Source organism: Coregonus clupeaformis, chromosome 17 (assembly GCF_020615455.1).
Source record: "Coregonus clupeaformis isolate EN_2021a chromosome 17, ASM2061545v1, whole genome shotgun sequence".
NCBI classification, from domain to species: domain Eukaryota; kingdom Metazoa; phylum Chordata; class Actinopteri; order Salmoniformes; family Salmonidae; genus Coregonus; species Coregonus clupeaformis.
Window position 1 is genome coordinate 19,615,710 of NC_059208.1, and position 72,089 is coordinate 19,687,798.

At 46.2% G+C, this 72,089-nt stretch overlaps 2 protein-coding genes across 3 annotated transcripts; both read left to right on the forward strand.

Annotated features, from left to right (window-relative positions):
* The first annotated feature begins 5,054 nt into the window (after positions 1 to 5,054).
* Positions 5,055 to 6,892, forward strand: mc2r (melanocortin 2 receptor). Its single transcript, XM_041901761.1, has one exon. The coding sequence runs from the start codon at positions 5,559 to 5,561 to the stop codon at positions 6,456 to 6,458; it is 900 nt and encodes a 299-aa protein (XP_041757695.1). The 5' UTR covers positions 5,055 to 5,558; the 3' UTR covers positions 6,459 to 6,892.
* A 15,050-nt stretch (positions 6,893 to 21,942) lies between these two features.
* On the forward strand, positions 21,943 to 38,517 carry LOC121585884 (uncharacterized protein C18orf19 homolog B). 2 transcript variants are annotated; one of them, XM_041902188.2, is made up of 5 exons: positions 21,943 to 22,121; positions 22,722 to 22,766; positions 22,930 to 23,402; positions 33,562 to 33,673; positions 37,745 to 38,517. In XM_041902188.2, the coding sequence occupies exons 3-5, from the start codon at positions 22,960 to 22,962 to the stop codon at positions 38,273 to 38,275; spliced, it is 1,086 nt and encodes a 361-aa protein (XP_041758122.1). In that variant the 5' UTR covers positions 21,943 to 22,121; positions 22,722 to 22,766; positions 22,930 to 22,959; the 3' UTR covers positions 38,276 to 38,517. The 2 variants fall into 2 exon arrangements, with proteins under 2 accessions (XP_041758122.1, XP_041758121.1); XM_041902187.2 differs by having other exon boundaries at positions 22,722 to 22,756.
* Positions 38,518 to 72,089: the final 33,572 nt, after the last annotated feature.

Consider the following 72,089-nt stretch of genomic DNA (forward strand, 5'->3'; position numbering starts at 1 on the left):
GGCTCTACAAAGTATTGACTTTGGGGGGGGTGAATAGTTATGCACGCTCAACTTTTCTGTTTTTTTGTCTTATTTCTTTGCATCTTCAAAGTGGTAGGCATGTTGTGTAAATCAAATGATACAAACCCCCAAAAAATCCAGGTTGTAAGGCAACAAAATAGGAAAAATGCCAAGGGGGGTGAATACCTTCGCAAGCCACTGTAAGTGTATATGAACCCTGGATTGTATCTTGCATCACAGTGTATATAAACTCTGGAACTAACTAATATCTGGCCCTGTTGTTGTGGTGGGATCCATCACTATCGTAACTAACTACTATCTGGCCCTGTTGTTGTGGTGTGATCCATCACTATAATAACTAACTACTATCTTGCCCTGTTGTTGTTGTGTGTGATCCATCACTATCATAACTAACTACTATCTGGCCCTGTTGTTGTGGTGCGTGATCATCACTATCATAACTAACTACTATCTGGCCCTGTTGTTGTGGTGCGTGATCATCACTATAATAACTAACTACTATCTGGCCCTGTTGTTGTGGTGTGTGATCATCACTGTCATAACTAACTAATATCTGGCCCTGTTGTTGTGGTGGGATCCATCACTATCGTAACTAACTACTATCTGGCCCTGTTGTTGTGGTGTGATACATCACTATAATAACTAACTACTATCTTGCCCTGTTGTTGTTGTTGTGTGTGATCCATCACTATCATAACTAACTACTATCTGGCCCTGTTGTTGTGGTGCGTGATCATCACTATCATAACTAACTACTATCTGGCCCTGTTGTTGTGGTGCGTGATCATCACTATAATAACTAACTACTATCTGACCCTGTTGTGGTGTTATCCATCACTATAATAACTAACTACTATCTTGCCCTGTTGTTGTTGTGTGTGATCAATCACTATAATAACTAACTACTATCTGGCCCTGTTGTGGTGTGATCCATCACTATAATAACTAACTACTATCTGACCCTGTTGTGGTGTGATCCATCACTATAATAACTAACTACTATCTGGCCCTGTTGTGGTGTGATCCATCACTATAATAACTAACTACTATCTTGCCCTGTTGTTGTTGTGTGTGATCCATCACTATCATAACTAACTACTATCTGGCCCTGTTGTTGTGTGTGATCCATCACTCACTATCATAACTAACTACTATCTGGCCCTGTTGTTGTGTGTTATCCATCACTATAATAACTAACTACTATCTGGCCCTGTTGTTGTGGTGTGTGATCATCACTATAATAACTAACTACTATCTGGCCCTGTTGTTGTGGTGCGTGATCATCACTATCGTAACTAACTACTATCTGGCCCTGTTGTTGTGGTGTGTGATCATCACTGTCATAACTAACTACTATCTGGCCCTGTTGTGGTGTGATCCATCACTATAATAACTAACTACTATCTTGACCTGTTGTTGTTGTGTGTGTGATCCATCACTATCATAACTAACTTCTATCTGGCCCTGTTGTTGTGGTGGGTGATCATCACTATAATAACTAACTACTATCTGGCCCTGTTGTGGTGTGATCCATCACTATAATAACTAACTACTATCTGGCCCTGTTGTGGTGTGATCCATCACTATAATAACTAACTACTATCTGGCCCTGTTGTTGTGGTGTGTGATCATCACTATAATAACTAACTACTATCTTGCCCTGTTGTTGTTTTGTGTGATCCATCACTATCATAACTAACTACTATCTGGCCCTGTTGTTGTGGTGCGTGATCATCACTATCATAACTAACTACTATCTGGCCCTGTTGTTGTGGTGTGTGATCATCACTATAATAACTAACTACTATCTGGCCCTGTTGTGGTGTGATCCATCACTATAATAACTAACTACTATCTTGCCCTGTTGTTGTTGTGTGTGATCCATCACTATCATAACTAACTACTATCTGGCCCTGTTGTTGTGTGTGATCCATCACTATCATAACTAACTACTATCTGGCCCTGTTGTTGTGTGTGATCCATCACTATAATAACTAACTACTATCTGGCCCTGTTGTTGTGGTGTGTGATCATCACTATAATAACTAACTACTATCTGGCCCTGTTGTTGTGTGTGATCCATCACTATCATAACTAACTTCTATCTGGCCCTGTTGTTGTGGTGGGTGATCATCACTATAATAACTAACTACTATCTGGCCCTGTTGTGGTGTGATCCATCACTATAATAACTAACTACTATCTGGCCCTGTTGTTGTGTGTGATCCATCCCTATAATAACTAACTACTATCTGGCCCTGTTGTTGTGGTGTGTGATCATCACTGTCATAACTAACTACTATCTGGCCCTGTTGTGGTGTGATCCATCACTATAATAACTAACTACTATCTTGCCCTGTTGTTGTTGTGTGTGATCCATCACTATAATAACTAACTACTATCTGGCCCTGTTGTGGTGTGATCCATCACTATCATAACTAACTACTCTCTGGCCCTGTTGTGGTGTGATCCATCACTATCATAACTAACTACTATCTGGCCCTGTTGTTGTGTGTGATCCATCACTATAATAACAAACTACTATCTGGCCCTGTTGTTGTGGTGTGTGATCATCACTATCATAACTAACTACTATCTGGCCCTGTTGTTGTGGTGTGTGATCCATCACTATCATAACTAACTACTATCTAACCCTGTTGTTGTGGTGCGTGATCCATCACTATCATAACTAACTACTATCTGGCCCTGTTGTTGTGGTGTGATCCTAATATCATAACTAACTACTATCTGGCCCTGTTGTTGTGGTGTGATCCTAATATCATAACTAACTACTATCTGGCCCTGTTGTTGTGGTGTGATCCTAATATCATAACTAACTACTATCTGGCCCTGTTGTTGTGGTGTGATCCTAATATCATAACTAACTACTATCTGGCCCTGTTGTTGTGTTGTGATCCTAATATCATAACTAACTACTATCTGGCCCTGTTGTTGTGGTGTGATCCTAATATCATAACTAACTACTATCTGGCCCTGTTGTTGTGGTGTGATCCTAATATCATAACTAACTACTATCTGGCCCTGTTGTTGTGGTGTGATCCTAATATCATAACTAACTACTATCTGGCCCTGTTGTTGTGGTGTGATCCTAATATCATAACTAACTACTATCTGGCCCTGTTGTTGTGGTGCGTGCGTGTGTGTTTTCACCCCATGAACCTGTCTCAGAGTTGGACGAAGACAGACGAGAGTTCCAGGGCCGTTCCAATGACACACCCTGTCACACTCTGCAACGTCCTCTGTTTCATTCTAACCATAACCTGCGTCCCAAACGATACCCTATTCCTTATATATTGCACTACTGTTGAGCAGGGCCCAGGTATAGTGAATAGGTTGCCATTTGGGACACAGACAGAGGCTGTCTGGAATGATAATGATGGTATTACTCCTGGTGAGGAAAAGCTCCTCTGGATAGATTGAAGACACTTGGGCAGGTTGTTCCTTGTATGTTATCCTCTGTCTGATCCTACTGTGGTGAAGCTACTGTGGTGCTGCCAGGGGAGAGGACAGGGCTGTCACAACCCTGACAGGTTGGCAGATTAACAGGTCCAAACAGCACTTTAGCTGGTATGTAACTTTTTATAAATTAACTACTCTTGGTGGCTTGTTATACTCTCCTATATTTCTCATTTCAGTTGCAGGTTTTCCTACATTTACCAAGTTAATATAGAGTTATTTCATTATCTGAAGAGGTAGTACAATACTGATCACATCACATGATCTAACAGATTGTGTCTGAAGAGGTAGCGGCATTAGGTCAAGTGATGTGAAGAGAGTTTAGTAAAACAGTCAAAAGCCGTATGGTTTGAAGATCACGTAGCCAATAGGAAGCCTGTCGTCCCCATGCCAGCAACGGTTGAAGAGACATGAAGTCCCCAGGGTCCTTCTGTGTAGATGGAGCTAGATGGATGCCTCTATATATAGCTCTGGATTGACTGTCTTCACTCATAATGTCTCTCTGAAGGACACCCTAGATAGAACCTACTGCTGGGAGAAAGACCAGACCATTACATTCCTGTCTCGCTCATGGGACTAACTACATACACAGATTCACTCAATCAGAACTCCTCTGAAATTGGGATTGCTTTTTACATTGACTTTATATACACACAAAGAGTTCAGGAAATGTTCATGCAATAGGTAATTCACCAATTATTGATCATTTAATACATAACAGAAAGACAGAACTTCATCCTGTTATGACAGAGATCACCTGGCCAGCCAGCATCTGGCCTCCCTTGACAAAAAAGTATAAAAAATGAGCCAATCAGCGTTGAGTTAAACTGAGCGAGCTCAACTGTGAATGGTCCTGGCACACCAAAAGAAAAGTGTCAAGGGAAGCCAGCTTGGATATGCTTCACTCCTATCAAATCCCATTGAGAGCATACGTCATTGACAGAAAAACTTGAATTGTTGCATCTCGTTGTGTTGTTGTCCTCCGGTAACTAGCTAGCCAGCTAGCTAAAATTGCCCTTTCCTAAATTAGGCATGGATGGAGATAGGGATTTGGACTTGTGGTTTTACTTTATTCTCAGTACTGGCCAATGATTATAACGGCGATTCTGATCCAACCATTAATTCATACATTGTTATGCCCCTGGCCTGAGAGGATGGAAGTTCAATATGTAGCTAGATGTAGAAGGCTAATGTTAACTAGCTAACGTTGCCCATGAATGGAAGTTAGGCTAGCTAGCAAGCATTTTAGCCAGGTAGCCTAGGACAACAACAAATAAAAGTGTGTACTGTATGACAGAGTCATAGACCGTTTCCTCAACATGAAAGAGGAGGATGGCATTGGTGTTTCTCTACAAGTAGAGTGAGTCAACATGAAAATGTCTGAAACATTAACTTGCTTGACCATGCGGTAGGTCATGTAACTGTTTTTACATGCAATATGCTTTGTGGACTCCATCGGACAGATGTTGCTCTCCGGTTTTGTGATGAAACAAAGGTGTGGTTGAATTTATTCTGCCACTGTGTCTTCTTATTGTCTCGGCCTTTAGGCCTTTATATATGAATGTGTGTGGCTTGGCTTCCCCACACATTCACATACACTACACACACACACACACACTTTCACACTCATCATGGGTTCAATTAAATCTGATGTCATTTCTTTAATGTTTCTGTTCTCCTTCCACAGGTGGGTGTCATCTCCAGAATCATCTCCTCTCTACAGTACCTGGTCTACCACAACACAACTACCACCCATCTGACCCAGCAGCAGGTCCATGCAGAGTGCCATCACACTGCTGAGTAGACAGTACCGCAAACCGTCTGAACTAAAGATAAAACATTTCCGCCAACCGTCTGAACCAAAGCTCTGACACTCCTTCTGCTCTGCTCCTGTTCTGAAATACCCTGTTCTGATCTGATCCGATCTGATCTGGACGTTAATCAGAAACACCCTGTTCTGTTCTGATCTGATCTATTCTGGACGTTACTCTGAAACACCCTGTTCTGTTCTGATCTGATCTACTGTGGACGTTGCTCTGACACTGTCTGTGGTCTCCACAATGAACGATGCCTCAGCTCTCCCCTCCAACCACACAGACTGTCAGGTGGTGAAGGTTCCCCACCTGGTGTTCTTTGTGGTGGGTGTGGTGTCTCTCAGTGAGAACCTATTGGTGGTGGTGGCGGTGGTGCGCAACAAGAACCTCCACTCCCCCATGTACATGTTTATCTGTAGCCTGGCCACGTTCAACACCATCTCCTCCCTCTCCAAGACCTGGGAGACCCTGATGATGGTGTTTAGTGATGTCGGACAATTGGACTCCCGGGGGGACTCTGTCCGGAGGGTCGACGACGTCATAGACGCACTGCTCTGCATGTCCTTTATCGGTTGTATCTGTAGCTTCCTGGCCATCGCTGTGGACCGCTACGTCACCATCTTCCACGCGCTGCGCTACCACAACATCATGACCATGAGGCGAGCCGCCGCCACTCTGGCGGGGATCTGGGCGCTATGCGGCGGCGCCGGGGTGGTCATGGTGGCGTTCTGTGACGCCGCGGTCATCAAGATCTTCTTCATCGTGCTCTTCCTCATCTCGCTACTCCTCATCCTCTTCCTCTATGTCCACATGTTCCTGCTGGCTCGATCCCACGCCAGGAAGATAGCGGCGCTGCCCGGGAGCGCCATGCCGCGCCACAGCCTCCGGGGGGCGCTCACGCTCACCATCCTGTTCGGAGTGTTTGTGGTGTGCTGGGCACCTTTCTTCCTTCACCTCCTCCTCCTCGTGGTGTGTTTAGAGAACCCCTACTGTGAGTGCTACCGCTCTCTGTTCCAGCTCAACCTGGTTCTGCTAATGAGTCACGCCCTGATAGACCCGGCCATCTACGCCTTCCGCAGCGCAGAGCTACGACACACCTTCAGGAAGATGCTGCTCTGCTACAAGGTCAAGGCTCTGTTCGACTGAAGGGCTTTGGCTGCGCCCTATTCCCTAGATAATGCACAAATTTCGACCAGAGTTTCTGACCCCATGGGCGTTGGTTAAAGGTAGTGAACTATATGGGGAATAGGGTGCCATTTGGGATGCAGCCTTTGTTGGCTTTCAGCCTGTCAATCTGTACAGTATCTATCATCAACAAACCTTCTGGGTTTTGTTGACCTTACACCCTGCCTGCACTGTTTGTCTGTTATGTTGACATCTCAACCATGCTGCTTGACAGCACTCGGTGTGTCACAACAATCAGATCCCAGCTCATCTCAGATATCAGAGTGGTTTCAAACAAGAGACACTTGGGCATTTTCAGATGGATCACAAGTGCTTATAAAAATAAATAATCATGATAATTTACATAAAGTCCACAATCTGTAATTCACACTGTCTGTATGGGAACTGAGGATGTTCTGTCAGCTATACATTTAACTATATACAGAATATATAATTATTGTATATTATACTGTATGTTTAACTATATACAGAATAGATAACTATTGTATATTATACTGTACATTTAACTATATACAGAATAGATAAGTACTGTATATTATACTGTATGTTTAACTATATACAGAATAGATAACTACAGAATGTATGCTATATACAACTCTAATAAAGTAATATGTCAAATGTCAGATTAGCTTGTGTCTTGTGAGGTCATTCTTTGAGTTCTATATTGAATACTTGATGTTTTTCTATGGCACTGACATTTGCATTGGAAAGATCACATCCTGTATGTTATCTATACCTACAGTGGGGAAAAAAAGTATTTAGTCAGCCACCAATTGTGCAAGTTCTCCCACTTAAAAAGATGAGAGGCCTGTAATTTTCATCATAGGTACACGTCAACTATGACAGACAAAATGAGGAAGAAAAATCCAGAAAATCACATTGTAGGATTTTTAATGAATTTATTTGCAAATTATGGTGGAAAATAAGTATTTGGTCAATAACAAAAGTTTCTCAATACTTTGTTATATACCCTTTGTTGGCAATGACACAGGTCAAACGTTTTCTGTAAGTCTTCACAAGGTTTTCACACACTGTTGCTGGTATTTTGGCCCATTCCTCCATGCAGATCTCCTCTAGAGCAGTGATGTTTTCGGGCTGTCGCTGGGCAACACAGACTTTCAACTCCCTCCAAAGATTTTCTATGGGGTTGAGATCTGGAGACTGGCTAGGCCACTCCAGGACCTTGAAATGCTTCTTACGAAGCCACTCCTTCGTTGCCCGGGCGGTGTGTTTGGGATCATTGTCATGCTGAAAGACCCAGCCACGTTTCATCTTCAATGCCCTTGCTGATGGAAGGAGGTTTTCACTCAAAATCTCACGATACATGGTCCCATTCATTCTTTCCTATACACAGATCAGTCGTCCTGGTCCCTTTGCAGAAAAACAGCCCCAAAGCATGATGTTTCCACCCCCATGCTTCACAGTAGGTATGGTGTTCTTTGGATGCAACTCAGCATTCTTTGTCCTCCAAACACGACGAGTTGAGTTTACCAAAAAGTTATATTTTGGTTTCATCTGACCATATGACATTCTCCCAATCCTCTTCTGGATCATCCAAATGCACTCTAGCAAACTTCAGACGGGCCTGGACATGTACTGGCTTAAGCAGGGGGACACGTCTGGCACTGCAGGATTTGAGTCCCTGGCGGCATGTCTGTTACTGATGGTAGGCTTTGTTACTTTGGTCCCAGCTCTCTGCAGGTCATTCACTAGGTCCCCCCGTGTGGTTCTGGGATTTTTGCTCACCGTTCTTGTGATCATTTTGACCCCACGGGGTGAGATCTTGCGTGGAGCCCCAGATCGAGGGAGATTATCAGTGTGTCTTCCATTTCCTAATAATTGCTCCCACAGTTGATTTCTTCAAACCAAGCTGCTTACCTATTGCAGATTCAGTCTTCCCAGCCTGGTGCAGGTCTACAATTTTGTTTCTGGTGTCCTTTGACAGCTCTTTGGTCTTGGCCATAGTGGAGTTTGGAGTGTGACTGTTTGAGGTTGTGGACAGGTGTCTTTTATACTGATAACAAGTTCAAACAGCTGCCATTAATACAGGTAACGAGTGGAAGACAGAGGAGCCTCTTAAAGAAGAAGTTACAGGTCTGTGAGAGCCAGAAATCTTGCTTGTTTGTAGGTGACCAAAAACTTATTTTCCACCATAATTTGCAAATAAATTCATAATAAATCCTACAATGTGATTTTCTGGAAAAAATATTCTCAATTTGTCTGTCATAGTTGACGTGTACCTATGATGAAAATTACAGGCTTCTCTCATCTTTTTAAGTGGGAGAACTTGCACAATTGGTGGCTCACTAAATACTTTTTTTCCCCCACTGTATATGTATGTATATGTGGCGGCATGTAGCTTAGTGGTTAAGAGCGTTGTGCCAGTAACCCGAAAGGTCGCTGGTTCTAATCCCCGAGCCGACTAGGTGAAAAATCTGTCGATGTGCCCTTAAGCAAGGCACTTAACCCTAATTGCTCCTGTAAGTCGCTCTGGATAAGAGCGTCTGCTAAATGACAAAAAAATATATATCAATTATTTTTACTTTTTTTAATTTTTTTATTTAACCTTTATTTAACCAGGTAAGCCAGTTGAGAACAGGTTCTCATTTACAACTGCGACCTGGCCAAGATAAAGCAAAGTAGTGCAATAAAAACAACACAGAGTTACATATGGGGTAAAAAAAACATAAAGTCAGAAATACAACAGAAAATATATATACAGTGTGTGCAAATGTAGCAAGTTATGGAGGTAAGGCAATAAATAGGCTATAGTGCAGAATAATTACAATAGTATTAACACTGGAATGCTAGATGTGCAAGAGATTATGTGCAAATAGAGATACTGGGGTGCAAAAGAGCAAAATAAATAACAATATAGGGATGAGGTAGTTGGGTGGGCTAATTTCAGATGGGCTGTGTACAGGTGCAGTGATCGGTAAGGTGCTCTGACAACTGATGCTTAAAGTTATTGAGGGAGATAAGAGTCTCCAGGTCTACAATTTTGTTTCTGGTGTCCTTTGACAGCTCTTTAGTCTTGGCCATAGTGGAGTTTGGAGTGTGACTGTTTGAGGTTGTGGACTGGTGTCTTTTATACTGATAACAAGTTCAAACAGGTGCCATTAATACAGGTAACGAGTGGAGGACAGAGGAGCCTCTTAAATAAGAAGTTACAGGTCTGTGAGAGCCAGAAATCTTGCTTGTTTGTAGGTGACCAAATACTTATTTTCCACCATAATTTGCAAATAAATTAATTAAAAATCCTACAATGTGATTTTCTGGAGAAAAAATATCTCAATTTGTCTGTCATAGTTGACGTGTACCTATGATGAAAATTACAGGCCTCTCTCATCTTTTTAAGTGGGAGAACTTGCACAATTCGTGGCTGACTAAATACTTTTTTTCCCCACTGTAAATATGGAGATCTTAACTCAGTCATAGTAAGACAACAGCGAGTTGAAACAGAACCCAGGACTCCCTGGAAAACAGTGGTTAAGTATTACTGAGTGAACTATCTTGGCTAACTAAATAACAATGAAATGGAAATGAATCTTTGCTAACATTAAAATAGCAGGAATGAAGTGCAAAAATAAAATATCCCAATCTACAGTGCATTCGGAAAGTATTCAGACTCCTTGACTTTTTCCACATTTTGTTACGTTACAGCCTTATTCTAAAATTGATTAAATCGTTTTTTTTCCCTCATCAATCTACACACAATACCCCATAATGAGAAAGCAAAAACAGGTTTTTATACATTTTAGCAAATGTATAAAAGAAAAACCCAGAAATATCACATTTACATACAGTACCAGTCAAAGGTTTGGACACACCTACTCATTCAACAGTTTATTTATTTTTTTACTATTTTCTACATTGTAGAATAATAGTGAAGACATCAAAACTATGAAATAACACATATGGAATCATGTAGTAACCATAAAAGTGTTAAATAAATCAAACTATATTTTAGATTCTTCAAAGTAGCCACCTTTTACCTTGATGACAGCTTTGCACATTCTTGGCATTCTCTCAACCAGCTTCACCTGGAATTATTTTCCAACAGTCTTGAAGGTGTTCCCACATATGCTGAGCACTTGTTGGCTGCTTTTTCTTCACTCTGCGGTCCAACTCATCCCAAACCATCTCAATTGGGTTGAGGTCGGGGGGATAGTGGAGGCCAGGTCATCTGATGCAGCACTCCATCACTCCCCTTCTTGGCAAAATAGCCCTTACACAGCCTGGAGGTGTGTTGGGTCATTGTCCTGTTGAAAAACAAATGATACTCCCACTAAGCTCCAACCAGATGGGATGGTGTATCGCTGCAGAATGCTGTGGTAGCCATGCTGGTTAAGTGTGCCTTGAATTCTAAATAAATCACTGACAGTGTCACCAGCAAAGCACCCCCACAGACCAAAGGACACATTTCCACCGGTCTAATGTCCATTGCTCGTGTTTCTTGGCTCAAGCAAGTCTCTTCTTCTTAATGGTGTCCTTTAGTAGTGGTTTCTTTGCAGCAATTCGACCATGAAGGCCTCATTCACAGTCTCCTCTGAACAGTTGATGTTGAGATGTGTCTGTTACTTGAACTCTGTGAAGCATTTATTTGGGCTGCAATTTCTGAGGCTGGTAACTCTAATTAACTTATCCTCTGCAGCAGAGGTAACTCTGGGTCTTCCTTTGCTGTGGCAGTCCTCATGAGATCCAGTTTCATCATAGTGCTTGATGGTTTTTGCGACTGCACTTGAAGAAACTTTCAAAGTTCTTGAAACTTTCCGGATTGACTGACCTTCATGTCTTAAAGTAATGATGGTCTGTCGTTTCTCTTTGCTTATTTGAGCTGTTCTTGCCATAATATGGACTTAGCCCTATTTGGTAAAAGACCATCTTCTGTATACCAACGCTACCTTGTCACAACACAACTGATTGGCTCAAACGCATTAAGAAGGAAAGAAATTCCACAAATTAACTTTTAACAAGGCACACCTGTTAATTGAAATGCATTCCAGGTAACTACCTCATGAAGCTGGTTGAGAGAATGCCAAGAGTATGCAAAGCTGTCATCAAGGCAAAGGGTGGCTATTTGAAGAATCTCAAATATAAAATAGATTTTGATTTAAGTATTTTTGGTTACTACATGATTTCATGTGTTATTTCATAGTTTTGATGTCTTCACTATTATTCTACAATGTAGAAAATAGTACAAATAAAGAAAAACTCTTGAATGAGTAGGTGTGTCCAAACTTTTGACTGGTACTGTAAGTATTCAGACCTTTTACTCAGTCCTTTGTTGAAGCATCTTTGGCAGCGATTACAGCCTCGAGTCTTCTTGGGTATGATGCCACAAGCAAGACGACGCCGAGACATCAGAATATAATTTTGATGCCTGGCCGAAGTACAGTGCATTCGTAAAGTATTCACACCCCTTGGCTTTTTCCACATTTTGTTACATTACAGCCTTATTCTAAAATGGATTAAATACGTTTTTTTCATGATCAATCTACACACAATACCCCATAATGACAAAGTGAAAAGAGGTGTTTAGAAATGTTAGCAAATGTATAAAAAATTTAAACAGAAATACCTTATTTACATAAGTATTCAGAGCCTTTGCTATTATACTCAAAATTGAGCTCAGATGCATCCTGTTTCCATTGATCATCCTTAATATGTTTCTACAACTTCATTGGAGTCCACCTGTGGTAAATTCAATTGATTGGACATGATTTGGAAAGGCACACACCTGTCTATATAAGGTCCCACAGTTGACAGTGCATGTCAGAAGAAAAAAACAAGCCATGAGGTCGAAGGAGTTGTCCGTAGAGCTCCGAGACAGGATTGTGTCGAGGCACAGATCTGGGGAAGGGTACCAAAAAATGTCTGCAGCATTGAAGGTCCCCAAGAACACAGTGGCCTCCATCATTCTTAAATGGAAGAAGTTTGGAACCACCAAGACTCTTCCTAGAGCTGGCCGCCCTGCCAAACTGAGCAATCGGGGGAGAAGGGCCTTGGTCAGGGAGGTGACCAAGAACTCGATGGTCACTGTGACAGAGCTCCAGTTCCTCTGTGGAGATGGGAGAACCTTCCAGAAGGACAACCATCAATGCAGCACTCCACCAATTCCTATGATGAAGCATGGTGGTGGCAGTATCATGCTGTGGGGATGTTTTTCAGAGGCAGGGACTGAGAGACTGAGGGAAAGATGAACGGAGCAAAGTACAGAGAGATCCTTGATGAAAACCTGCTCCAGAGCGCTCAGAACCTCAGACTGGGGTGAAGGTTCACCTTCCAACAGGACAATGATCCTAAGCACACAGCCAAGACAACGCAGGAGTGGCTTCGGGACAAGTCTCTGAATGTCCTTGAGTGGCTCAGCCATGCATCAGAGCTCAATTTTGAGTCTAATAGCAAAGGCTCTGAATACTTATTTAAATAAGGTATTTCTGTTTTAATTTTGTATGAATTTTGCTAACATTTCTAAACACCTCTTTTCACTTTGTCATTATGGGATATTGTGTGTAGATTGATGATGAAAAAAACGTATTTAATCAATTTTAGAATAAGGCTGTGATGTAACAAAATGTGGAAAAAGTCAAGGGGTCTGAATACTTCCCGAATGCACTGTATAAACGATGTGGAACTGTAGAATTTAGAATGTAGGCATTCTAAATCTGCAAGACGTTTTGCCAATGTGCTAACGCTCTCCATACTACATCTTCCTGATGTATTATGTGTACATCGTACCTACGTTGGGCAGACGTATGTGTGCTATCTGGGTCCCAATTTCGATGTCTAAATGATCTACGACTGACTCTGTGATGCTGAGCGGCAATGTGACGGTGCAGCCCGCATGCATTTCGACCTCCCACACTCACAGCCGCCCTCCCGCCGACCTTCTAAATGGAACGCGATCTACTAACGATACACCAGTCAGGCCGACGTCGGTGAGATGTATGTGTGCTGTCTGGGTTAAGAGTATTTCATTATCAGAATTATTGTCTATATCATTGGTCACCAAACTTTTCTGAGTCAACATAACTTTCTGAGTGAAAATGCAAGCCAAAATCTACCGCTCATATTTTTATAAACATCACTTAAAAAACGTAAGCCTATTTAACATTAGACAATTAAAACAGTTTTATAACAATGAGGTTTGTGCAGTAGGCTATAGGCCCAATACATTATCACTGCATATTGGCTAAGCTTGACTTGCCCTGCCGATGTTGTTCTTCTCAGACCATTTTTGTAAAAAAAATATTTACAAAATAAAATAAAAAAAAGGTATATGATCACACTGGTAATAGATACTTTTTTGTATTACTTGTGAGGCACAGCTAAGTGAGCATAATAATTAGCTTTTTTTTTTACTGGACTGTTGGCCTGCATCTGGTCAGTCTGAGGGAGGGAGGGAGGGGGGAGCAACGGTGAGGCTGCATCTGGTCAGTCTGAGGGGAGGGAGGGAGCAACGGTGAGGCTGCATCTGGTCAGTCTGAGGGAGGGAGGGAGGGAGGGAGCAGCGGTGAGGCTGCATCTGGTCAGTCTGAGGGAGGGAGGGAGCAGCGGTGAGGCTGCATCTGGTCAGTCTGAGGGGAGGGAGCAGCGGTGAGGCTGCATCTGGTCCGTCTGAGGGAGGGAGGGAGCAGCGGTGAGGCTGCATCTGGTCAGTCTGAGGGGGAGGGAGGGAGGGAGCAGCGGTGAGGCTGCATCTGGTCAGTCTGAGGGAGGGAGGGAGCAGCAGTGAGGTGCACGTCGAGGGAGGGAGCAGCGGTGAGGCTGCATCTGGTCAGTCTGAGGGGAGGGAGGGAGCAGCGGTGAGGCTGCATCTGGTCAGTCTGAGGGGGAGGGAGGGAGCAGCGGTGAGGCTGCATCTGGTCAGTCTGAGGGGGAGGGAGGGAGGGAGCAGCGGTGAGGCTGCATCTGGTCAGTCTGAGGAGAGAAAGGGAGGGATCAGCGGTGAGGCTGCATCTGGTCAGTCTGAGGAGAGGGAGGGAGCAGCGGTGAGGCTGCATCTGGTCAGTCAGGAGAGGGAGGGAGCAGCGGTGTGGCTGCATCTGGTCAGTCTGAGGGAGGGAGGGAGGGATCAGCGGTGAGGCTGCATCTGGTCAGTCTGAGGAGAGGGAGGGAGCAGCGGTGAGGCTGCATCTGGTCAGTCTGAGGGGAGGGAGGGAGCAGCGGTGAGGCTGCATCTGGTCAGTCTGAGGGAGGGAGGGAGCAGCGGTGAGGCTGCATCTCGTCAGTCTGAGGGAGGGAGGGAACAGCGGTGAGGCTGAAACTGGTCAGTCAGGAGAGGGAGGGAGCAGCGGTGAGGCTGCATCTGGTCAGTCAGGAGAGGGAGGGAGCAGCAGTGAGGCTGACTGATGGTTAGCCTGAGGGAGGGAGGGAGCAGCTGAGAGGCTGCATCTGGTCAGTCTGAGGGGAGGGAGGGAGCAGCGGTGAGGCTGCATCTGGTCCATCTGAGGGGAGGGAGGTTGCAGCGGTGAGGCTGCATCTGGTCAGTCTGAGGGGGGAGGGAGGGAGCAGCGGTGAGGCTGAATCTGGTCAGTCTGAGGGGAGGGAGGGAGCAGCGGTGAGGCTGCATCTGGTCAGTCTGAGGGAGGGAGGGAGGGAAGGGCAGCGGTGAGGCTGCATCTGGTCAGTCTGAGGGGAGGGAGGGAGGGAGCAGCGGTGAGAATGCATCTGGTCAGTCTGAGGGGAGGGAAGGGAGGGAGCAGCGGTGAGGCTGCATTTGGTCAGTCTGAGGGGAGGGAGGGAGCAGCGGTGAGGCTGCATCTGGTCATTCTGAGGGAGGGAGGGAGCAGCGGTGAGGCTGCATCTGGTCATTCTGAGGGAGGGAGGGAGGGAGCAGCGGTGAGGCTGCATCTGGTCAGTCTGAGGGGAGGGAGGGAGCAGCGGTGAGGCTGCATCTGGTCAGTCTGAGGGGAGGGAGGGAGCAGCGGTGAGGCTGCATCTGGTCATTCTGAGGGGAGGGAGGGAGGGAGCAGCGGTGAGGCTGCATCTGGTCATTCTGAGGGGAGGGAGGGAGGGAGCAGCGGTGAGGCTGAATCTGGTCAGTCTGAGGGGAGGGAGGGAGGGAGCAGCGGTGAGGCTGCATCTGGTCAGTCTGAGGGGAGGGAGGGAGCAGCGGTGAGGCTGTATCTGGTCAGTCTGAGGGGAGGGAGGGAGCAGCGGTGAGGCTGTATCTGGTCAGTCTGAGGGGAGGGAGGAGAGGGAGCAGCGGTGAGGCTGCATCTGGTCAGTCTGAGGGAGGGAGGGAGCAGCGGTGAGGCTGCATCTGGTCATTCTGAGGGGAGGGAGGGAGCAGCGGTGAGGCTGCATCTGGTCATTCTGAGGGAGGGAGGGAGGGAGCAGCGGTGAGGCTGCATCTGGTCAGTCTGAGGGGAGGGAGGGAGGGAGCAGCGGTGAGGCTGCATCTGGTCAGTCTGAGGGGAGGGAGGGAGCAGCGGTGAGGCTGCATCTGGTCATTCTGAGGGAGGGAGGGAGGGAGCAGCGGTGAGGCTGCATCTGGTCATTCTGAGGGAGGGAGGGAGGGAGCAGCGGTGAGGCTGAATCTGGTCAGTCTGAGGGGAGGGAGGGAGGGAGCAGCGGTGAGGCTGCATCTGGTCAGTCTGAGGGGAGGGAGGGAGCAGCGGTGAGGCTGTATCTGGTCAGTCTGAGGGGAGGGAGGGAGCAGCGGTGAGGCTGTATCTGGTCAGTCTGAGGGGAGGGAGGGAGCAGCGGTGAGGCTGCATCTGGTCAGTCAGGAGAGGGAGGGAGTGAGGTGATGGGGTGAGGGAGGGAGGGAGCAGCGGAGAGGCTGCATCTGGTCAGTCTGAGGGGAGGGAGGGAGCAGCGGTGAGGCTGTATCTGGTCAGTCTGAGGAGAGGGAGGGAGCAGCGGTGAGGCTGCATCTGGTCAGTCAGGAGAGGGAGGGAGCAGCAGTGAGGCTGACTGATGGTTAGCCTGAGGGAGGGAGGGAGCAGCTGAGAGGCTGCATCTGGTCAGTCTGAGGGGAGGGAGGGAGCAGCGGTGAGGCTGCATCTGGTCCGTCTGAGGGGAGGGAGGGTTGCATCGGTGAGGCTGCATCTGGTCAGTCTGAGGGGAGGGAGGGAGCAGCGGTGAGGCTGAATCTGGTCAGTCTGAGGGGAGGGAGGGAGCAGCGGTGAGGCTGCATCTGGTCAGTCTGAGGGGAGGGAGGGAGGGAGCAGCGGTGAGAATGCATCTGGTCAGTCTGAGGGGAGGAAGGGAGGGAGCAGCGGTGAGGCTGCATTTGGTCAGTCTGAGGGGAGGGAGGGAGCAGCGGTGAGGCTGCATCTGGTCATTCTGAGGGAGGGAGGGAGCAGCGGTGAGGCTGCATCTGGTCATTCTGAGGGGAGGGAGGGAGGGAGCAGCGGTGAGGCTGCATCTGGTCAGTCTGAGGGGAGGGAGGGAGCAGCGGTGAGGCTGCATCTGGTCAGTCTGAGGGGAGGGAGGGAGCAGCGGTGAGGCTGCATCTGGTCAGTCTGAGGGAGGGAGGGAGGGAGCAGCGGTGAGGCTGCATCTGGTCATTCTGAGGGAGGGAGGGAGGGAGCAGCGGTGAGGCTGAATCTGGTCAGTCTGAGGGGAGGGAGGGAGGGAGCAGCGGTGAGGCTGCATCTGGTCAGTCTGAGGGGAGGGAGGGAGCAGCGGTGAGGCTGTATCTGGTCAGTCTGAGGGGAGGGAGGGAGCAGCGGTGAGGCTGTATCTGGTCAGTCTGAGGGGAGGGAGGGAGAGGGCAGCGGTGAGGCTGCATCTGGTCAGTCTGAGGGAGGGAGGGAGCAGCGGTGAGGCTGCATCTGGTCATTCTGAGGGAGGGAGGGAGCAGCGGTGAGGCTGCATCTGGTCATTCTGAGGGAGGGAGGGAGGGAGCAGCGGTGAGGCTGCATCTGGTCAGTCTGAGGGAGGGAGGGAGGGAGCAGCGGTGAGGCTGCATCTGGTCATTCTGAGGGGGGGAGGGAGGGAGCAGCGGTGAGGCTGCATCTGGTCAGTCTGAGGGAGGGAGGGAGGGAGCAGCGGTGAGGCTGCATCTGGTCAGTCTGAGGGAGGGAGGGAGGGAGCAGCGGTGAGGCTGCATCTTGTCAGTCTGAGGGGAGGGAGGGAGGGAGCAGCGGTGAGGCTGCATCTGGTCATTCTGAGGGAGGGAGGGAGGGAGCAGCGGTGAGGCTGAATCTGGTCAGTCTGAGGGGAGGGAGGGAGGGAGCAGCGGTGAGGCTGCATCTGGTCAGTCTGAGGGGAGGGAGGGAGCAGCGGTGAGGCTGTATCTGGTCAGTCTGAGGGGAGGGAGGGAGGGAGCAGCGGTGAGGCTGCATCTGGTCATTCTGAGGGAGGGAGGGAGGGAGGGAGCAGCGGTGAGGCTGCATCTGGTCAGTCTGAGGGGAGGGAGGGAGGGAGCAGCGGTGAGGCTGAATCTGGTCAGTCTGAGGGGAGGGAGGGAGGGAGCAGCGGTGAGGCTGAATCTGGTCAGTCTGAGGGGAGGGAGGGAGGGAGCAGCGGTGAGGCTGCCTCTCACTCGACTCACCGTCCCTCCTCTTTCCCTCCCTCCCCTGAGAAAAGGGGACAGTCTTCCATCAGATGGCGAAACTCAAATCACACTGCATTTCTACCTCATGCACCAATTCATGTTACTCCTATGACCAGAGAAAGTTAAATATTACTCTATATTAAAAAAGACACAAGCTACTAATAATAACAACCCAAGCTTATCGGAACACTTTGCTATACTTATTCATTGCAGCTGGTTGTAGCATGTGGAAGTAGGAAGAACGTTTTATGGCTTATAAAGTTGTTGAACAAAGTGTTGACAGTGCTGAATAACAACTTAAACATGAACACATAAAAATAGCAGCTCTATTCATTAAGTCAGTTACACCAGCTCTGTCAGGAGGAATGAGCCAAAATTTACCCAACTTATTGTGGGAAGCTTGTGGAAGGCTACCATAAACGTTTGACCCAAGTTAAACAATTTAAAGGCAATGCTACCAAATACTAATTGAGTGTATGTAAACTTCTGACCCACTGGGAACGTGATGAAAGAAATAAAAGCTTAAATAAATCATACTCTGTACTATTATTCTGACATTTCACATTCTTAAAATAAAGTGGTGATCCTAACTGACCTAAGACAGGGAATTTTTACTAGGATTAAATGTCAGGAATTGTGAAAAACTGAGTTTAAATGTATTTGGCTAAGGTGTATGTAAACTTCTGACTTCAACTGTAAGTTATCCTGACCCATCTGTCTATCTCCTCATTTGAATTCCATGCTGTCACAGTCACTAGCCCATTCAAGCTTAACATCCTTGTCATTTATCGCCCTCCAGGTTCCCTTGGAGAGTTCATCAATGAGCTTGACGCCTTGATAAGTTCATTTCCTGAGGATGGCTCACCCCTCACAGTTCTGGGTGACTTCAACCTCCCTACGTCTACCTTTGACTCATTTCTCTCTGCCTCCTTCTTTCCACTCCTCTCCTCTTTTGACCTCACCCTCCCATCGTCCCCCCCTACTCACAAGGCAGGCAATACGCTTGACCTCATCTTTACTAGATGCTGTTCTTCTACTAATCTCACTGCAACTCCCCTCCATGTCTCCGACCACTACTTTGTATGCTTTTCTCTCTCGCTCTCCTCCAACACTACTCACTCTGCCCCTACTCAGATGGTAATGCGCCGTCGCAACCTTCGCTCTCTCTCTCCCGCTACTCTCTCCTCTTCCATCCTATCATCTCTTCCCTCTGCTCAATCCTTCTCCCACCAATCTCCTGAATCTGCCTCCTCAACCCTCCTCTCCTCCTTTTCTGCATCCTTTGACTCTCTAGGTCCCCTATCCTCCCGGCCGGCTCGGTCCTCCCCTCCTGCTCCGTGGCTTGACGACTCATTGCGAGCTCACAGAACACGGCTCCGGGCAGCCGAGCGGAAATTGAGGAAAACTAGACTCCCTGCGGACCTGGCATCTTTTCACTCCCTCCACTCTACATTTTCTTCATCTGTTTCTGCTGCTAAAGCCACTTTCTACCACTCTAAATTCCAAGCATCTGCCTCTAACCCTAGGAAGCTCTTTGCCACCTTCTCCTCCCTGCTGAATCCTCCTCCCCCTCCTCCCTCTCTGTGGATGACTTCGTCAACCATTTTGAAAAGAAGGTTGACGACATCCGATCCTCGTTTGTTAAGTCAAATGACACTGCTGGTCCTGCTCACACTGCCCTACCCTATGCTTTGACTTCTTTCTCCCCTCTCTCTCCAGATGAAATCTTGCGACTTGTGACGGCCGGCCGCCCAACAACCTGCCCGCTTGACCCTATCCCCTCCTCTCTTCTCCAGACCATCTCCGGTGACCTTCTCCCTTACCTCACCTCGCTCATCAACTCATCCTTGACCGCTGGCTATGTCCCTTCCGTCTTCAAGAGAGCGAGAGTTGCACCCTTCTCAAAAAAACCTACACTCGATCCCTCCGATGTCAACAACTACAGACCAGTATCCATTCTTTCTTTTCTCTCCAAAACTCTTGAGCATGCCGTCTTTAGCCAACTCTCTTGCTATCTCTCTCAGAATGACCTTCTTGATCCAAACCAGTCAGGTTTCAAGACTGGTCATTCAACTGAGACTGCTCTTCTCTGTGTCACGGAGGCTCTCCGCACTGCTAAAGCTAACTCTCTCTCCTCTGCTCTTGTCCTTCTAGACCTGTCTGCTGCCTTTGATACTGTGAACCATCAGATCCTCCTCTCCACCCTCTCCGAGTTGGGCATCTCGGCGCGGCTCACTCTTGGATTGCGTCCTACCTGACCGGTCGCTCCTACCAAGTGGCGTGGCGAGAATCTGTCTCCGCACCACGTGCTCTCACCACTGGTGTCCCCCAGGGCTCAGTTCTAGGCCCTCTCCTATTCTCACTATACACCAAGTCACTTGGCTCTGTCATATCCTCACATGGCCTCTCCTATCATTGCTACGCAGACGACACACAACTAATCTTATCTTTTCCCCCTTCTGATAACCAGGTGGCGAATCGCATCTCTGCATGTCTGGCAGACATATCAGTGTGGATGACAGATTACCACCTCAAGCTGAACCTCAGCAAGACGGAGCTGCTCTTCCTCCCGGGGAAGGACTGCCCGTTCCATGATCTCGCCATCACGGTTGACAACTCTGTTGTGTCCTCCTCCCAGAGTGCGAAGAGCCTTGGCGTGACCCTGGACAACACCCTGTCATTCTCCGCTAACATCAAGGCGGTGACCCGATCCTGTAGGTTCATGCTCTACAACATTCGGAGAGTACGACCCTGCCTTACACAGGAAGCGGCACAGGTCCTAATCCAGGCACTTGTCATCTCCCGTCTGGATTACTGCAACTCGCTGTTGGCTGGGCTCCCTGCCTGTGCCATTAAACCCCTACAACTCATCCAGAATGCCGCAGCCCGTCTGGTGTTCAACCTTCCCAAGTTCTCTCACGTCACCCCGCTCCTCCGCACACTCCACTGGCTTCCAGTTGAAGCTTGCATCTGCTACAAAACCATGGTGCTTGCCTACGGAGCTGTGAGGGGAACGGCACCTCCGTACCTTCAGGCTCTGATCAGTCCCTACACCCAAACGAGGGCATTGCGTTCATCCACCTCTGGCCTGCTGGCCCCCCTACCTCTGCGGAAGCACAGTTCCCGCTCAGCCCAGTCAAAACTGTTTGCTGCTCTGGCACCCCAATGGTGGAACAAGCTCCCTCACGACGCCAGGACAGCGGAGTCATTCACCACCTTTTGGAGACACTTGAAACCCCACCTCTTTAAGGAATACCTGGGATAGGATAAAGTAATCCTTCTACCCCCCCTTACCCCACCCCAAAGAAAGAAAAAAAAAACATATTGTGAAGTGGTTATCCCACTGGCTATAAGGTGAATGCACCAATTTGTAAGTCGCTCTGGATAAGAGCGTCTGCTAAATGACGTAAATGTAAAATGTAAATGTACGAGCTTATGTGCCGAATACATTATGATGTTACAGGTGTCAAACTTATGGGCATGTGGCAGCAGTATGTAGGAAGGAGGGAGGTCCTTTGTCTCATGCAGAATGGCATGAGATAAAGGAATGTGTAGCAGTGAGGAAAGTGGTGGTATGTGTTAATTGTAGGGGTGGCCATGGGGCTGGGGATTAGAAATGTCCCATGCGGGAGAAGCAGGTTGAGGTTTCCAGGGTTAGAGTAGAGCAGAGGGTGTCGTATGCTGAGGCAGTGAAGAAAGTAGAGGAAGATGGGTCAAGGGGGGCGTGGTGAGAGTAGGAGATATGTACCAGTACAGAAGGATAGGCCAGCAAGTTATAAATGTTTCAGTAAGATTGGATTTTTCAAGCAAAATATAAGGGAGTTGTACTCCAGTCTAGTAGGTGGCGGTAATGCAACAAATTGGATGCCAACCGCCGTTAAACCTCATTGAAGAAGCAGAAGGAAGCGCTGTCTTTACTCAGTTTACTGACACAGATCTCGCGACAAACTAACTACGAATCCCGTGGAGCATTGCGCGGTCCCCAGTAACACGCGGATCCCCTCGATCTCTGCTCTAAGGTCTTTGAATGACAGGACGGGCGTTCTATGCACTTATGGCTCATACAACTGCAGAAAACACTTTGGACTGGATCACACATCTTCAATTTGAATGTACGTATTCCGTTACGCAAAAGCTTTGTCAGGTAGTTTTACAACTTCCGGAAAATGTCTACACAACTACTTTCCCAGTGTCCGCTAGCTAGCTAATTTAGCTAGCAAGCCAACGACCTAAATTGGCTTTATTTCAGAATCAGGCCTTAGCCAGACAACTAACGTCAGCTAACCGTATCTAAAACTGGCCTGTGCTGGCCGGTGTTTCCACTGAGTTGTTCTGGAAGCTTTACAAGTGAAGACGTAAACAGTGCGCTGTTTGCCCTCCTCCAGACTCCCCCAATGTCAACCACACAGCCAGCCAGCTAGCTATAGAAGGATAGATGTTTTGCAAGTTCTCTAGCTAACCTTTGCACATAGTAACTTGGCTAGCTAGCTACTTAGCTTTTTATTTGGCTTGTTATCTATATATTCGAATATGGTTGTGTGTAGTTAGCAAACTTAGTTCAACCAGACCTTTGCTTGTTTTTGCTCCCCTATTAATACGTCTTGCTCAGAATCATCCACAGTAGGTTGCTACTGGATTAGTCTGTTGTGGCTAACTTCTGTGCATAGATGAATGTGTTTATCATTTTTTTATTTGGACCGTTTTCATTTCAGGTGCTGGATTAATGTTTGAGCTACTCTAGTTGGAGGTATGTGTTGGTATGATGCAATATCTTATTATTACATCAGATACATTTCTTCACTTTGATCATAGCCTTCCTAACTTAATATATACTTATCAACATAAATGATTATTCCTCTTGTAATTGATAGTCATTAGCAAACCCTGATGATGATGATGAAGAGTGTGTGCTATCTACAGGCTGTGGTCAAACATCTCAGGGAGGAGGAGATGCATCGTGTTCTGTCCCAGGGTGCATTGCGGCAGATGGCCTACGTGCGGTCCATGGTCATGGGCCTGTCAGTGTGTGAGGCTCGCCTGGCCGAGTCGCTGTGTGTTGTAGCCCGCCTGCCCCCCAGGCCAGGCCAGCGCTGGGTCAGTAGCTCAGCCGTTAACAGGGCAGTAGACCGGCCCAAGCTCCAACCAGAGGACCAGGACCCACCCAGCCATCCCCCCAGCCTGGCTGGAACAGAGCCTCTCTATGGAGCAGACTCCTCCAAGCTGCCTGTGGAGGCCCTACCGCAGGCCCCAGAGATAGACCCTCTGCAGGACAAGTCCATTGGTCTGGTCCAGAGGTTCAAGAAGACATTTAAGCAGTATGGGAAGGTGATGATACCTGTCCATCTCCTGACCTCCAGCGTCTGGTTCGGGACCTTCTACTATGCTGCTATGCAGTGAGTCACCTGTCTCTGGTGTTCCTCCCCCTGGGGATTCCTACATCAACCCTAACCCATCTGTCTCTGGTATTCCTCCCCCTGGGGATTTCTACATTAACCCTAACCCACCTGTCTCTGGTATTCCTACATTAACCCTAACCCACCTGTCTCTGGTGTTCCTCCCCCTGGGGATTCCTACATTAACCCTAACCCATCTGTCTTGGTGTTCCTCCCCTGGGGATTCCTACATTAACCCTAACCCACCTGTCTCTGGTGTTCCTGCCCCTGGGGATTCCTACATTAACCCTAACCCACCTGTCTCTGGTATTCCTCCCCTGGGGATTCCTACATTAACCCTAACCCATCTGTCTCTGGTGTTCCTCCCCCTGGGGATTCCTACATTAACCCTAACCCACCTGTCTCTGGTGTTCCTCCCCCTGGGGATTCCTACATTAACCCTAACCCACCTGTCTCTGGTGTTCCTCCCCCTGGGGATTCCTACATTAACCCTAACCCACCTGTCTCTGGGGATTCCTACATCAACCCCTAACCCATCTGTCTCTGGTGTGCCTCCCCTGGGGATTTCTACATTAACCCTAACCCACCTGTCTCTGGTATTCCTACATCAACCCTAACCCACCTGTCTCTGGTGTTCCTCCCCCTGGGGATTTCTACATTAACCCTAACCCACCTGTCTCTGGTATTCCTCCCCCTGGGTATTCCTACATTAACCCTAACCCATCTGTCTCTGGTATTCCTCCCCCTGGGGATTCCTACATTAACCCTAACCCACCTGTCTCTGGTATTCCTCCCCCTGGGGATTCCTACATCAACCCTAACCCATCTGTCTCTGGTGTTCCTCCCCCTGGGGATTCCTACATCAACCCTAACCCATCTGTCTCTGGTATTCCTCCCCCTGGGGATTCCTACATTAACCCTAACCCACCTGTCTCTGGTATTCCTCCCCCTGGGGATTCCTACATTAACCCTAACCCACCTGTCTCTGGTGTTCCTCCCCCTGGGGATTCCTACATCAACCCTAACCCATCTGTCTCTGGTATTCCTCCCCCTGGGGATTCCTACATTAACCCTAACCCATCTGTCTCTGGTATTCCTCCCCCTGGGGATTCCTACATTAACCCTAACCCATCTGTCTCTGGTATTCCTCCCCCTGGGGATTCCTACATTAACCCTAACCCACCTGTCTCTGGTATTCCTACATTAACCCTAACCCACCTGTCTCTGGTGTTCCTCCCCCTGGGGATTCCTACATTAACCCTAACCCATCTGTCTATGGTGTTCCTCCCCCTGGGGATTCCTACATTAACCCTAACCCACCTGTCTCTGGTGTTCCTCCCCCTGGGGATTCCTACATTAACCCTAACCCATCTGTCTCTGGTATTCCTCCCCCTGGGGATTCCTACATTAACCCTAACCCATCTGTCTCTGGTGTTCCTCCCCCTGGGGATTCCTACATTAACCCTAACCCACCTGTCTCTGGTATTCCTCCCCCTGGGGATTCCTACATTAACCCTAACCCATCTGTCTCTGGTATTCCTCCCCCTGGGGATTCCTACATTAACCCTAACCCACCTGTCTCTGGTATTCCTCCCCCTGGGGATTCCTACATCAACCCTAACCCATCTGTCTCTGGTATCCCTCCCCCTGGGGATTCCTACATTAACCCTAACCCACCTGTCTCTGGTATTCCTACATCAACCCTAACCCATCTGTCTCTGGTGTTCCTCCCCCTGGGGATTCCTACATTAACCCTAACCCACCTGTCTCTGGTATTCCTACATCAACCCTAACCCATCTGTCTCTGGTGTGCCTCCCCCTGGGGATTCCTACATTAACCCTAACCCATCTGTCTCTGGTGTTCCTCCCCCTGGGGATTCCTACATTAACCCTAACCCACCTGTCTCTGGTATTCCTACATCAACCCTAACCCACCTGTCTCTGGTATTCCTCCCCCTGGGGATTCCTACATTAACCCTAACCCATCTGTCTCTGGTATTCCTCCCCCTGGGGATTCCTACATTAACCCTAACCCATCTGTCTCTGGTATTCCTCCCCCTGGGGATTTCTACATTAACCCTAACCCATCTGTCTCTGGTATTCCTACATCAACCCTAACCCATCTGTCTCTGGTATTCCTCCCCATGGGGATTCCTACATTAACCCTAACCCACCTGTCTCTGGTATTCCTACATCAACCCTAACCCATCTGTCTCTGGTATTCCTACATCAACCCTAACCCATCTGTCTCTGGTGTTCCTCCCCCTGGGGATTCCTACATCAACCCTAACCCACCTGTCTCTGGTGTTCCTCCCCCTGGGGATTCCTACATTAACCCTAACCCATCTGTCTCTGGTATTCCTCCCCCTGGGGATTCCTACATCAACCCTAACCCATCTGTCTCTGGTATGCCTCCCCCTGGGGATTCCTACATCAACCCTAACCCACCTGTCTCTGGTATTCCTCCCCCTGGGGATTCCTACATTAACCCTAACCCATCTGTCTCTGGTATTCCTCCCCCTGGGGATTCCTACATCAACCCTAACCCATCTGTCTCTGGTATTCCTCCCCCTGGGGATTCCTACATTAACCCTAACCCATCTGTCTCTGGTATTCCTCCCCCTGGGGATTCCTACATCAACCCTAACCCATCTGTCTCTGGTATTCCTCCCCCTGGGGATTTCTACATTAACCCTAACCCACCTGTCTCTGGTATTCCTACATTAACCCTAACCCACCTGTCTCTGGTGTTCCTCCCCCTGGGGATTCCTACATTAACCCTAACCCATCTGTCTATGGTGTTCCTCCCCTGGGGATTCCTACATTAACCCTAACCCATCTGTCTCTGGTGTTCCTCCCCCTGGGGATTCCTACATTAACCCTAACCCACCTGTCTCTGGTGTTCCTCCCCCTGGGGATTCCTACATTAACCCTAACCCACCTGTCTCTGGTATTCCTCCCCCTGGGGATTCCTACATTAACCCTAACCCATCTGTCTCTGGTGTTCCTCCCCTGGGGATTCCTACATTAACCCTAACCCACCTGTCTCTGGTATTCCTCCCCCTGGGGATTCCTACATTAACCCTAACCCATCTGTCTCTGGTGTTCCTCCCCCTGGGGATTCCTACATTAACCCTAACCCATCTGTCTCTGGTATCCCTCCCCCTGGGGATTCCTACATTAACCCTAACCCACCTGTCTCTGGTATTCCTACATCAACCCTAACCCATCTGTCTCTGGTGTGCCTCCCCCTGGGGATTTCTACATTAACCCTAACCCACCTGTCTCTGGTATTCCTACATCAACCCTAACCCACCTGTCTCTGGTGTTCCTCCCCCTGGGGATTCCTACATCAACCCTAACCCATCTGTCTCTGGTATTCCTCCCCCTGGGGATTTCTACATTAACCCTAACCCACCTGTCTCTGGTATTCCTCCCCCTGGGGATTCCTACATCAACCCTAACCCATCTGTCTCTGGTATTCCTCCCCCTGGGGATTCCTACATTAACCCTAACCCATCTGTCTCTGGTATTCCTCCCCCTGGGGATTCCTACATTAACCCTAACCCACCTGTCTCTGGTGTTCCTCCCCCTGGGGATTCCTACATTAACCCTAACCCATCTGTCTCTGGTGTTCCTCCCCCTGGGGATTTCTACATTAACCCTAACCCACCTGTCTCTGGTATTCCTCCCCCTGGTGATTCCTACATCAACCCTAACCCATCTGTCTCTGGTATTCCTCCCCATGGGGATTCCTACATTAACCCTAACCCACCTGTCTCTGGTATTCCTACATCAACCCTAACCCATCTGTCTCTGGTATTCCTACATCAACCCTAACCCATCTGTCTCTGGTGTTCCTCCCCCTGGGGATTCCTACATCAACCCTAACCCATCTGTCTCTGGTGTTCCTCCCCCTGGGGATTCCTACATTAACCCTAACCCATCTGTCTCTGGTATTCCTCCCCCTGGGGATTCCTACATTAACCCTAACCCATCTGTCTCTGGTATTCCTCCCCCTGGGGATTCCTACATCAACCCTAACCCATCTGTCTCTGGTATTCCTCCCCCTGGGGATTCCTACATTAACCCTAACCCACCTGTCTCTGGTGTTCCTCCCCCTGGGGATTCCTACATCAACCCTAACCCACCTGTCTCTGGTATTCCTCCCCTGGGGATTCCTACATTAACCCTAACCCATCTGTCTCTGGTATTCCTCCCCCTGGGGATTCCTACATTAACCCTAACCCATCTGTCTCTGGTATTCCTCCCCTGGGGATTCCTACATTAACCCTAACCCACCTGTCTCTGGTATTCCTCCCCCTGGGGATTCCTACATTAACCCATCTGTCTCTGGTATTCCTCCCCCTGGGGATTCCTACATTAACCCTAACCCACCTGTCTCTGGTATCCCTCCCCTGGGGATTCCTACATCAACCCTAACCCATCTGTCTCTGGTGTTCCTCCCCCTGGGGATTCCTACATTAACCCTAACCCATCTGTCTCTGGTATTCCTCCCCTGGGGATTCCTACATTAACCCTAACCCATCTGTCTCTGGTATTCCTCCCCCTGGGGATTCCTACATTAACCCCTAACCCATCTGTCTCTGGTGTTCCTCCCCCTGGGGGATTCCTACATTAACCCTAACCCACCTGTCTCTGGTATTCCTCCCCTGGGGATTCCTACATTAACCCTAACCCATCTGTCTCTGGTGTTCCTCCCCCTGGGGATTCCTACATTAACCCTAACCCATCTGTCTCTGGTATTCCTCCCCCTGGGGATTCCTACATCAACCCTAACCCATCTGTCTCTGGTATTCCTCCCCCTGGGGATTCCTACATTAACCCTAACCCATCTGTCTCTGGTATTCCTCCCCCTGGGGATTCCTACATTAACCCTAACCCATCTGTCTCTGGTGTTCCTCCCCCTGGGGATTCCTACATTAACCCTAACCCATCTGTCTCTGGTGTTCCTCCCCCTGGGGATTCCTACATTAACCCTAACCCACCTGTCTCTGGTATTCCTCCCCCTGGGGATTCCTACATTAACCCTAACCCATCTGTCTCTGGTGTTCCTCCCCCTGGGGATTCCTACATTAACCCTAACCCATCTGTCTCTGGTGTTCCTTCCCCTGGGGATTCCTACATTAACCCTAACCCACCTGTCTCTGGTATTCCTCCCCCTGGGGATTCCTACATTAACCCTAACCCATCTGTCTCTGGTATTCCTCCCCCTGGGGATTCCTACATCAACCCTAACCCATCTGTCTCTGGTGTTCCTCCCCTGGGGATTCCTACATTAACCCTAACCCATCTGTCTCTGGTATCCCTCCCCCTGGGGATTCCTACATCAACCCTAACCCATCTGTCTCTGGTATTCCTCCCCCTGGGGATTCCTACATCAACCCTAACCCATCTGTCTCTGGTATTCCTCCCCCTGGGGATTTCTACATTACTGTGGTCATTTGTTATAAATCATTTAGCTCTGCATAGATAATGTAGAAAGTGCAGGTACCTAACTGGTCTTTTGGCCTGAGGTTAATGGCATTGCTGTTGTGTTCACTGTAGTAAGTGTGTTAAGATAGGTAGGTTACAGTGTCATACAGACTATTACCGAGATACACATGGCCAGTTTATTAGGTACACCAATCTAGTACCGGGTCAGACCCCGTTTTGCCTGTAGAACAGCCTGAATTCTTCGGGGCATGGACAAGTAAAGGCTTGTCCTGTATTTATTAGGGGGTGCAGTACCTTCAGCACCCCTACTTCCTGCGTTCGGAGATGCCGTTCTGCACACCGCTGTTGTACTGCGCCGTTATTTGCCAGTTTATGGCCAGCATGTTAGCTTGCACCATTCTTGCCATTCTCCTTTGACCTCTCATCAACGAGCTGTTTTTTGCCCACAGGACTGCCGCTGACTGGATGTTTTTTGTTTTTCGCACCATTCTCGGTAAACCCTAGACCAGGGGTTCTCAAACTTTTTTGGCCCACAACCCCATTTTTATATCTGAAAATTCTCACGTCCCCAACCATGTGAAAAAAAATATGTAATTAACAGTCAGTGTTTACTTTTTTATTTGGGGCTATGACAGTCAATTGCAAATTAGTCTGACATAATGTATCATATCTCACCACCACTAATGAGATGGGTGTGCTTGTCAGGGGGCATGGTCAACAGTGCGCACCTCATCTCTGCTGTCGCATCCAACCTGGATCGATATTTGGTTTTAATACAGACGAGAGCACTGAATCCAGCTTCACACAGATATGAGCTGACTAAAGGTACCATGAGTTTTATGGTGCTTTCAAGACAACCGGGAAATACGAGGTCAAATCATGACGTTAGTGATCTTCAGGTCGGAAAGTCGGAGTTCTAGAAAGAGGCCCAAGTTCCCGAGTTGGAATTCCGAGTTGGATGACCGTTCAAAAATATTTTTCCCAGTCGGAGCTAGTTTTTTTCTGAGTTCCCAGTAGTCTTGAACGCACTGAAGTCGGAAGTTGGAGATTTCCGAGTTCCCAGTTGTTTTGAACGCAGCATTAATGCTCAGAGGCAGACGGCAGGGTGTTATGCCCTTTGAGTCAGGAACCAAAACTCCTCTGTAGTGACCCGTGAATGGATTTGGTCACATGACAGCTCGATCAGCTGTTCAATTTCACTTACCAGCATGTCAACTGAGTTAGGATCACAGTCAAACGGATTGGGAAGTAGGTCCCATGTTGCTCTTCCAAGCGTTGGAGGTGAGCAGTCATCCCTCGTGTGGGACACTTACTGATGCTGTTTTCTGTTAGAAGCACAGCCGAGGGAAGGGGGCATGGTTCTCTTTTGAAAGACTCTCTTCAATAAGAATTATTTCCTCTGAATCGACTGATAAGGTCACATCTGTAGAATGTTTTTGTATTTCCCTTGCGTTCAGTTTCCCAAATATGTCTGTTCCATAGGCAAGGAGACGCATGTTCTTTTCATTACACATTCATTTTTTTTTTTTTTTACATTCATTGTGAATGACAACAGTTCCTCTCTCAATGCGAAAAATCTTTCCAACACTCCCCCTCGATAACCACCAAGCCTCGGTGTGAAATAGAACATTGTCATGCTCTGATCCTATATCTCCACATCATTTTGTGAACAGGCGTGGGTGCAGTGGATGTGGTTTGATGTATACTGAACAAAAATATAAACGCAACAATTTCAACGATTTTCCTGAGTTTACACTTCATAGAAGGAAATCAGTCAATTGAAAAAAAAAAATTAGGCCCTAATCTATGGATTTCACATGACTGGGCAGGGGCACAGCCATGGGTGGGCCTGGGAGGGCATAGGCTCACCCCCTTGGGAGCCAGGCCCACCCACTGGGGAGTGAGGTCCAGCCAATTAGAATGAGTTTTTCCCCAGAAAAGGGCTTTATTACAGACAGAAATACTCTTCAGCAGGTCAGGTGGATGGATTATCTTGACAAAGGAGAAATGCTCACTAACAGGGATGTAAACAAATGTGTGCACAACATTTGAGGAAAATCAGCTTTTCCTAAAAAAAAATTGGTGCATATGGAACATTTCTGGGATCTGTCATTTCAGCTCATGAAAAATGGGACCAACACTTTACATGTTGCGTTTATATTTTTGTTCAGTATAGTTTACAATCGAAATTACCTGCTGCAGTATATCTCCGGGTTCTGTGCACAGCTCTTTTGCCGCCAATTGCTCTCGGTGTATCATACAATCTATCCATATGGCAGAGGGAGACACATTCAGAACTAGTGCAGAGGCCGTCCCGCCGTAGATGGAGCCCCGTCTGTGCAAAAGCCCACCATTCCATCCCATGGACTCAGTTTTTCGTCAATATAGCCACGCAGCACACTGAACATCCCCTGTGCCCTTTCATGCTCGGGAATCGTGAGACAGAACAATATGTCCTCGTGAATAGCATCCCCCCGACATGTATAGCGGACAAAAGTCAATACATGGGCATGTCAGCCCTCACAGCTAACGTCCATCTGGAGAGCATAAGCTGGGGAGTTTGAGTCGTTCAGTCAGTTTCCTCTTGATTGCTAGAAATAGCATCAATTCTTTGTTGAACAGTGTTATCTGACAGAGTTATTGATGTGGGTTTCTGTGCCTCTGCCTCCCAACACATTGTTTTCACCATATCAGTTGCGTCCGGTAATATCAAAGTCAATAGTGTGTGGTTTCATAGTGTAGCGGGCCTAGCCATTCACTGTGGGAATGATTCATATATAATTTATATATACATTACCAGTCAACAGTTTGGACACACCTACTCATTCAAGGGTTTTTCTTTGTTTTTACAATATTTTACATTGTAGAATAATAGTGAAGACATCAAAACTACGAAATAACACATATGGAATCATGTAGTAACCAAAAAAGTGTTAAACAAATCAAAATCTATTTTATATTTGAGATTCTTCAAATAGCCACCCTTTGCCTTGATGACAGCTTTGCACACTCTTGGCATTCTCTCAACCAGCTTCATGAGGTAGTCATCTGGAATGCATTTATATTAACAGGTGTGTCTTCTTAAAAGTTAATATGTTTGAGCCAATCAGTTGTGTTGTGACAAGGTAGGGGGGGTATACAGAAGATAGCCCTATTTGGTAAAATACCAAGTCCATATTATGACAAGAACAGCTCAAATATGCAAAGAGAAACGACAGTCCATCATTACTTTAAGACATGAAGGTCAGTCAATACGGAACATTTCAAGAACTTTGAATGTTTCTTCAAGTGCAGACCCAAAAACCATCAAGCGCTATGATGAAACTGGCTCTTGTGAGGACCGCACCAGGAAAGGAAGACCCAGCGTTACCTCTGCTGCAGAGGATAAGTTCATTAGAGTTACCAGCCTCAGAAATTGCAGTTCAAATAAATGCTTCGCAGAGTTCAAGTAACAGACACATCTCAACATCAACTGTTCAGAGGAGACTGCGTGAATCAGGCCTTCATGGTCGAATTGCTGCAAAGAAACCACTACTAAAGGACACCAATAAGAAGAAGAGACTTGCTTGGGCCAAGAAACACAAGCAATGGACATTAGACCGGTGGAAATTTGTCCTTTGGTCTGGAGTCCAAATTTGAGATTTTTGGTTCCAACCGCGGTGTCTTTGTGAGACGCAGTGTGGGTGAACGGATGATCTCTGCATGTGTATTTCCCACCATAAAGCATGGAGGAGGAGGTGTTATGGTGTGGGTGTGCTTTGCTGATGACACTGTCTGTGATTTATTTAGAATTCAAGGCACACTTAACCAGCATGGCTACCACAGCATTCTGCAGTGATACGCAATCCCATCTGGTTTGGGCTTAGTGGGACTATCATTTGTTTTTCAACAGGAGAATGACCCAACACACCTCCAGGCTGTGTAAGGGCTATTTGACCAAGAAGGAGAGTGATGGAGTGCTGCATCAGATGACTTGGCCTCCACAATCACCTGACCTCAACCCGATTGAGATGGTTTGGGAGAGTTGGACCGCAGAGTGAAGGAAAAGCAGCCAATAAGTGCTCAGCATATGTGGGAACTCCTTCAAGACTGTTGGAAAAGCATTCCAGGTGAAGCTGGTTGAGAGAAGCTGTCATCAAGGCAAAGGGTGGCTATTTGAAGAATCTCAAATATAAAATATATTTTGATTTGTTTAACACATTCTTTGCTTACTACATGATTCCATATGTGTTATTTCATAGTTTTGATGTCTTCACTATTCTTCTACAATGTAGAAAATAGTAAAAAATAAAGAAAAACCCTTGAATGAGTAGGTGTGTCCAAACATTTAACTGGTACTGTATATATATTTCTTTTTCTCAGGATTTGGGAAATTCTCCCTGCGACCCCATTTTCATATCGGGAACTGCTTCCCTAGACAGTGTTGTGCGTGAAAAGCCCAGGAGCCGTTTCTGAGATACTGGAACCGGCGCGTCTGGCACCGACGATCATACCACGCTCAGTCACTTAGTGCGCTTGTTTTTTCCCGTTCTAACGTTCAACAGTAACTGGATGCCTGGATGCCTGTCTGCCTGCTGTATAGCCACGGCCACTCACTGTTTGTAGAAGCTAACCATTTTGGTGAACTAGGTGGTGTACCTAATAAACCTTCATGTGAAGGCACAGTATCTGTCCTTAGTTAACCTCACTGTATCTTCCACAGGGGAGTGAATGTGGTGCCTTTTCTGGAGTTCATTGGTTTACCAGAGAAGATTGTTGGTCTGCTGAATCACTCCTCTGGTGGCTATGCCCTCACTGCCTATGCCATGTTCAAAGTAAGAGTACTCAACGCCTTGTGATATGTACAAAGTAAGAATACTCACTGCCTATGATATGTTCAAGGTAAGAATACTCACTGCCGATGATACAGTGCATTCGGAAAGTATTCAGACTCCGTGACTTTTTCCACATTTTGTTACGTTACAGCCTTATTCTAAAATGGATTCTATTGTTTTTTCCCCTCATCAATCTACACAAAACCCCATAATGACAAAGCAAAAAAAATCACATTTACATAAGTATTCAGACCCTTTACTCAGTACTTTGAAGCATCTTTGGCAGCGATTACAGCATCAAGTCTTCTTGGGTATGACGCTACAAGCTTGGCACACCTGTATTTGGGGAGTTTCTCCCATTCTTCTCTGCAGATCCTCTCAAGCTCTGTCAGGTTGGATGGGGAGCGTCACTGCACAGCTATTTTCAGGTCTCTCCAAAGATGGTCGATCGGGTTCAAGTCCATGCTCTGGCTGGGCCACTCAAGGACATTCAGAGACTTGTCCCGAAGCCACTCCTGCATCGTCTTGCCTGTGTGCTTAAGGTCGTTGTCCTGTTGGAAGGTGAACCTTCGCCCCAGTCTGAGGTCCTGAGTGCTCTGGTGCAGGTTTTCATCAAGGATTTCTCTGACTAGTCTCCCAGTCCCTGCTGCTGAAAATCATCCCCACAGCATGATGCTGCCACCACCATGCTTCACCGTAGGGATGGTGCCAGGTTTCCTCCAGACGTGATGCTTGGCATTCAGGTCAAAGAGTTCCATCTTGGTTTCATCAAACCAGAGAATCTTGTTTCTCATGGTCTGAGAGTCCTTTAGGTGCCTTTTGGCAAACTCCAAGCGGGCTGTCATGTGCCTTTTACTGAGGAGTGGCTTCCGTCTGGCCACTCTACCATAAAGGCCTGATTGGTGGAGTGCTGCAGAGATGGTTGTCCTTCTGGAAAGTTCTCCCATCTTCACAGAGGAACTCTGTCAGAGTGACCATCGGGTTCTTGGTCACCTCCCTGACCAAGGCCCTTCTCCCCCGATTGCTCAGTTAGCTGGGCGGCCAGCTCTAGGAAGAGTCTTGGTGGTTCCAAACTTCTTCCATTTAAGAATGATGGAGGCCACTGTGTTCTTGGGGACCTTCAATGCTGCAGACATTTTTTGGTACCCTTCCCCAGATCTGTGCCTCGACACAATGCTGTCTCTGAGCTCTACGGACAATTCCTTCGACCTCATGGCTTGGTTTTTGCTCTGACATGCACTGTCAACTGTGGGACCTTATATAGACAGGAGTGAGGCTTTCCAAATCATGTCCAATCAATTGAATTGACCACAGCTGGACTCCAATCAAGTTGTAGAAACATCTCAAGGATGATCAATGGAAACGGGATGCATCTGAACTCAATTTCGAGTCTCATAGCAAAGGGTCTGAATACTTGTGTAAATAAGGTATATGTTTTTATTTTAAATAAATTTGCAAAAATGTGTGTCATTATTATGATGTTTAACAGTCTGATGGCCTTGAGAGAGAAGCTGTTTTTCAGTCTCTCGGTCCCAGCTTTGATGCACCTGTACTGACCTCGTCTTCTGGATGATAGTGGGGTGAACAGGCAGTGGCTCGGGTGGTTGATGTCCTTGATGATCTTTTTGGCCTTCCTGTGACATCGGGTGTATTGTAATTGTATTGTAAATCATGTTAAACACTATTGCACACAGAGTGGTCCATGCAACTTATTAGATGATTTCTTAAAGGAAAGGTTCACCCATTTTGAATGTTATTGTTTTTGTGCATCTCTGATTCCTTGGGTCATTTCATGTGTATCTGAGTTATTGCCGTTCAAGTAGGCAGAAATCCGGCTGGTATTATGTAGTAGCGTGAAATAGTCGCTCTCACTACGCTGGAAGTTAATATAACTATGACTGCGAAAACGTCTATCATGTCAGATTTCAATACTGGCCGATATTCCTACCACGAGAAATTTGTAATTTAACGGAGGGGCTAGCACATTAATTTTCCTATTTGTCTGCCTCTAGGCCAGGGTGCAGTTGCCAGAGATATTATAGAAAGGAGATGGGAATCCTATGAATGAAGGAACATTTAACGCCCCACCCAGCAGACTGTCCACCAATTGCATTCACGTTGTCATAATGAGTCACGCGGTTGCTAAACTATTCACGCAATCCCTTCTCAAAGTCAGTGTATATGTCGAGAAACGTGCCTATTTTCCTCAAATACGTAATATCACGATTCCAAAGTTATACGATACTACAGATAGCAAGTTCATTATCTTTTTGTTGACGAAATCCGAGCTAATGTTGGGTTTTTGAGCTAGCGCCCATTAGACTCCCATTCACTCCTCGAAGGAGAGCGCTCTTTGTCCCAGAATGCACCGCGCAGCTCATCGACAACGTTTCCCATCTCCTCAAAAGTATATCTGCCGTTGCGAATGTTAGACCACTGTGAGGCACATCGATCTGCATGTTGAATATTTATTTTATTTAAACAGGGAGTCACATTGAGATTGAAAACCTATTTTACAAGAGAGCCCTGTATACATCACAATAAAAACAGAATAATAAAACAATATACGTGTATAAAACAATATAATTCAGCACACAGTAAACCAAAATAAACATATTTAATAAAAGCAAATCACATTCAACTACATAGAGGTCCTCCATCAATCATTTAAACTGCCTGACAGGCACCAGCATATCTAACTGCAGTGAACTCTGCAGATTGTTCCACAAATTAGAATATGATGTGATTGTAGACTCCTAAATTGATAGCTAGCTGTAAAATCGCATAAATAAACTGCACTAAGTTACATGCTGATATTATCTTTGGTATTATTGTGTGTAGCTACGTTAGCCAGCCAGCCCATAGAGAGGGCATTGCATTGTGGATTTTGTAGTCGACTTGAGCTGCAACAGATTTCCACAATGATTTTCCATGTTGCTATCAACCAACCTTATTATAACGCCAAAATGAAACATTTGTTCACCCAAAAAAATCTCACATTACTGTTATTTAACACTGTAAATTTAAAGGAATGAGTGGTGTTGGGTGGATTTTTCCTTTAAAGGTGCAATATGTAACTTTTTGGGAGACCTGACCAAATGCACATAGAAATGTGAGTTACCAATCTGTCATTCTCATTGAAAGCAAGTCTAAGAAGCGGTAGATCTGTTCTATGTGAGCTATTTCTATGCTTCCCGTGCTTAAGTTTAGTTTTTGAGTCTTTTACTTTCGATTTTGTACGCTTCAAACAGCTGAAAATACAATATGGTTATGGAAAATATATTTCACAGCGATTTTAAATGGTACAATGATTCTCTACACTATACCTGCTTGTTTTGTCACAAACTGAAATTAGGCAAACTATTATAATTTTTGCAACCAGGAAATGGCGGAGCGATTTCTGCATAGTACATCTTCAAGCAAATGTTTACTCCTGAACTTATTTATGCTTGCCATAAGAAAGGGGGTGAATACTTATTGACTCAAGACATTTCAGCTTTTCATTTTTAATTCATTTGTAAAAACATAATTCCACTTTGACATTATGGTGTGTTGCGTGTGTAGGCCAGTGACACACAATCTCAATTTAATCAATTTTAAAATCAGGCTGTAATACAATTTTTTTAGGGAAATAGTCAAGGGGTGTGAATACTTTCTGAAGGCACAGTACAAGGTAAGAGTACTCACTGCCTATGCCATGTACAAGGTAAGAGTACTCACTGCCTATGCCATGTACAAGGTAAGAGTACTCACTGCCTATGATATGTTCAATGTAAGAGTACTCACTGCCTATGATATGTTCAAGGTTAGAGTACTCACTGCCTATATGTTCAAGGTAAGAATATACGTACATACGATTACATGTTCAAGGTAAATAAATATGTACATACAATGACATGTTCAAGGTAAAAAGATATGTACATACGATGACATGTTCAAGGTAAGCAGAAATACTCACAGCAGCGTTTTGGTTGAATAGTGGTGGTGTTATTTTCTTATTGCAACAGCAGCTTCAATTCACTTGTTCTACTGAACTTTAACAGTGTCTTACTTGATCCTGATTTCCTTCAGATTGCAACCCCTGCCAGATACACTGTGACTCTGGGTGGGACGTCCTTCTCAGTGCAGTACCTCCGTAAACACGGCTACTTCTCCACCCCTCCGCCCGTCAAAGACTACCTGCAGGACCGGATGGAAGAGACCCGGGAGAAACTCACAGAGAAGATGGAGGAAACTAAGGAACTGTTCTCTGAAAAAATGGAGGAAACCAAAGAACTACTCTCAGGGAAAATGGAAGATACGAAAGAGCGTTTCTCTGGAAAGATGGAAGAGACGAAAGAACGTTTCTCTGGAAAGATGGAAGAGACAAAGGAACGTTTCTCTGGAAAGATGGAAGAGACGAAAGAACGTTTCTCTGGAAAGATGGAAGAGACAAAGGAACGTTTCTCTGGAAAGATGGAAGAGACGAAAGATCGTTTCTCTGGAAAGATGGAAGAGACGAAAGAACGTTTCTCTGGAAAGATGGGGGAAACGAAAGACATGTTCTCTGATAAACAACAGGAAACCAAAGACAAAGTGACTTACCGAAAGAAGATAGATTAGCATTGTTTACAAGTGGTTGTGAATAAACACGTTTGGTGTCTTCAATGTGGTTGGTGTCAAAGACAGAATTAAGGCACTTATTATGAACCTACTGTAGAGAGATGAATGAGTCCAGACATTTCACAGTACTTCTGCCATCCTGACTACACTAGCTAGTACCATTATACCTGCTATAGTGGCTTGCGAAAGTATTCACCCCCCTTGGCATTTTTCCTATTGTGTTGCGTTACAACCTGGAATTAAAATTGATTTTTTGGGGGTTTGTATCATTTGATTTACACAACATGCCTACCACTTTGAAGATGCCAAATAAATAAAAAAATTGTGAAACAAACAAGAAATAAGACAAAAAAACAGAACTTGAGCATGCATAACTATTCCCCCCCCCCCAAGTCAATACTTTGTAGAGCCACCTTTTGCAGCAATTACAGCTGGAAGTCTCTTGGGGTATGTCTCTTTAAGCTTTGCACATCTAGCCACTGGGACTTTTTCTCATTCTTCAAGGCAAAACTGCTCCAGCTCCTTCAAGTTGGATGGGTTCCGCTGATGTACAACAATCTTTAAGTCATACCACAAAATCTCAATTGGATTGAGGTCTGGGCTTTGACTAGGCCATTCCAAGACATTTAAATGTTTCCCCTTAAACCACTCAAGTGTTGCTTTAGCAGTATGCTGGAAGTTGAACCTCCGTCCCAGTCTCAAATCTCTGGAAGACTGAAACAGGTTTCCCTCAAGAATTTCCCTGTATTTAGCGCCATCCATAATTCCTTCAATTCTGACCAGTTTCCCAGTCCCTGCCGATGAAAAACATCCCCCACAGCATGATGCTTCCACCACCATGCTTCACTATGGGGATGGTGTTCTCAGGGTGATGAGAGGTGTTGGGTTTGTGCCAGACATAGCGTTTTCCTTGATGGCCAAAAAGCTAAATTTTAGTCTCATCTGACCAGAGTACCTTCTTCCATATGTTTGGGGAGTCTCCCACATGCCTTTTGGCGAACACCAAACGTGTTTGCTTATTTTTTTTCTTTAAGCAATGGCTTTTTTCCTGGCCACCCTTCCGTAAAGCCCAGCTCTGTGGAGTATACGGCTTAATGTGGTCCTATGGACAGATACTCCAATCTCCGCTGTGGAGCTTTGCAGTTCCTTCAGGGTTATCTTTGGTCTCTTTGTTGCCTCTGATTAATGCCCTCCTTGCCTGGTCTGTGAGTTTTGGCAGGTTTGTTGTGGTGCCATATTCTTTAAAAAAAAATTATAATGGATTTAATGGTGCTCCGTGGGATGTTCAAAGTTTCAGATATTTTTTTATAACCCAACCCTGATCTGTACTTCTCCACAACTTTGTCCCTGACCTGTTTGGAGAGCTCCTTGGTCTTCATGGTGCCCCTTGCTAAGTGGTGTTTCAGACTCTGGGGCCTTTCAGAACAGGTGTAAATATACTGAGATCATGTGACACTTAGATTGCACACAGGTGGACTTTATTTAACTAATTATGTGACTTCTGAAGGTAATTGGTTGCACCAGATCTTATTTAGGGGCTTCATAGCAAAGGGGGTGAATACATATACACTCACCACTTTTCCGTTATTTATTTTTTAGAATTTTTTGAAACAAGTTATTTTTTTCATTTCACTTCACCAATTTGGACTATTTTGAGTATGTCCATTACATGAAATACAAATACATTTAAATTACAGGTTGTAATGCAATAAAATAGGAAAAACGCCAAGGGGGATGAATAATTTTGCAAGGCACTGTATAAGGAGGAGATAGGGTGAATTTCTCAGTTGTATTAGAATACACTGAAAAGGAGCATTATGAATTCTGGGTATGAAAACTAAAATTCCTGTTTAACTCAACATCGTCCATCAAAGCCTTGTTGAGGCTGTAACTGCTTGTCGTTTTATGTTTTAAATCACGTTTTCTAATGTATTTTTATCCAATAGCTTAAGTCAATATATTGTAGTATTGTTGTGTTTGTACTACTTAATGTATTATCAACTGAAAATTGTGCATATAATAAGAAGTGTGATTAGAGAAGTTTGTTGATTGATTCCTTAACGGGATACTTCTGGATGTTGGCAATGAGGCCCTTTATCTACTTCCCAGAGTCAGATGTACTCATGGATACAATTGTTATGTCTCTGTGTCCAGTGTGAAGGAAGTTAGGTAGTTTTGCAAGCCAACTCTTACTAGCGTTAGCGCAATGACTGGAAGTCTATGGGTATCTGCTAGCGTGCTAGTAGATACCCATAGAATTCCTGTCATTACGCTGATGCTAGTTAGCATTGCCTCGGGAAACTACCTAACTTCCTTCATACTGGACACAGACACATAACAATTGTATCCATGAGTACATCTGACTCTGGGAAGTAGATAAAGGGCCTCATTGCCAACATCCAGAAGTATCCCGTTAAGTTGCTCTGTGGATATTACAGAATCATAAAGCCAAAATGCAATAAAATGAAAACCACAGTCTGAACAGAGGGGTGTTGGGTACTGTAGTACCAGTTATTGGACTGTACTGTTGGTGTCATTATTCAAAATCATGTCTGGTATGATCACAACTTGCAATAAAGCAGAATATTGAGCTTCTAAACATCTTTCAGTTTCCTGTCTTCATACCATGTTCTGAGTACTGTACTTATCTATGGAACGGTTCACTCCAAAACCATGTATGGAATTGAAAGCCCAATAACTGAGTACCAGCAGCCTTGATAAAGGCGAAAGCTGTCGCTTTCAAGGAGTGGGACACTAATCCGGACGCTTATGAGAAATCCCGCTACGACCTCCAACAAGCCATCAGACAGTCAAAACGTCAATACAGGACTAAGATTGAATTGATATGCCGGCTCTGATGCTCGTCAGATGTGGCAGGGCGTGCAAACTATCACAGAGGGAAAGAGCCGCGAGCTGCCCAGTGACGCGAGCCTACCAGATGAGCTAAATGCGCTTCGAGGCAAGCAACACTGAACCATGCATGAGAGCACCAGCTGTTCCGGACGACTGTGTGCTCTTGCTCTCCGTAGCCAATGTGAGTAAGACCTTTGAACAAGTTAACATTCACAAGGCCGCGGGGCCAGACGGATTACCAGGACGCGTATTCAGAGCCTGCGCTGACATCTGGCAAGTGTCTTCACTGACATTTTCGACCTCCCCCTGACCCAGTCTGTAATACCTACACGTTTCAAGCAGACCACCATAGTCCCTGTGCCCAAGAACGCCAAGGTAACCTGTCTAAATGACTATCGCCCCGTAGCACTCACATCTGTTGCCATGAAATTCTTTGAAAGGTTGGTCATGGCTCACATCCACACCATCATCCCAGACACCCTGGACCCACTCCAATTCGCATACAACCCCAACAGATCCACATATGATGCAATCTCTACTGCACTCCACACTGCCCTTTCCCACCTGGACAAGAGGAACCCCTTCGTGAGAATGCTGTTCATAACTAAGCGATCAACACCATAGTGCCCTCCAAGCTCATTACTAAGCTCAGGACCCTGGGACTGAACACCTCCCTCTGCAACTGGATCCTGGACTTCCTGACGGGCCGCTATTCACCCCCCCAAAGGTGAAGGTGGGCAACAACACAGCCGCCACACTGACCCTCAACACGAGGGGCCCCTCAGGGGTGCGTGCTTAGTCCCCTCCTGTACTCCCTGTTCACCCATGACTGCGTGGCCAAGTAAGACTCCAACACCATCCTTAAGTTTGCTGACGACACAACAGTGGTAGGCCTGATCACAACGATGAGAGCCTATAGGGAGGAGTTCAGAGACCTGGCAGTGTGGTGCCAGGACAACAACCTCTCCCTCTTTGTGATCAAGACAAAGGAGATGATCGTGGACTGCAGGAAATGGAGGACCAAGTCCACCCTCATCCACATCGACAGGGCTGTACTAGAGCGGGTCGAGAGCTTCAAGTTCCTCGGTGTCCACATCGCTAAGGACCTATCATGGTCACACCAACACAGTAGTGAAGAAGGCACGACAACGCTTCTTCCCCCTCAGGAGGCTGAAAATATTTGGCATGGGTCCTCAGATCCTCAAAACATTATACAGCTGCACCATTGAGAGCATCTTGACTGGCTGCATCACCGCTTGCTATGGCAACTGCTTGGCATCCGACCGCAAGGCTCTACAGAGGGTAGTGCATACGGCCCAGTACATCACTGGGGCCAAGCTCCCTTCCATCCAGGACCTCTATACCAGGCGGTGTCAGAGGACGGCCCTAAAATTTGGTAGAAACTCTGGTCACCCAAGTCATAGACTGTTCTCTCTGCTACCGCACGGCAAGTGGTACCGATGCACCAAGTCTGGAACCAACAGGACCCTGAACAGCTTCTACCCCCCCAAGCCATAAGACTGCTAAATAGTTAGTCCAGGTAGCTATTTGGTTAACTATTTAACTATCTGCATTAACCCTTTTTGCACTAACTCTTTTGACTCCTCACATACACTGCTGCTACTGTTTATTATCTATCGTGATGCCTAGTCACTTTATCCCTACCTATATGTAGATATCTACCTCAATTAACTCGTACCCCTGCACATTGACTCGGTACTGGTACCCCATGTACAGTTGAGGTCAGAAGTTTACATACACCTTAGCCAAATACATTTGAACTCTGTTTTTCAAAATTTCCTGACATTTAATCCTAGTAAAAATTCCATGTCTTAGGTCAGTTAGGATCACCACTTTATTTTAAGAATGTGAAATGTCAGAATAATAGTAGAGAGAATGATTTATTTCAGCTTTTATTTCTTTCATCACATTCCCAGTGGGTCAGAAGTTTACATACACTCAATTAGTGTTTGGTAGCATTGCCTTTAAATTGTTTAACTTGGGTCAAACGTTTTGGGTAGCCTTCCACAAGCTTCCCACAATAAATTGGGTGATTTTTGGCCCATTCCTCCTGACAGAGCTGGTGTAACTGACTCAGGTTTGTAGGCCTCCTTGCTCGCACACGCTTTTTCAGTTCTGCCCACAAATGTTCTATAGGATTGAGGTCAGGGCTTTGTGATGGCCACTCCAATACCTTGACTTTGTTGTCCTTAAGCCATTTTGGAAGTATGCTTGGGGTCATTGTCCATTTGGAAGACCTATTTGCGACCAAGCTTTAACTTCCTGACTGATGTCTTGAGAAGTTGCTTCAATATATCCACATCATTTTTCTTCCTCATGATGCCACCTATTTTGTGAAGCGCACCAGTCCCTCCTGCAGCAAAGCACCCCCACAGCATGATGCTGCCACCCCTGTGCTTCACGGTTGGGATGGTCTCCTGAGTGGCGCAGTGGTCTAAGGCACTGCATCGCAGTGCTAACTGTGCCACTAGATCCTGGTTCGAATCCAGGCTCTGTCGCAGCCGGCCGTGACCGGGAGACTCATGGGCGGCGCACAATTGGCCCAGCGTCGTCCAGGGTAGGGGAGGGAATGGCCGGCAGGGATGTAGCTCAGTTGATAGAGCATGGCGTTTGCAACGCCAGGGTTGTGGGTTCGATTCCCACGGGGTACCAGTATAAAAAAAATATATAAAAAAAAATTGTATTCACTAACTGTAAGTCGCTCTGGATAAGAGCGTCTGCTAAATGACGTAAATGTAAATGTGTTCTTCGGCTTTCAAGCAACCCCCTTTTTTCTCCAAACATAACGATGGTCATTATGGCCAAACGGTTCTATTTTTGTTTCATCAGACCAGAGAACATTTCTCCAAAAAATACGATCTTTGTCCCCATGTGCAGTTGTAAACCGTAGTCTGGCTTTTTTATGGCGGTTTTGGAGCAGTGGCTTCTTCCTTGCTGAGCAGCCTTTCAGGTTATGTCAATATAGGACTCGTTTTACTGTGGATATAGATACTTTTTTACCTGTTTCCTCCAGCATCTTCACAAGGTCCTTTTCTGCTGTTCTGGGATTGATTTTCACTTTTCGCACCAAAGTACGTTAATCTCTAGGAGACAGAACGCGTCTCCTTCCTGAGTGGTATGATGGCTGCGTGGTCCCCTGGTGTTTATACTTGCATACTATTGTTTGTACAGATTAACGTGGTACCTTCAGGCGTTTGGAAATTGCTCCCAAGGATTAACCAGATTTGTGGAGGTCTACAATTTATTTTCTGAGGTCTTGGCTGATTTCTTTTGATTTTCCCATGATGTCAAGCAAAGAGGCACTGAGTTTGAAGGTAGGCCTTGAAATAGATCTACAGGTACACCTCCAATTAACTCAAATGATTTCAATTAGCCTATCAGAAGCCTCTAAAGCCATTACATCATTTTCTGGAATTTTCCAAGCTGTTTAAAGGCACAGTCAACTTAGTGTATGTAAACTTCTGACCCACTGGAATTGTGATACAGTGAATTATAAGTGAAATAATCTGTAAACGATTGTTTGAAAAATGACTTGTGTCATGCACAAAGTAGATGTCCTAACCGACTTGCCAAAACTATAGTTTGTTAACAAGAAATTTGTGGAGTGGTTGAAAAACGAGTTTTAATGACTCCAACCTAAGTGTATGTAAACTTCCAACTTCAACTGTATATAGCCAAGTTATCGTTACTCAATGTGTATTTATTCCTCGCGTTATTATTTTTCAACTATTTCTCTATTTGTCTCTCTGCATTGTTGGGAAGGGCCTGTATGCATTTCACTGTTTTACGAAGCGTGTGACAAATACAATTTGATTTAATATAGTTCATGCAGAGTTAAACTGAAGTAGGGAACGACCATGTGTATTTACACAGCTGGAGCCTTTTACTAAGAAAACAGGTCCTTTCCTGCTGCTGCTGCAAACCAAGGGCGATATTCTATCATACAGTATTTTAAAGTTGCATTGTGAAAACCCCATCCAGTAAAATATGACAGAGACACATCAGTGGTTCACTTTTGAAGTTGTATATTAATCTGCAGTTTGACCACAGCATTATAAACCCAAGCATCACATCTTGGGACTACAACAGCACCTGGAACAACATTTTTAGATTCGTCATTTTCAGTAAAAGTATTGCAATAACAGACCTTAGGCCTAAAACCTAGTACATCACAATAACAGACCTTAGGCCTAAAACCTAGTACGTCACAATAACAGACCTTAGGCCTAAAACCTAGTACGTCACAATAACAGACCTTAGGCCTAAAACCTAGTACATCATAATTGCTTGAAAAAAAAAAAAAGAGGCTAAATACACAACAGTTTTACCTCTGTGCGTGTGTATATATATTTGTATATGTGTGTCTATATACAGGTATTATATATATATATGGACACAGAGGGGGGAAATGAGAAGGGGTCATTATGTAAATAAATCAGATGTAAAAAAAAACATGATGGGAGCAGTCCTGTCTGGTGACTGTCTAACTGTTGAGACATTATTCAACATTAAAAACTCTGTCTGTCAGCAGTGTGACAATAGACTCTGTTGAATGGAAAGAGGAGTGGACTGCAGGAGATCAGTCACAGCCCAACGTTAGTTCTTCAAGCTAGTGCAGGAAACGTAAAAGGTCTATAGCCTGTGGCTTGAACAATAATGACAATGAATAGATCATCTCTGAAAACGACACAACTGCTGCCACTTATTTGGTGCTTTTGAAAATGGTATTGCTATGTACATTACCTTTAGATTAGAATGAACATGCTCAACGGTTATCGTACAGTGGAGTCTTAGTACATAAATAATGACAGCAGTTAACATTACATTTGTTCCAATATACTGTGTGCCACATTCACATAATGACATGTATCAAACAAAGGGAAAGAAAATGATCGTTTGTTGAGCGGTATCATCCACTCAGTGTACTTTCACCTGGTTAACACCTTTCATAACATCACCTGGTTATCACCTTTCACAACATCACCTGGTTATCACCTTTCACAACATCACCTGGTTAACACCTTTCATAACATCACCTGGTTAACACCTTTCACAACATCACCTGGTTAACACCTTTCACAACATCACCTGGTTATCACCTTTCACAACATCACCTGGTTAATACCTTTCATAACATCACCTGGTTAACACCTTTCATAACATCACCTGGTTAACACCTTTCACAACATCACCTGGTTAACACCTTTCACAACATCACCTGGTTAACACCTTTCACAACATCACCTGGTTAACACCTTTCACAACATCACCTAGTCGTCAATGCCTTTACTGAGAGCGATTCTACATTTCGCAAATAACTCCATTACAAAATGGCCTCTATAAGACTTAAACCAAAACTCTGACTTGAGATAAGAACGCACCAAGCTAAAATCTTTGACCATATTCTTTCCTGTTTGACAGACTCTGCTTCCTTCCACAACAGTGTAGCATCTTGGTGTTATTATCTCTGGTCAGTGCCAGCCTGGGCTGATGTGCTACACTAGAGACTAGAGAATGTCCTGTCAGAGAGAGAGTTGATGCTGAGCATGTAGTTTAGGCAGACACAACTACTGTTGAAATGAACCTAGTCGTCTAAATCTGCTTGAGTTCTTGACTGTTGAGAAGCACTACGACAGCAGTCAAACTATTTGTGCTCATTGATAAAAGGCAGAAAGATATGTTCAGCCTGTGCTCTACAGGCTGTTGGACAGCTCTGCATTACTTTGCAAACCTTTTTCTTGTTCATTAAAATAAAGAGCACATTTGAACTGATGGCATTTACACATTTGATGCTGCCTTCTTAAAATTTTGATATAGTCTAGACATTATATTAACAATATTTTCTGTGGTTTTCTACCCACTGGGCAGGATATGTGCATAACATATTACAGTTATATACAGCACCTTACTAACACAGACAGATTTGTGAAAAAGCACAGTTGGAAGTGAGGCACAACAAAGGTGGGAGCTTTTGAGTGCAAGTGGGGTCCTATGTCTGCTCATAACATGACATTAGGGTTCCTGTGTCTGCTCATAACATGACATTAGGGTTTCCTATGTCTGCTCATAACATGACATTAGGGGTCCTATGTCTGCTCATAACATGACATTAGGGTTTCCTATGTCTGCTCATAACATGACATTAGGGGGTCCTATGTCTGCTCATAACATGACATTAGGGTTTCCTATGTCTGCTCATAACATGACATTAGGGGTCCTATGTCTGCTCATAACATGACATTAGGGGTCCTATGTCTGCTCATAACATGACATTAGGGGGTCCTATGTCTGCTCATAACATGACATTAGGGGATCCTATGTCTGCTCATAACATGACATTAGGGTTCCTATGTCTGCTCATAACATGACATTAGGGGTCCTATGTCTGCTCATAACATGACATTAGGGTTTCCTATGTCTGCTCATAACATGACATTAGGGTTTCCTATGTCTGCTCATAACATGACATTAGGGGTCCTATGTCTGCTCATAACATGACATTAGGGTTCCTATGTCTTCTCAACAAGGACATTAGGGGTCCTATGTCTGCTCATAACATGACATTAGGGTTCCTATGTCTGCTTAAACATGACATTAGGCATCTTATTTACTCACATCATAGTATTGCTGCAGAAAACAGTAAATACATTTTATTCCTCTTTAAGATGACAGCAGACAGAATGGGAAGAGAACATGAGAAATAACTCTATAACAGAGAAAATCAGTAGAATGCTATAGAACAGGGGAACACATTAATAGAACAGGAGAACAGAACAGGAGAACGCAGGAATAGAACAGGGCAAAGCAGGAATAGAACAGGGGAAAGCAGGAATAGAACAGGAGAAAGCAGGATTAGAACAGAAAGACAGCGGTAGCAACAGCAACAGTGGTAGGTAGTGGTATGTACAGTCGTGGTCAAAAGTTTTGAGAATGACACAAGTATTGGTCTTCCCAATGTTCGCTGCTTCAGTGTTATGAGATATTTTTGTCAGATGTTACTATGGTATACTGAAGTATAATTACAAGCACTCCATAAGTGTCAAAGGCTTTTATTGACAATTACATTAAGTTTATGCAAAGAGTCAATATTTGTAGTGTTGACCCTTCTTTTTCAAGACCTCTGCAATCCGCCCTGGCATGCTGTCAATTAACTTCTGGGCCACATCCTGACTGATGGTAGCCCATTCTTGCATAATCAATGCTTGGAGTTTGTCAGAATTTGTGGGGTTTTGTTTGTCCATCCGCCTCTTGAGGATCGACCACAAGTTCTCAATGTGATTAAGGTCTGGGGAGTTTGCTGGCCATGGACCCAAAATGTCGATGTTTTGTTCCCAGAGCCACTTTGTTATCACTTTTGCCTTATGGCAAGGTGCTCCATCATGCTGGAAAAGGCATTGGTCATCATCAAACTGTTCTTGGATGGTTGGGAGAAGTTGCTCTCGGAGGATGTGTTGGTACCATTCTTTAATCATGGTTGTGTTCTTAGGCAAAATTGTGAGTGAGCCCACTCCCTTGGCTGAGAAGCAACCTCACACATGAATGGTCTCAGGATGCTTTACTGTTGGTTTGACACAGGACTGATGGTAGCGCTCACCTTGTCTTCTCCGGACAAGGTGTTTTCCGGATGCCCCAAACAATCGGAAAGGGGATTCATCAGAGAAAATTACTTTACCCCAGTCCTCAGCAGTCCAATCCCTGTACCTTTTGCAGAATATCAGTCTGTCCCTGATGTTTTTCCTGGAGAGAAGTGGCTTCTTTGCTGCCCTTCTTGACACCAGGCCATCCTCCAAAAGTCTTCGCCTCACTGTGCTTGCAGATGCACTCACACCTGCCTGCTGCCATTCCTGAGCAAGCTCTGGACTTTAGGAGACGGTCCTTCTTGGGCTGGACTTTCTTGGGCGCCCTGACGCCTTCTTCACAACAATTGAACCTCTCTCCTTGAAGATCTTGATTATCCGATAAATGGTTGATTTAGGTGCAATCTTACAAGCAGCAATATCCTTGCCTGTGAAGCCCTTTTTGTGCAAAGCAATGATGACGGCACGTGTTTCCTTGCAGGTAACCATGGTTAACAGAGGAAGAACAATGATTTCAAGCACCACCCTCCTTTTAAAGCTTCCAGTCTGTTATTCTAACTCAATCAGCATGACAGAGTGATCTCCAGCCTTGTCCTCGTCAACACTCTCACCTGTGTTAACGAGGGAATCACTGACATGATGGCAGCTGGTCCTTTTGTGGCAGGGCTGAAATGCAGTGGAAATATATTTTGGGGATTAAGTTCATTTTCATGGCAAAGAGGGACTTTGCAATTAATTGCAATTCATCTGATCACTCTTCATGACATTCTGGAGTATATGCAAATTGCCATCATCAAAACTGAGGCAGCAGACTTTGTGAAAATTAGTATTTGTGTCATTCTCAAAACGTTTGACCACGACTGTAGGGGTAGTGACGGTAGCAGCAGCGATAGCAACAGCAGCAGCAGTATGGTACTGGTACTAAAGCAGTACGGTACTGGTACTAAAGCAGTATGGTACTGGTACTAAAGCAGTACAGTACTGGTACAAAAGCAAAAAAAGCAGTACGGTACTGGTGCTAAAGCAGTACGATACTGGTGCTAAAGCAGTATGCTACTGGTACTAAAGCAAAAAAAGCAGTACGGTACTGGTGCTAAAGCAAAAAAAAGCAGTATGGTATTGGTGCTAAAGCAGTACGGTACTGGTGCTAAAGCAGTACAGTACTGGTGCTAAAGCAGTACGGTACTGGTACTAAAGCAAAAAAGCAGTACGGTACAGGTGCTAAAGCAGTATGGTACTGGTGCTAAAGCAGTACGGTACTGGTACTAAAGCAAAAAAGCAGTACGGTACAGGTGCTAAAGCAGTATGGTACTGGTACTAAAGCAGTATGGTACTGGTACTAAAGCAGTACGGTACTGGTACTAAAGCAGTACGGTACTGGTACTAAAGCAAAAAAAGCAGTATGGTACTGGTACTCAAGGAGTACGGTACTGGTGCTAAAACAGTACGGGACTGGTACTAAAGCAAAAAAAGCAGTACGGTATTGGTGCTAAAGCAGTACGGTACTGGTGCTAAAGCAGTACGGTACAGGTGCTAAAGCAGTATGGTACTGGTGCTAAAGCAGTACGGTACTGGTACTAAAGCAAAAAAGCAGTACGGTACAGGTGCTAAAGCAGTATGGTACTGGTACTAAAGCAGTACGGTACTGGTACTAAAGCAGTACGGTACTGGTACTAAAGCAAAAAAAGCAGTATGGTACTGGTACTCAAGGAGTACGGTACTGGTACTAAAGCAAAAAAAGCAGTACGGTACTGGTACTAAAGCAGTACGGTACCGGTACTAAAGGAGTACGGTACTGGTGTAAAAGCAGTACGGTACTGGTACTAAAGCAGTACGGTACTGGTACTAAAGCAGTACAGTACTGGTACTAAAGCAGTACGGTACAGGTGGTAAAGCAGTACGTTACTGGTGCTAAAGGAGTACTGTACTGGTGCTAAAGCAGTACGGCACAGGTGCTAAAGCAGTACGGTACCGGTGCTAAAGCAGTACGGTACTGGTAATAAAGCAGTACGGTATTGGTACTAAAGCAGTACAGTACTGGTGCTAAAGCAGTACGGTACTGGTGCTAAAGCAGTACGGTACTGGTACTAAAGCAAAAAAGCAGTACGGTACTGGTGCTAAAGCAGTACAGTACTGGCGCTAAAGCAGTATGGTACTGGTACTAAAGCAAAAAAAGCAGTACGGTACTGGTACTAAAGCAGTACGGTACCGGTACTAAAGGAGTACGGTACTGGTGTTAAAGCAGTACGGTACTGGTACTAAAGCAGTACGGTACTGGTACTAAAGCAGTACGGTACAGGTGCTAAAGCAGTACGTTACTGGTGCTAAAGCAGTACGTTACTGGTGCTAAAGCAGTACGGTACAGGTGCTAAAGCAGTACGGTACAGGTGCTAAAGCAGTACGGTACCGGTGCTAAAGCAGTACGGTACTGGTAATAAAGCAGTACGGTATTGGTACTAAAGCAGTACAGTACTGGTGCTAAAGCAGTACGGTACTGGTGCTAAAGCAGTACGGTACTGGTACTAAAGCAGTACGGTACAGGTGCTAAAGCAGTACGGTACAGGTACTAAAGCAGTACAGTACTGGTACTAAAGCGGTTCGGTACTGGTACTAAAGCAGGGAGAATACACTGACAGTACACTGATCACTGCCTCTTTAGAAAGATGCTCCCTGGAAATAATCTTGAAATAATGTGACCCTATGAAAGCTTGGATTAAAATGAGATTAATATGACTAAGCATAGCTAGGCATAACTAAAATGTTTATCTTTGAATGCTATCTGAAACTCGACTCAATACATGAATACTTCAGTCAGCTAGTGTGGAGAGATGTAGGATCATCATCACACAGACACATCATGCTCCTGGAGGAAGCTAAGAGATGATAGTGTTTGATAAAGGACTGACACACACAGGGGAGGACTGCTATAGTACACAGCCAACCAGGGGAGGACTGCTATAACACACAGCCAACCAGGGGAGGACTGCTATAACACACAGCCAACCAGGGGAGGACTGCTATAGCACACAGCCAACCAGGGGAGGATTGCTATAACACACAGCCAACCAGGGGAGGACTGCTATAGCACACAGCCAACCAGTGGAGGACTGCTATAGTACACAGCCAACCAGGGGAGGACTGCTATAGTACACAGCCAACCAGTGGAGGACCGCTATTGTACACAGCCAACCAGTGGAGGACTGCTATAGTGTAGACTAGTAAATGAGGAGGACTGCTATAGAGTAGACTAGTAAATGGGGAGACTAGTAAAAGGGCAGCTACATAGGGCGGCAGGTAGCTTAGTGGTTAAGAGTGTTGTGCCAGTAACCGAAAGGTCGCTGGTTCTAATCCCCGAGCCAACTAGGTGAAAAATCTGTCGATGTGCCCTTGAGCAAGGCACTTAACCCTGATTGCTCATGTACGTCGCTCTGGATAAGAGCGTCTGCCAAATGACAAAAAAAAAAAATGCTGAGAACATTGAGCTATAGAGAAACCTCTGTCTAGAGGAGTCTGCTGGATGGACAGAGAGATATTTTAAAACAACTGGAGGGCTATGTGTTGCTAGCTTATACAGTGTACAGTGGGGAAAAAAAGTGGTGGCTGACTAAATACTTTTTTCCCCCACTGTATATAATTCTTAGTAATGGGTACAATACGTTTTTACAAGACAACATCAAAACAACTTGAGTGAGGTATGAAGCAGTAGAATTCACAGGTTATGAGAATGCGGTAAAATGGAAGACAGACTAACACAAACGTTGTTGATGCGCAGTGTGCAGGTGGCCGTTCTATCATCTCTGACCACAGTACATCCGCCATCATTTTCTATTCACTTTCTGAGGATTCTACATGTTGAATCGCTAGCCTTCATCCACACACAGCAGCTGATCTACTGCACACGGCTGACGTTCCTGTAGGTCTGTCTTCTCTCTAATGGACTTCCAGACCAGTGGGCTAGCTAGTTGTTATGTAGGTCTGTCTTCTCTCTAATGGACATCCAGACCAGTGGGCTAGCTAGTTGTTCTGTAAGTCTGTCTTCTCTCTAATGGACATCCAGACCAGTGGGCTAGCTAGTTGTTCTGTAAGTCTGTCTTCTCTCTAATGGACTTCCAGACCAGTGGGCTAGCTAGTTGTTCTGTAAGTCTGTCTTCTCTCTAATGGACATCCAGACCAGTGGGCTAGCTAGTTGTTCTGTAAGTCTGTCTTCTCTCTAATGGACTTCCAGACCAGTGGGCTAGCTAGTTGTTCTGTAAGTCTGTCTTCTCTCTAATGGACATCCAGACCAGTGGGCTAGCTAGTTGTTCTGTAGGTCTGTCTTCTCTCTAATGGACTTCCAGACCAGTGGGCTAGCTAGTTGTTATGTAAGTCTGTCTTCTCTCTAATGGACATCCAGACCAGTGGGCTAGCTAGTTGTTCTGTAAGTCTGTCTTCTCTCTAATGGACATCCAGACCAGTGGGCTAGCTAGTTGTTCTGTAAGTCTGTCTTCTCTCTAATGGACATCCAGACCAGTGGGCTAGCTAGTTGTTCTGTAGGTCTGTCTTCTCTCTAATGGACTTCCAGACCAGTGGGCTAGCTAGTTGTTCTGTAAGTCTGTCTTCTCTCTAATGGACTTCCAGACCAGTGGGCTAGCTAGTTGTTATGTAGGTCTGTCTTCTCTCTAATGGACTTCCAGACCAGTGGGCTAGCTAGTTGTTCTGTAAGTCTGTCTTCTGTCTAATGGACATCCAGACCAGTGGGCTAGCTAGTTGTTCTGTAAGTCTGTCTTCTCTCTAATGGACTTCCAGACCAGTGGGCTAGCTAGTTGTTCTGTAAGTCTGTCTTCTCTCTAATGGACTTCCAGACCAGTGGGCTAGCTAGTTGTTCTGTAAGTCTGTCTTCTCTCTAATGGACTTCCAGACCAGTGGGCTAGCTAGTTGTTCTGTAGGTCTGTCTTCTCTCTAATGGACTTCCAGAACAGTGGGCTAGCTAGTTGTTCTGTAGGTCTGTCTAAAGTGATGATGTCAGAGAAAGGAAAAGTACATCCATCCAGCAGACTGAGGGCAGACAATGACACGTTCCAAATGGCACCCTATCCACATATAGGAAATAGGCTGCCATTTGGGACCAAGCCTGTACTGCACTATATAGGAAATAGGCTGCCATTTGGGACTCAGACAATCTCTCAGTGGCCTGGTCAGTGTTGTGGATTAGTTAGAAGGTTTTACGGTCTTACTAAGTCTCCCTCTATTGTACTGTACTGTGTGGTAGTGGGACTGATAGATACTAGGCTGGGTATGACTGGGTAGTTGGTGTACTGTGTGGTAGTGGGACTGATAGATACTAGGCTGGGTATTACTGGGTAGTTGGTATACTGTATGGTAGTGGGACTGATAGATACTAGGCTGGGTATGACTGGGTAGTTGGTGTACTGTGTGGTAGTGGGACTGATAGATACTAGGCTGGGTATTACTCTCCCGAGTAGCGCAGTGGTCTAAGGCACTGCATCGCAGTGCTAGCTGTGCCACTAGAGATCCTGGTTCAAATCCAGGCTCTGTCGTAGCCGGCCGCGACTGGGAGACCCATGGGGTGGCGCACAATTGGCCCAGCATCGTCCAGGGTAGGGGAGGGAATGGCCGGCAGGGATGTAGCTCAGTTGGTAGAGCATGGCATTTGCAACGCCAGGGTTGTGGGTTCGATTCCAGTATGAAAAAAAATAAAATAAATGTATGCACTCACTAACTGTAAGTCGCTCTGGATAAGAGCGTCTGCTAAATGACTAAAATGTAAATGTAGTTGGTGTATTGTGTGGTAGTGGGACTGATAGATACTAGGCTGGGTATTACTGGGTAGTTGGTGTACTGTGTGGTAGTGGGACTGATAGATACTAGGCTAGGTATTACTGGGTAGTTGGTGTACTGTGTGGTAGTGGGACTGATAGATACTAGGCTGGGTATGACTGGGTAGTTGGTGTACTGTGTGGTAGTGGGACTGATAGATACTAGGCTGGGTATGACTGGGTAGTTGGTGTACTGTGTGGTAGTGGGACTGATAGATACTAGGCTGGGTATGACTGGGTAGTTGGTGTACTGTGTGGTAGTGGGACTGATAGATACTAGGCTGGGTATTACTGGGTAGTTGGTGTACTGTGTGGTAGTGGGACTGATAGATACTAGGCTGGGTATGACTGGGTAGTTGGTGTACTGTGTGGTAGTGGGACTGATAGATACTAGGCTGGGTATGACTGGTTAGTTGGTGTACTGTGTGGTAGTGGGACTGATAGATACTAGGCTGGGTATGACTGGGTAGTTGGTGTACTGTGTGGTAGTGGGACTGATAGATACTAGGCTGGGTATGACTGGGTAGTTGGTGTACTGTGTGGTAGTGGGACTGATAGATACTAGGCTGGGTATGACTGGGTAGTTGGTGTACTGTGTGGTAGTGGGACTGATAGATACTAGGCTGGGTATGACTGGGTAGTTGGTATACTGTATGGTAGTGGGACTGATAGATACTAGGCTGGGTATTACTGGGTAGTTGGTGTACTGTGTGGTAGTGGGACTGATAGATACTAGGCTGGGTATTACTGGGTAGTTGGTGTACTGTGTGGTAGTGGGACTGATAGATACTAGGCTGGGTATGACTGGGTAGTTGGTGTACTGTGTGGTAGTGGGACTGATAGATACTAGGCTGGGTACTACTGGGTAGTTGGTGTACTGTGTGGTAGTGGGACTGATAGATACTAGGCTGGGTATGACTGGGTAGTTGGTGTACTGTGTGGTAGTGGGACTGATAGATACTAGGCTGGGTATGACTGGGTAGTTGGTGTACTGTGTGGTAGTGGGACTGATAGATACTAGGCTGGGTATGACTGGGTAGTTGGTGTACTGTGTGGTAGTGGGACTGATAGATACTAGGCTGGGTATGACTGGGTAGTTGGTGTACTGTGTGGTAGTGGGACTGATAGATACTAGGCTGGGTATGACTGGGTAGTTGGTGTACTGTGTGGTAGTGGGACTGATAGATACTAGGCTGGGTATGACTGGGTAGTTGGTGTACTGTGTGGTAGTGGGACTGATAGATACTAGGCTGGGTATGACTGGGTAGTTGGTGTACTGTGTGGTAGTGGGACTGATAGATACTAGGCTGGGTACGACTGGGTAGTTGGTGTACTGTGTGGTAGTGGGACTGATAGATACTAGGCTGGGTATGACTGGGTAGTTGGTGTACTGTGTGGTAGTGGGACTGATAGATACTAGGCTGGGTATGACTGGGTAGTTGGTGTACTGTGTGGTAGTGGGACTGATAGATACTAGGCTGGGTATGACTGGGTAGTTGGTGTACTGTGTGGTAGTGGGACTGATAGATACTAGGCTGGGTATGACTGGGTAGTTGGTGTACTGTGTGGTAGTGGGACTGATAGATACTAGGCTGGGTACTACTGGGTAGTTGGTGTACTGTGTGGTAGTGGGACTGATAGATACTAGGCTGGGTACGACTGGGTAGTTGGTGTACTGTGTGGTAGTGGGACTGATAGATACTAGGCTGGGTACTACTGGGTAGTTGGTGTACTGTGTGGTAGTGGGACTGATAGATACTAGGCTGGGTACGACTGGGTAGTTGGTGTACTGTGTGGTAGTGGGACTGATAGATACTAGGCTGGGTATGACTGGGTAGTTGGTGTACTGTGTGGTAGTGGGACTGATAGATACTAGGCTGGGTATGACTGGGTAGTTGGTGTACTGTGTGGTAGTGGGACTGATAGATACTAGGCTGGGTACTACTGGGTAGTTGGTGTACTGTGTGGTAGTGGGACTGATAGATACTAGGCTGGGTATGACTGGGTAGTTGGTGTACTGTGTGGTAGTGGGACTGATAGATACTAGGCTGGGTATGACTGGGTAGTTGGTGTACTGTGTGGTAGTGGGACTGATAGATACTAGGCTGGGTATGACTGGGTAGTTGGTGTACTGTGTGGTAGTGGGACTGATAGATACTAGGCTGGGTATGACTGGGTAGTTGGTGTACTGTGTGGTAGTGGGACTGATAGATACTAGGCTGGGCTATGACTGGGTAGTTGGTGTACTGTGTGGTAGTGGGACTGATAGATACTAGGCTGGGTATGACTGGGTAGTTGGTGTACTGTGTGGTAGTGGGACTGATAGATACTAGGCTGGGTATGACTGGGTAGTTGGTGTACTGTGTGGTAGTGGGACTGATAGATACTAGGCTGGGTACTGACTGGGTAGTTGGTGTACTGTGTGGTAGTGGGACTGATAGATACTAGGCTGGGTATGACTGGGTAGTTGGTGTACTGTGTGGTAGTGGGACTGATAGATACTAGGCTGGGTATGACTGGGTAGTTGGTGTACTGTGTGGTAGTGGGACTGATAGATACTAGGCTGGGTATGACTGGGTAGTTGGTGTACTGTGTGGTAGTGGGACTGATAGATACTAGGCTGGGTATGACTGGGTAGTTGGTGTACTGTGTGGTAGTGGGACTGATAGATACTAGGCTGGGTATGACTGGGTAGTTGGTGTACTGTGTGGTAGTGGGACTGATAGATACTAGGCTGGGTATGACTGGGTAGTTGGTGTACTGTGTGGTAGTGGGACTGATAGATACTAGGCTGGGTATGACTGGGTAGTTGGTGTACTGTGTGGTAGTGGGACTGATAGATACTAGGCTGGGTATGACTGGGTAGTTGGTGTACTGTGTGGTAGTGGGACTGATAGATACTAGGCTGGGTATGACTGGGTAGTTGGTGTACTGTGTGGTAGTGGGACTGATAGATACTAGGCTGGGTATGACTGGGTAGTTGGTGTACTGTGTGGTAGTGGGACTGATAGATACTAGGCTGGGTATGACTGGGTAGTTGGTGTACTGTGTGGTAGTGGGACTGATAGATACTAGGCTGGGTATGACTGGGTAGTTGGTGTACTGTGTGGTAGTGGGACTGATAGATACTAGGCTGGGTATGACTGGGTAGTTGGTGTACTGTGTGGTAGTGGGACTGATAGATACTAGGCTGGGTATGACTGGGTAGTTGGTGTACTGTGTGGTAGTGGGACTGATAGATACTAGGCTGGGTATGACTGGGTAGTTGGTGTACTGTGTGGTAGTGGGACTGATAGATACTAGGCTGGGTATGACTGGGTAGTTGGTGTACTGTGTGGTAGTGGGACTGATAGATACTAGGCTGGGTATGACTGGGTAGTTGGTGTACTGTGTGGTAGTGGGACTGATAGATACTAGGCTGGGTACGACTGGGTAGTTGGTGTACTGTGTGGTAGTGGGACTGATAGATACTAGGCTGGGTACGACTGGGTAGTTGGTGTACTGTGTGGTAGTGGGACTGATAGATACTAGGCTGGGTATGACTGGGTAGTTGGTGTACTGTGTGGTAGTGGGACTGATAGATACTAGGCTGGGTATGACTGGGTAGTTGGTGTACTGTGTGGTAGTGGGACTGATAGATACTAGGCTGGGTATGACTGGGTAGTTGGTGTACTGTGTGGTAGTGGGACTGATAGATACTAGGCTGGGTATGACTGGGTAGTTGGTGTACTGTGTGGTAGTGGGACTGATAGATACTAGGCTGGGTATGACTGGGTAGTTGGTGTACTGTGTGGTAGTGGGACTGATAGATACTAGGCTGGGTATGACTGGGTAGTTGGTGTACTGTGTGGTAGTGGGACTGATAGATACTAGGCTGGGTATGACTGGGTAGTTGGTGTACTGTGTGGTAGTGGGACTGATAGATACTAGGCTGGGTATGACTGGGTAGTTGGTGTACTGTGTGGTAGTGGGACTGATAGATACTAGGCTGGGTATGACTGGGTAGTTGGTGTACTGTGTGGTAGTGGGACTGATAGATACTAGGCTGGGTATGACTGGGTAGTTGGTGTACTGTGTGGTAGTGGGACTGATAGATACTAGGCTGGGTATGACTGGGTAGTTGGTGTACTGTGTGGTAGTGGGACTGATAGATACTAGGCTGGGTATGACTGGGTAGTTGGTGTACTGTGTGGTAGTGGGACTGATAGATACTAGGCTGGGTATGACTGGGTAGTTGGTGTACTGTGTGGTAGTGGGACTGATAGATACTAGGCTGGGTATGACTGGGTAGTTGGTGTACTGTGTGGTAGTGGGACTGATAGATACTAGGCTGGGTATGACTGGGTAGTTGGTGTACTGTGTGGTAGTGGGACTGATAGATACTAGGCTGGGTATGACTGGGTAGTTGGTGTACTGTGTGGTAGTGGGACTGATAGATACTAGGCTGGGTATGACTGGGTAGTTGGTGTACTGTGTGGTAGTGGGACTGATAGATACTAGGCTGGGTATGACTGGGTAGTTGGTGTACTGTGTGGTAGTGGGACTGATAGATACTAGGCTGGGTATGACTGGGTAGTTGGTGTACTGTGTGGTAGTGGGACTGATAGATACTAGGCTGGGTATGACTGGGTAGTTGGTGTACTGTGTGGTAGTGGGACTGATAGATACTAGGCTGGGTATGACTGGGTAGTTGGTGTACTGTGTGGTAGTGGGACTGATAGATACTAGGCTGGGTATGACTGGGTAGTTGGTGTACTGTGTGGTAGTGGGACTGATAGATACTAGGCTGGGTATGACTGGGTAGTTGGTGTACTGTGTGGTAGTGGGACTGATAGATACTAGGCTGGGTATGACTGGGTAGTTGGTGTACTGTGTGGTAGTGGGACTGATAGATACTAGGCTGGGTATGACTGGGTAGTTGGTGTACTGTGTGGTAGTGGGACTGATAGATACTAGGCTGGGTATGACTGGGTAGTTGGTGTACTGTGTGGTAGTGGGACTGATAGATACTAGGCTGGGTATGACTGGGTAGTTGGTGTACTGTGTGGTAGTGGGACTGATAGATACTAGGCTGGGTATGACTGGGTAGTTGGTGTACTGTGTGGTAGTGGGACTGATAGATACTAGGCTGGGTATGACTGGGTAGTTGGTGTACTGTGTGGTAGTGGGACTGATAGATACTAGGCTGGGTATGACTGGGTAGTTGGTGTACTGTGTGGTAGTGGGACTGATAGATACTAGGCTGGGTATGACTGGGTAGTTGGTGTACTGTGTGGTAGTGGGACTGATAGATACTAGGCTGGGTATGACTGGGTAGTTGGTGTACTGTGTGGTAGTGGGACTGATAGATACTAGGCTGGGTATGACTGGGTAGTTGGTGTACTGTGTGGTAGTGGGACTGATAGATACTAGGCTGGGTATGACTGGGTAGTTGGTGTACTGTGTGGTAGTGGGACTGATAGATACTAGGCTGGGTATGACTGGGTAGTTGGTGTACTGTGTGGTAGTGGGACTGATAGATACTAGGCTGGGTATGACTGGGTAGTTGGTGTACTGTGTGGTAGTGGGACTGATAGATACTAGGCTGGGTATGACTGGGTAGTTGGTGTACTGTGTGGTAGTGGGACTGATAGATACTAGGCTGGGTATGACTGGGTAGTTGGTGTACTGTGTGGTAGTGGGACTGATAGATACTAGGCTGGGTATGACTGGGTAGTTGGTGTACTGTGTGGTAGTGGGACTGATAGATACTAGGCTGGGTATGACTGGGTAGTTGGTGTACTGTGTGGTAGTGGGACTGATAGATACTAGGCTGGGTATGACTGGGTAGTTGGTGTACTGTGTGGTAGTGGGACTGATAGATACTAGGCTGGGTATGACTGGGTAGTTGGTGTACTGTGTGGTAGTGGGACTGATAGATACTAGGCTGGGTATGACTGGGTAGTTGGTGTACTGTGTGGTAGTGGGACTGATAGATACTAGGCTGGGTATGACTGGGTAGTTGGTGTACTGTGTGGTAGTGGGACTGATAGATACTAGGCTGGGTATGACTGGGTAGTTGGTGTACTGTGTGGTAGTGGGACTGATAGATACTAGGCTGGGTATGACTGGGTAGTTGGTGTACTGTGTGGTAGTGGGACTGATAGATACTAGGCTGGGTATGACTGGGTAGTTGGTGTACTGTGTGGTAGTGGGACTGATAGATACTAGGCTGGGTATGACTGGGTAGTTGGTGTACTGTGTGGTAGTGGGACTGATAGATACTAGGCTGGGTATGACTGGGTAGTTGGTGTACTGTGTGGTAGTGGGACTGATAGATACTAGGCTGGGTATGACTGGGTAGTTGGTGTACTGTGTGGTAGTGGGACTGATAGATACTAGGCTGGGTATGACTGGGTAGTTGGTGTACTGTGTGGTAGTGGGACTGATAGATACTAGGCTGGGTATGACTGGGTAGTTGGTGTACTGTGTGGTAGTGGGACTGATAGATACTAGGCTGGGTATGACTGGGTAGTTGGTGTACTGTGTGGTAGTGGGACTGATAGATACTAGGCTGGGTATGACTGGGTAGTTGGTGTACTGTGTGGTAGTGGGACTGATAGATACTAGGCTGGGTATGACTGGGTAGTTGGTGTACTGTGTGGTAGTGGGACTGATAGATACTAGGCTGGGTATGACTGGGTAGTTGGTGTACTGTGTGGTAGTGGGACTGATAGATACTAGGCTGGGTATGACTGGGTAGTTGGTGTACTGTGTGGTAGTGGGACTGATAGATACTAGGCTGGGTATGACTGGGTAGTTGGTGTACTGTGTGGTAGTGGGACTGATAGATACTAGGCTGGGTATGACTGGGTAGTTGGTGTACTGTGTGGTAGTGGGACTGATAGATACTAGGCTGGGTATGACTGGGTAGTTGGTGTACTGTGTGGTAGTGGGACTGATAGATACTAGGCTGGGTATGACTGGGTAGTTGGTGTACTGTGTGGTAGTGGGACTGATAGATACTAGGCTGGGTATGACTGGGTAGTTGGTGTACTGTGTGGTAGTGGGACTGATAGATACTAGGCTGGGTATGACTGGGTAGTTGGTGTACTGTGTGGTAGTGGGACTGATAGATACTAGGCTGGGTATGACTGGGTAGTTGGTGTACTGTGTGGTAGTGGGACTGATAGATACTAGGCTGGGTATTACTGGGTAGTTGGTGTACTGTGTGGTAGTGGGACTGATAGATACTAGGCTGGGTATGACTGGGTAGTTGGTGTACTGTGTGGTTGTGGGACTGATAGATACTAGGCTGGGTATGACTGGGTAGTTGGTGTACTGTGTGGTAGTGGGACTGATAGATACTAGGCTGGGTATTACTGGGTAGTTGGTACTCCAATAGAAAGAGCTTGAGGCCTGACCTACCATCTCCTCCCACTATACCTTAACTATCAACCAACCAACCAATCAACCACTCCTGACAGGACAACAACACATCATCACATATAGCTCTTCTCTCTTCAACAAGTAGATAGTGCAACTTTAGATAACGCTTCTTTTTTAAATGTTAGTTACTTAGACAAGTCAGTTCTGCTCCTCTGTTTTCACGGTAACCTTGGCACTAAGATTTGGATGTTTGAGTCGTTCCTCCTCCATCTTGGTTGTGCACAGACCCTGGTCTGTATAAAACTCCTCCTCCATCTTGGTTGTACACAGACACTGGTCTGTATAAACTCCTCAGTCCATCTTGGTTGTACACAGACACTGGTCTGTATAAAACTCCTCCTCCATCTTGGTTGTACACAGACACTGGTCTGTATAAAACTCCTCAGTCCATCTTGGTTGTGCACAGACCCTGGTCTGTATAAACTCCTCAGTCCGGCACGGGGTCGGTACAGGTTGATAATGTTTTGTTTAGTTGTAGCAGGTTGATAATGTTTTGTTTAGTTGTAGCAGGTTGATAATGTTTTGTTTAGTTGTAGCAGGTTGATAATGTTGTGTTTAGTTGTAGCAGGTTGTAGCAGGTTGATAATGTTTTGTTTAGTTGTGCATCCTGGGAGTGTCGGTCCATAGAGAGAAAGGCCACACCTCTTTACAGGGGGTGAGGAGTCTCAGACAGCATAGTCCCTCCCCCATCTCACCTCAGCTCCTCCCCCTCCCTGGCCTTGGCAGGTATTGTGCTTTCTGATTGGCCCTGCTGGCTGGTCCCACCCCCCGTCCAGGTCCCGTGTGTGTTATTGCTGTGCGGGTGGTGAAATAAGGCGGAGCCAGGGTAGTGCTGACCAATCACCTCGCAATATGGCGGAGGCGGGCCCTCCATGCGTCTGTGGCTGCTGCTATTGGCCACGCTGATACCAGAGTTACTGCTGGGTGGTCTCGCCCCCCACCCCCCTCCACTGCGCATGTCTATCAGGTCACTGTGGAAGATGGTTCTGTTGGGGGGGGCTCTGACCGACTCTCTGTTTAACTCCAACTGCTGTTCTGGGTCCCTCAGCTGTAAGGCACATGGACCCTGGTAGGGCGGGGGCTCCTCTCCGTCAGACAGGGAGATGGAGGGGGGAAGGTGGATGTCGTGGGGCAGGTAGGGGTAGGTGGGCTGGAAGCGACTGAAACGCTCCCGGTACATAAAGGAGGAGGCTGTGAACCTCTCCCTGGCCTGGGGAACGTACAGCACCTAGACAAAGAGATAGATAGAGGGTTAGATACATACAGAACCTAACCCTAACCCTGGCCTGTACAGCACCTAGACACAGACAGTTAGACTCCTGATTCAGTACAGCACCTAGACACAGACAGTTAGACTCCTGATTCAGTACAGCACCTAGACACAGACAGTTAGACTCCTGATTCAGTACAGCACCTAGACACAGACAGTTAGACTCCTGATTCAGGACAGCACCTAGACACAGACAGTTAGACTCCTGATTCAGTACAGCACCTAGACACAGACAGTTAGACTCCTGATTCAGGACAGCACCTAGACACAGACAGTTAGACTCCTGATTCAGTACAGCACCTAGACACAGACAGTTAGACTCCTGATTCAGGACAGCAGCTGGACAGAGAGACCAGACAGGGTTAGATACAGTCATCAATACCTACCACAGCCATATGAAACAATATAGTGGTTCCATTACTAAACAGATTGGCTCCAGTGAGTTCATCCAATACAGTGGCATTTCATCTCGTTCTATTTCAGACTGATGATCAGAGAGACTGATGTCAGTGACTCAGGGGACTGTGTGTATGGCTAATGGGCAGTAATGTCCCCATCACATCAGAGAGACTGATGTCAGTGACCACCAATCCTCCCTCCTCGGACTGCACACACACACACACACACACACACACACACACACACACTGCCTGGGGTTTTACCTCGGAGGCACCTTGTCGAGAGCCGCTGTCCGACGGCCAAAGACACCCATCCTGATAACAGAAAGAGACAGTCTGAATATGTGGAGGAAACCATGAACTTAATGGCTATCAAATATTGGTCTGCCTGACTCAATAATACATGTTACGAACAAGAACCAGCTCCAATGTGTGTGTGTTCTCTGTGTCTGTGTACAGGGGCAGTGTGGCTGTCTAGACGGGCGTCTGGTGAATTACGCACGAAGAGAGGAGAGGTGACTGGAGGACTGGGTATATACACACACACTGTACTGACCTGCTGTAGGTGTTGTTCTCGCCTCCGGGCCGGGCTCTGTCTGGTTCTGAAGAACCAGGTAGACAGCTTGTAGTGGTTCAACAGACAGATAATCACCACCACCATCACTGTCATCAGCACCATTATTATGATGATCTGAACAAATTCCAGTTCAGCTGGAGAAGAGAAGAGAGACAGAGAGAGAGACAACAGGCTTGATTTAACACCCACAATACACACAACATGGCTGCAAATCAATCACTGTCAATGATTGTTTGTGAGGTACTGTATGTAGGATGATGGCATTGAGAAAGCGTATATTTGCGATGATGGGTTCTTTTACATATCCCCCACCAGGTGGAAGCAGAGGTCAACATGTAAAGCTCATCCAGAGGCTCAGAGCGCTTCAGTCTACAGGCCACACACAGACAGGAAGACAGATACAGAGATACAGTGATGCTGGGTATCCCAGGTTATCTGAGTTTCATCATGAACACAACAGGACCACTATAGACAGGACCACTACAAGACAGGACCACTACAAGACAGGACAACTATAGATAGGACAACTATAGACAGGACTACTATAGACAAGACCACTATAAACAAAACCACCACAAGACAGGACAACTATAGACAGGACCACTATAGATCAGACCACTATAGACAGGACCACGAAAAGACAGGACCACGAAAAGACAGGACCACTACAAGACATAACCACTATAGAGAGGACCACGAAAAGACAGAACCACTATAGAGAGGACCACGAAAAGAGAGGACCACGAAAAGAGAGGACCACGAAAAGACAGGACCACGAAAAGACCAGACAACTATAAAACAGGAACACTCTACTGAAGCCTTCCTCTAGAGACCACACTATAGACAGGACCTGTCTCATATGAACTAAGACTGACCCTCTTCTCCTCATGAACTAAGACTGACCCTCTTCTCTTCATGAACTAAGACTGACCCTCTTCTCTTCATGAACTAAGACTGACCCTCTTCTCTTCCTGAACTAAGACTGACCCTCTTCTCTTCATGAACTAAGACTGACCCTCTTCTCTTCATGAACTAAGACTGACCCTCTTCCCTTCCTGAACTAAGACTGACCCTCTTCTCTTCATGAACTAAGACTGACCCTCTTCTCTTCATGAACTAAGACTGACCCTCTTCCCTTCATGAACTAAGACTGACCCTCTACTCTTCATATGAACTAAGACTGACCCTCTTCTCTTCATGAACTAAGACTGACCCTCTTCTCTTCATGAACTAAGACTGACCCTCTACTCTTCATATGAACTAAGACTGACCCTCTTCTCTTCATGAACTAAGACTGACCCTCTTCTCTTCATGAACTAAGACTGACCCTCTTCTCTTCATGAACTAAGACTGACCCTCTTCCCTTCATGAACTAAGACTGACCCTCTACTCTTCATATGAACTAAGACTGACCCTCTTCTCTTCATGAACTAAGACTGACCCTCTTCTCTTCATGAACTAAGACTGATCCTCTTCTCTTCATATGAACTAAGACTGATCCTCTTCTCTTCATATGAACTAAGACTGACCCTCTTCTCTTCATATTAACTAAGACTGATCCTCTTCTCTTCATATGAACTAAGACTGACCCTCTTCTCTTCATGTGAACTAAGACTGATCCTCTTCTCTTCATGTGAACTAAGACTGATCCTCTTCTCTTCATGAACTAAGACTGACCCTCTTCTCTTCATGAACTAAGACTGACCCTCTTCTCTTCATGAACTAAGACTGACCCTCTTCTCTTCATATGAACTAAGACTGATCCTCTTCTCTTCATATGAACTAAGACTGATCCTTTCTCTTCATATGAACTAAGACTGACCCTCTTCTCTTCATATGAACTAAGACTGACCCTCTTCTCTTCATGAACTAAGACTGACCCTCTTCTCTTCATGAACTAAGACTGACCCTCTTCTCTTCATGAACTAAGACTGACCCTCTTCTCTTCATGAACTAAGACTGACCCTCTTCTCTTCATGAACTAAGACTGACCCTCTTCTCTTCATATGAACTAAGACTGATCCTCTTCTCTTCATGTGAACTAAGACTGACCCTCTTCTCTTCATGAACTAAGACTGACCCTCTTCTCTTCATATGAACTAAGACTGATCCCCTTCTCTTCATGTGAACTAAGACTGATCGTCTTCTCTTCATATGAACTAAGACTGACCCTCTTCTCTTCATATGAACTAAGACTGATCCTCTTCTCTTCATATGAACTAAGACTGATCCTCTTCTCTTCATGAACTAAGACTGACCCTCTTCTCTTCATGAACTAAGACTGACCCTCTTCTCTTCATGAACTAAGACTGACCCTCTTCTCTTCATATGAACTAAGACTGATCCTCTTCTCTTCATATGAACTAAGACTGATCCTCTTCTCTTCATATGAACTAAGACTGACCCTCTTCTCTTCATATGAACTAAGACTGACCCTCTTCTCTTCATGAACTAAGACTGACCCTCTTCTCTTCATGAACTAAGACTGACCCTCTTCTCTTCATGAACTAAGACTGACCCTCTTCTTTTCATGAACTAAGACTGACCCTCTTCTCTTCATATGAACTAAGACTGATCCTCTTCTCTTCATGTGAACTAAGACTGACCCTCTTCTCTTCATGAACTAAGACTGACCCTCTTCTCTTCATATGAACTAAGACTGATCCCCTTCTCTTCATGTGAACTAAGACTGATCGTCTTCTCTTCATATGAACTAAGACTGACCCTCTTCTCTTCATATGAACTAAGACTGATCCTCTTCTCTTCATATGAACTAAGACTGACCCTCTTCTCTTCATGAACTAAGACTGACCCTCTTCTCTTCATGAACTAAGACTGACCCTCTTCACCTCATATGAACTAAGACTGACCCTCTTCTCTTCATGAACTAAGACTGACCCTCTTCTCTTCATGAACTAAGACTGATCCTCTTCTCTACATATGAACTAAGACTGATCCTCTTCTCTTCATATGAACTAAGACTGACCCTCTTCTCTTCATATGAACTAAGACTGATCCTCTTCTCTTCATGTGAACTAAGACTGATCCTCTTCTCTTCATATGAACTAAGACTGACCCTCTTCTCTTTATATGAACTAAGACTGATCCTCTTCTCTACATATGAACTAAGACTGATCCTCTTCTCTTCATGAACTAAGACTGACCCTCTTCTCTTCATGAACTAAGAATGACCCTCTTCTCTTCATGAACTAAGACTGACCCTCTTCTCTTCATATGAACTAAGACTGATCCCCTTCTCTTCATATGAACTAAGACTGACCCTCTTCTCTTCATGAACTAAGACTGACCCTCTTCTCTTCATGAACTAAGACTGACCCTCTTCTCTTCATGAACTAAGACTGACCCTCTTCTCTTCATATGAACTAAGACTGATCCTCTTCTCTTCATGTGAACTAAGACTGATCCTCTTCTCTTCATATGAACTAAGACTGACCCTCTTCTCCTCATGAACTAAGACTGACCTTCTTCTCTTCATGAACTAAGACTGACCCTCTTCTCTTCATGAACTAAGACTGACCCTCTTCACTTCATATGAACTAAGACTGACCCTCTTCTCTTCATGAACTAAGACTGACCCTCTTCTCTTCATGAACTAAGACGGACCCTCTTCTCTTCATGAACTAAGACTGACCCTCTTCTCTTCATGAACTAAGACTGACCCTCTTCTCTTCCTGAACCAAGACTGACCCTCTTCTCTTCATATGAACTAAGACTGATCCACTACAACAGAGGCCTGTTTGATCTCTGTCTCTGTATCCAATAGACAGCAACAGAGGAGATCCCCTACAACAGAGGCCTGTTTGATCTCTGTCTCTGTATCCAATAGACAGCAACAGAGGAGATCCCCTACAACAGAGGTCTGTTTGATCTCTGTCTCTGTATCCAATAGACAGCAACAGAGGAGATCCCCTACAACAGAGGCCTGTTTGATCTCTGTCTCTGTATCCAATAGACAGCAACAGAGGAAGGTGTTCTCTGTCTCTCCCTCTCTAACATACATTATTTGACAGAACTCTGATAACAACCAGAGACTGACCCAATTTAACAGTCTATCTGATCTAACGGTTAGCTTGAGTGTTTTTAGAACATGGGAAGAGCCCTTGTTTGTCAACTGCATGTTAGCGTGGTGATTACAATGACTGACAGTAAGACATGTATTCTACACAATCTTACTGTGCCAAACCACCAGACTAAACCAAGCAGCCTTTAGCCTAGTTGCTGAACAGCCTCACCAGACTAAACCAAGCAGCCTTTAGCCTAGTTGCTGAACAGCCTCACCAGACTAAACCAAGCAGCCTTTAGCCTAGTTTCTGAACAGCCCACCAGACTAAACCAAGCAGCCTTTAGCTTAGTTCTGAACAGCCCACCAGACTAAACCAAGCAGCCTTTAGCCTAGTTGCTGAACAGCCTCACCAGACTAAACCAAGCAGCCTTTAGCCTAGTTGCTGAACAGCCCACCAGACTAAACCAAGCAGCCTTTAGCTTAGTTCTGAACAGCCCACCAGACTAAACCAAGCAGCCTTTAGCCTAGTTGCTGAACAGCCTCACCAGACTAAACCAAGCAGCCTTTAGCCTAGTTGCTGAACAGCCCACCAGACTAAACCAAGCAGCCTTTAGCCTAGTTCTGAACGTTCTCACCAGACTAAACCAAGCAGCCTTTAGCCTAGTTCTGAACGTTCTCACCAGACTAAACCAAGCAGCCTTTAGCCTAGTTCTGAACGGCCTCACCAGACTAAACCAAGCAGCCTTTAGCCTAGTTGCTGAACAGCCCACCAGACTAAACCAAGCAGCCTTTAGCCTAGTTCTGAACGGCCTCACCAGACTAAACCAAGCAGCCTTTAGCCTAGTTCTGAACGGTCTCACCAGACTAAACCAAGCAGCCTTTAGCCTAGTTGCTGAACAGGCCACCAGACTAAACCAAGCAGCCTTTAGCCTAGTTCTGAACAGCCCACCAGACTAAACCAAGCAGCCTTTAGCCTAGTTCTGAACGGCCTCACCAGACTAAACCAAGCAGCCTTTAGCCTAGTTGCTGAACAGCCCACCAGACTAAACCAAGCAGCCTTTAGCCTAGTTGCTGAACAGCCCACCAGACTAAACCAAGCAGCATTTAGCCTAGTTCTGAACAGCCCACCAGACTAAACCAAGCAGCCTTTAGAATAGTTCTGAACGGCCTCACCAGACTAAACCAAGCAGCCTTTAGCCTAGTTGCTGAACGGTCTCACCAGACTAAACCAAGCAGCCTTTAGCCTAGTTGCTGAACAGCCCACCAGACTAAACCAAGCAGCCTTTAGCCTAGTTGCTGAACAGCCCACCAGACTAAACCAAGCAGCCTTTAGCCTAGTTCTGAACGGCCTCACCAGACTAAACCAAGCAGCCTTTAGCCTAGTTGCTGAACAGCCCACCAGACTAAACCAAGCAGCCTTTAGCCTAGTTGCTGAACAGCCCACCAGACTAAACCAAGCAGCCTTTAGCCTAGTTCTGAACAGCCCACCAGACTAAACCAAGCAGCCTTTAGCCTAGTTGCTGAACAGCCTCACCAGACTAAACCAAGCAGCCTTTAGCCTAGTTGCTGAACAGCCTCACCAGACTAAACCAAGCAGCCTTTAGCCTAGTTGCTGAACAGCCCACCAGACTAAACCAAGCAGCCTTTAGCCTAGTTCCTGAACAGCCTCACCAGACGGCTAGCTGGGTTTTTCTTTGATGGTAAGACACTTAAGGGCAATTCCACAGAATTATGCTTTGACTCAAAAACCATTGATTTCAAAATTTAACAAGCCTTAGAACTCTATGTATGCACAAGGACTACTTTAAACAATTTACATATAACATTTCACAAAAACACATTTATTGGAAGAACTGTGCAGATACAAACCTTGTTAACAGAATTATGGTAAGATCTCCCTCAGTTTTCTATGCCACCACATTTTCCAAAAACTCTTAAATATCTACTCCGAATTAAGATTCAAAGATGTCTGCAGAAAGAATGGGGTGTCAGCTATGATATGGCACCTTGAGTTTGATTTTTTTTATTTTGGTTATTGAACTACTGTCGGTGATGGGGATGGGGGGATGGGGGGCTGGGGGCTGGTGATGGGGCTTGGGGGCTGTGGGGCTGGGGGGCTGGGGGGCTGTGGGGCTGTGGCTGGGGGGCTGTGGGGCTGGGGCCTTTAGTTACTATGACCCTAGCATTTAGTTACTATACCCCCAGCCTTTAGTTACTATGCCCCCAGCCTTTAGTTACTATACCCCAGCCTTTAGTTACTATGACCCCAGCCTTTAGTTACTATGACCCCAGCCTTTAGTTACTATACCCCAGCCTTTAGTTACTATGACCCCAGCCTTTAGTTACTATGACCCCAGCCTTTAGTTACTATGACCCCAGCCTTTAGTTACTATGACCCCAGCCTTTAGTTACTATGACCCCAGCCTTTAGTTACTATGACCCCAGCCTTTAGTTACTATGACCCCAGCCTTTAGTTACTATGACCCCCAGCCTTTAGTTACTATGACCCCAGCCTTTAGTTACTATGACCCCAGCCTTTAGGTACTATGACCCCAGCCTTTAGTTACTATGACCCCAGCCTTTAGTTACTATACCCCCAGCCTTTAGGTACTATGCCCCCAGCCTTTAGTTACTATGACCCCAGCCTTTAGTTACTATGACCCCAGCCTTTAGTTACTATGACCCCAGCCTTTAGTTACTATACCCCCAGCCTTTAGTTACTATGACCCCAGCCTTTAGTTACTATGACCCCAGCCTTTAGTTACTATGACCCCCAGCCTTTAGTTACTATGACCCCAGCCTTTAGTTACTATGACCCCAGCCTTTAGTTACTATGACCCCAGCCTTTAGTTACTATGACCCCAGCCTTTAGTTACTATGACCCCAGCCTTTAGTTACTATGACCCCAGCCTTTAGTTACTATGCCCCCCAGCCTTTAGTTACTATGACCCCAGCCTTTAGTTACTATGACCCCCAGCCTTTAGTTACTATGACCCCCAGCCTTTAGTTACTATGACCCCAGCCTTTAGTTACTATGACCCCCAACCTTTAGTTATTATGACCCCAGCCTTTAGTTACTATAACCCCCAGCCTTTAGTTACTATGACCCCAGCCTTTAGTTACTATGACCCCAGCCTTTAGTTACTATAACCCCCAGCCTTTAGTTACTATGACCCCAGCCTTTAGTTACTATGACCCCCAGCCTTTAGTTACTATGACCCCAGCCTTTAGTTACTATGACCCCCAGCCTTTAGTTACTAGTGACCCCAGCCTTTAGTTACTATGACCCCAGCCTTTAGTTACTATGACCCCAGCCTTTAGTTACTATGACCCCAGCCTTTAGTTATTATGACCCCATCCTTTAGTTACTATGACCCCAGCCTTTAGTTACTAGACCCCAGCCTTTAGTTACTATGACCCCAGCCTTTAGTTACTATGACCCCAGCCTTTAGTTACTATGACCCCAGCCTTTAGTTACTATGACCCCAGCCTTTAGTTACTATGACCCCCAGCCTTTAGTTATTATGACCCCAGCCTTTAGTTACTATGACCCCCAGCCTTTAGTTACTATGACCCCAGCCTTTAGTACTATGACCCCCAGCCTTTAGTTACTATAACCCCAGCCTTTAGTTACTATGACCCCAGCCTTTAGTTACTATGACCCCAGCCTTTAGTTACTATGACCCCAGCCTTTAGTTACTATGCCCCCAGCCTTTAGTTACTATGACCCCAGCCTTTAGTTACTATGACCCCAGCCTTTAGTTACTATGACCCCCATCCTTTAGTTACTATGACCCCAGCCTTTAGTTACTATGACCCCCAGCCTTTAGTTACTATGACCCCAGCCTTT

Excerpts from the sequence above, each read along its gene's own strand:
- mc2r (XM_041901761.1), top strand. The coding sequence starts at position 5,559 with ATGAACGATGCCTCAGCTCTCCCCTCCAACCACACAGACTGTCAGGTG.
- LOC121585884 (XM_041902188.2), top strand. The coding sequence starts at position 22,960 with ATGCATCGTGTTCTGTCCCAGGGTGCATTGCGGCAGATGGCCTACGTG. Across the intron at positions 23,403-33,561 it reads TTCTACTATGCTGCTATGCA|GGGAGTGAATGTGGTGCCTT; the intron begins GTGAGTCACCTG and ends TATCTTCCACAG. Across the intron at positions 33,674-37,744 it reads CTGCCTATGCCATGTTCAAA|ATTGCAACCCCTGCCAGATA; the intron begins GTAAGAGTACTC and ends GATTTCCTTCAG.